The 72,089-nt window shown below is 41.5% G+C and overlaps 3 protein-coding genes across 4 annotated transcripts; 1 reads left to right on the top strand and 2 right to left on the bottom strand.

The window, feature by feature from the left end:
* Positions 1-8,880: 8,880 nt before the first annotated feature.
* Positions 8,881-9,906, top strand: LOC121920491 (olfactory receptor 1019-like; the record flags this gene model as incomplete). Its single annotated transcript, XM_042447632.1, has 1 exon — positions 8,881-9,906. A coding segment is annotated over one exon (1,026 nt), but the record flags the coding sequence as incomplete, so codon positions are not given.
* A 5,679-nt stretch (positions 9,907-15,585) lies between these two features.
* On the bottom strand, positions 15,586-43,333 carry LOC121923547 (oxidoreductase HTATIP2-like). Of its 2 annotated transcripts, none has more exons than XM_042454078.1 (6): positions 43,197-43,333; positions 24,567-24,781; positions 22,302-22,409; positions 21,453-21,590; positions 20,320-20,381; positions 15,586-18,406 (listed from the first exon to the last, which is right to left on the bottom strand). In XM_042454078.1, exons 1-6 carry the CDS (start codon positions 43,288-43,290, stop codon positions 18,190-18,192), a joined length of 834 nt encoding a protein of 277 aa, XP_042310012.1. In that variant the 5' UTR covers positions 43,291-43,333; the 3' UTR covers positions 15,586-18,189. The 2 variants fall into 2 exon arrangements, with proteins under 2 accessions (XP_042310012.1, XP_042310013.1); XM_042454079.1 differs by lacking the exon at positions 43,197-43,333 and adding an exon at positions 29,210-29,341.
* Positions 43,334-50,090: 6,757 nt separating this feature from the next.
* LOC121923236 (oxidoreductase HTATIP2-like) lies at positions 50,091-65,020 on the bottom strand. The gene is made up of 6 exons (XM_042453453.1): positions 64,941-65,020; positions 61,028-61,229; positions 55,555-55,662; positions 54,701-54,838; positions 53,092-53,153; positions 50,091-50,456 (listed from the first exon to the last, which is right to left on the bottom strand). Exons 2-6 carry the CDS (start codon positions 61,226-61,228, stop codon positions 50,249-50,251), a joined length of 717 nt encoding a protein of 238 aa, XP_042309387.1. The 5' UTR covers position 61,229; positions 64,941-65,020; the 3' UTR covers positions 50,091-50,248.
* Between the last annotated feature and the right edge of the window lie 7,069 nt (positions 65,021-72,089).

The following is a 72,089-nucleotide window of genomic DNA, read 5'->3' as shown; positions in this document are numbered from 1 at the left end:
GCTGTAGAAATAATACTAAATGGGGAGAAAAACCTTTACTAATAGGTGTCTATAGACCAACAGAAAATAAAGCACAATCTTACAAGAAACTGACAAATCAAATACAAGAATTAGACTACGAGTACCGTGTATTTATGGGAGACTGGAATGGGATAGTAAACCCACAATTGGACAGACAATCAAATAAAAAGATAAATGAAAATCAAGGTAAACTACCCCAATCCTTTTTTTGACATGACAGACATATTATCTTTAATAGATCCATGGAGATATAAATTTGGTAATTCTAAAACTACATCTTCTAAGCAGAACCACATTGCTCTTCATCCAAAATTAACGTGTTCTTTATATCCAAGAAGTTAACAAAAGTAACAAAAAATCTGGAAATATTATCAAAAAAAGATTTTAGATCATAATCTAATAACAATTGAATGGAAACAACAAAGGAAAGATTTTTCTTGAAGATTATATGAAAATCTACTTAAAGATTTGGAAGTACAAAAGCAAATAAAAGAGCAGCTGAAAAATTAGTTCCAAGAAAATACTGGAAAAGGAACAAAGATGAACATTGTATGGGATGCAGGTAAAGCTGTAATCCGTAGTCTGCTGATTAAGATAAACCAGGAATGGTAGAAAAAGAAAAGTTGGAAGTACAAGAAATCTCAGATAAAATAAAACAGAGAGATGAAAGAGAATACAAAAGCCCAAAGATAAAAATATCAATAAGAAACTTAAATTATTACAGAAGAAATTATAGACGTTATTGATGGAAGAACTAGAGGAAAAAATGAGGTATGTTAAGCAGAGACAATTTGAATTTGAAAATAAATCTGGGAATTTCTTGTCATATAAAGAAAATGAGAGAGAAAAGAATGATTCAAGAAATAAAGATAATGGCAAACTGTATACAGAACAAGAAAAAAATCACAAAAATCTTTGAAAAACATTTTGGTGACCTATTTAAAGAAAAAAGAAGGGAATGTACAGCAGGAAGAAATACATTTATATTTGCAAAATATAGAAAAATGAATTTATCAGATAAAAAAAGAAAACATTAAACCAAGATATCTCAAAAAGGAGATAAGAGAAATAATAAAAGAAATGAAAAATGGAAAAGCTCCTGGTCCTGATGGATACACAGCTATACATTATAAAATATTTGAGGAGGACATGATAGAGCCGATGCAAAAAATGTTAAATGGAATAATACATGAAGGCACCCTGGAAGCTTGGAGAACAGCAAATGTAATGTTGATACCAAAAGAAGATAAAGATTTGTCATTAACCCAGAATTATATATCAACATCATTTCTCAATTTGGACTATAAAATATTTGCAGCTATTTTAGTTAAAAGATTAAAAAATCCATTTCAAAATTGGATAACCGAAGATCAATGTGGTTTTCTCCTAAAGAGATAGATAAAACAAAATTTGAGAGTGAAAAAGCATTTCATAATATAAAATGGAAATTCATGATAAGCCTAATGGAAAAACTCTAGATAGGAAAAAATTGCATGATGGATGAAAGAGATATATAAAGAACAGAACGCATTCATAATCATAAATGGAATAGAGACAAAAAAGATGTGAAATTCAAAAGGGAACAAGTCAAGTGTGTCCTTTGTCCCCACTTCTATTTATTATGTGTTTAGAAATTTTAAACAACAGACTAAGAAAAGAAAACCAGATAAAACCAGATAAAAGGTGTCTCTATTAAAGGTTCACAATACAAAATTAGAGCTTTTGCAGATGATATGGCTACTTTCACTGCTCTCGCTGCCTCCTGTTGCATTCTGGGACTTGTAGTTGAGGAAGTGGCATTTAGAATATTCAGCCAGAAAGCTCTTTAAGCCTCACTGAACTACAAACCCCAAAATGCAACAGGAGGCAGTCAGAGCAGTTAAAATGATGTAGCAGCATTTTAAGAGCGTAGTATGATAATCTACTACGTCTCTGGAGCCGTGAAAAGCAAGTCTGTTCCCTCTTTTATATGAGATTCTGTCAAATTTTTAAACATGACTATCATGTCCCCTCTTAACCTTCTTTTCATCAGGCTAAACATCCCAAGCTCCCTAAGCTCCTCATAGGGCATGGCTTCCAGATCTTTCACCATTTTGGTCATCTTCCTTTGAACATGTCCCAACTTGTCAACTGGACACGGTATTCCAGGTGAGGCCTGACCAAAGCAGAATACAGTGGTACTATCACTTCCCTTGATCTAGAAAACTATACTCCTGTTGATGCAGCCAATAATTGTGTTGGCTTTCTTGGCTGCCTCATCACACTACTGACTCATGTGCAGCTTGTGGTCTACTAAGACTCCTAGATCCCTTTCACATGAACTGTTATCTAGCCAGGTATCTCCCATCCTATATCTGTGCATTTCATTTTTTCTGCCTTGGTGTAGAGCCTTACTTTTCTCCCTGTTGAAATTCATCTGGTTAGCTTTAGCCCAGTCCTCTAATTTGTTAAGGTTATTTTGAATTTTAATCCTGTCCTCTGTAAAATTAGCGACCTCTCCTAGTTTGGTATCATTTGCATATTTAATCAACATGCTCTCCGTTCCTTTATCCAAGTCATTGACTTGGAACATAGGGCCAAATGAAGCAGCATCCAGCTGATTTGGAGGTGTGGCATTCAAATGTTGCACACCTTCAAAGCGGACCAAAGCCGCATCGATGCCACACTCCAGCCCTTTGAACCAGAGCAAAAAGGAGACGGAATAATTTGGCTCCTAGTGGTACAGGTTGGGGCCAGCATCCACGTCTCACTTTCATAGTGGACCTTGCAATTAGTGCAGTCCTGACCAGTTCTGGCCAGAGTGGACTTGGAATGCTCCTTCCCACCCATCCGCTTTGGCCCATTGGTAAAGATGTTGAATAGCACAAGACCCAGTACAGATCCCTGTGGCACTCCACTAGTCACTTCTCTCCAGGATGAAGAGAAGGCATTGGTGAGCACTCTTTGAGTTCAGTCAGTCAGCCAATTACCAATCCAACTAACACTAACACTGTCTAGGCCACATTTTACTGGCTTCTTTGCAAGAATATCATGGGGAACTTTGTCTAAAGCCTTACTGAAATGAAGATATGCTACATCCACAGCATTCCCTTCATCTGTCAAGCCTGTAACACTATTGAGAGAGAGAGAGAGAGGGAGGGAGGGAGAGAGAGAGAGAGAGAGATGTTTTTGAGAAACTCATGTTGACTCTAAGGACCTTATCACATGGAAGCACTTATGTGGGTAAAACGTTGCTGAACTGTTGTGGAAGCGCAAAGATGGGATCGTCCGTCACGCTTCTAAAACATCATTGAGGCTTCTCGCTTTCCTTCCGTCGATGAAGCGTTAGCGGAGAAGCCATTTTTATTTAAAATACCGGGATATCCCATTATTAGATGGTGTGAGTTGGGTGAGACTCAATGGGAGGAGAAAAAAGAGGTCCTAGGTATTTTAGAGAATATATATCCACTCCACTCACACCATCTCTTTGGCATTTTAAAGGGACACAGGTGGACACCACAGCCCATTTCTTAGTTTAGAAATTCTTTAAAAACATCACATTTTATGAGTTTTCCACTTTAACCACATGGACGTACGTATATGTAAATGCATTTAGCTGTGCATATGATATTGTAACTTAAAGGTATAATTTTAATTTTGCTAACTGCTTATGTCACAACTGGTGCTATTACAGTAGCATAAGGGAATGATGATTTATGAGTAATATTAGTACAAATAATATTACTAAGGATTCTGCATGGTGTGGTGTGTGAGGAGGTCAATGGGGTGTGTGTGACATTATTAGCTACTACACTGTGTGATGCCAAGCCTGGTGATGCCACTTGCCTGAGCCTATTGTTAAGGGCAAGATTTCACCCCCTCCTCTCTTCCTACTGCTGAGTTCAAACTACGTTTTCACTCTCAACTCAGTTTGCAGCAGTTGAAATAAACGGAGGATAAAGGAGGAAAGTAGGAGGAGAGGAAGGAAACTGGACATTTTGGAAACAGTTTGGGGGGGGGGGAAGGGATGACAAAGGATTAATTGGAACTGTTACTGTCAGAAGGGGGCATTAAGTTATGTGAATGTTCATTTTTGGTTTAGGAAAAAAATGCTTTACTAGGCATCAAACAGGCTTTGGCCCTTCTCCAAACAGTTTGTAATGGTCAAGCTATTCTAGGGAGCTATGTGGGGTACAAAAATGAGCTTGGGGTGATTTGTGGCCATTAGCCTGTTCTTTGCCTACTCCAGATTGTATATATTTTCCACAGTTGTTCACTTTTCTGGCTTTGCATGGGTTGTGTGCTTTCCTCCTTTTTCTGCCCTCCCACCTTGCTCTTTCCAGTTCTGGTGAGATTACATAAAAGGATGAGGATACATCTTCAGAATGCTATTGGGCAAGGGAGTCTGCTGAAGATTTGTACATTTCAGTAGAAACCTTGCACTTGAGCAGTGGATTTCCAGTACAAAGGGTCAAAGGGGCTTCTTCCTTCCAGTGATTTGTCTGTTAACTGGCTTGTTGTCACCTTCACAGTGCTCTTCTAGGCATCTCCCTGAGAGAAGGTAAGTCTTCTAATTAAAGGTACTGCTTTCCCGGACCTGTGAATGGGACCACAGACTTTTAGGCAATGAAGTGTACGCTTCTGTCCATCGTTGTGTGTTGTTTTCACATATGGTACCATATCCCTCTCACATTATTTTGTGCAGATGTAGGAAGAATGTTGTCAAAAAGAATGAATGATGGATGATGGAGAACCCAGTGGAAATCAAGGATATAGCCTAGCAAAAATGCAAAAATGGGATTGGCTGTTATATTACAGATGTAGGAAATGTTGACACCAAGATGAGCATCACGTTTGAAAGCATTTTAACAGGCCAGTCCTAAGTATGTTCACTGACTGCATCCAAAGAATGCTTAACTGAAAGGATGTTCCAGTGTATTCAGTGAAACATCTTTCTGAGTAATCATGTAAAAGATCAGACTGTTAGTCTTTGAAATATACACTAGCACCTCCCAACACTTATTTGGGGCTTAATATGGTTTACAGATGGTTTACATTACCTTTCATAGGCAAAAGTTAGGTTATATTTGCATTCTAATATTTGTTAGGATTATGGCATCAGAATTTAAGAGAGTCTCTATTCATTGATCAAAGTATGTATTGGTTATAATTGTGATATTATAGATGAAGAGGAGAAGGTCTAGACATGCTATCCTTCCCAGCAGATACAAGTGGATGTTTGGGAATAAATCAAAGAGTATTTCTTCTAAATCCAGACCTTAACATCTTTCTTGGTCAGTGTCAATGTGCTGGCTGTGGGATTCTACTAGACTAAAAGGATTGCTTTTCACACGTAATCAGAAGTTAGAATATTTGTGAATAGCAATTCAGCCGATCGTTCAGGTGGGGTCATTTCAATACACTGAAGCCAGAGCTCTGATGTCTGGCCACTGTGATTCTATTACAACACAGCAAATCAGTTGTTGTTGTTGTTGCTGTTGTTGTCATTGTCATTATTTCTTCTTCTTCTCCACCTCTCCCCATGGACCAAGGTGGGGAATAACAACAAATTAACAAATGCACAAGATCAGTTAAAACACGTATCAGTTTAAAAGGACAAATAAGACATAAACCTATTAAAATAATCAACATATAAAATTCATCATTTAAAATTCACTTAGATAAGCCTGCCAGAAGAGACTGGTTTTCAATGCTGTTTTAAGTATGGATAGTGTATTCAGTTATCTAATGTCTTCTGGTAGATCATTCCACAGTCTAAGGGCAGCTGAAGAAAAAGTCCTATGGCTGACAGTTGCCAACCTAGTCTAGGTTGACTGGAATAAATGCCCCCCCCCCCAGTACATTCAGTACAGGCATGGTAAAATGGCAGTCCCATTGCATCACATGGGCCTTCCAATACAATTCTGTGCTAATAGTCCAGCTGAATTTTAACTGAGTGAAAATAAAGCAAAGGTTGCCCATAGTTTCACTCAAAAAGAAAATAGAAATGATTTTATAACATAATAGTCTTGCCCACGCTCCGTTACAGCACTGTACTGTCATGTCTCCAACCTATGCAATTGTGGGAGCTCTCATTTAGTGAGGGACTTAGAATTCTCTGCCCAATTCTTTCAAGTGCCTTTGTCCAAACTACAAATCTCAGGATTCTATAGGACAGAGCCGTGAAAAATAAAATGGTATTAAAATGATATGGATGAAGCTGCTTTTGATACACTACAGAATCAATGCAGGTTGACACTGCTTTATCTGTCATGATTCCATCCTGTGGAATCCTAGAATTTGTAGTTTGTTGTGGCACCAGAACGCTCTGGCAGAGAAGGCTAAATGTTTCACCAAACCACTAATCCCAGAATTCCATGATATTGAGCCCTGGCACTTAAAGTAGTATTGAACTGCATTAATTCTGCCATGAAGATGTAGCCTGAGTAGCTTGAAGGAGACCATAAACATCACAAACAGTTTATCTATTGTTGAAGCTCTGTTTCAGAATGTATTTCTAAGAATGTGTTTATATGTACTATGTAGTTAATGCATAACATCTTTACAGAAATACTAAGTACTGCTATTCCTTAATGGGTATTCTCTAATTGTGAGCCTAACTATTAAACAACATCAACCTATTATGGATCCTTGTAGTGACCACTCATGAAGGCATCTATTTTTGGAGTGGGGTGGTAGTGGAGAGGAAATGCATTTCTTTCCGGAGATCATTGCCTAGAATGGGGTGAGCAGAAGATAGAGCGGGACTTACTGGTTGATCTTTAAGTGACTCACAGTAAAATGGTCTGGCTTTCTAAATCTCAGGTGTTCAGCAACAGCAGAAACAATCTCACCTTCAATTAGGCTGGTGAGATGCAGAAAAGTGTGGTAACCTGTGTGTATGAAAGTGTGATGACCTCTGTTAAGTTCTGATATCTATAACGCAAATTTTTGGGATCAAAATACTTTTTCACAAGTAGACAAGTAGACATGTCGACTCCCACCATGAGTACAGCTAGAGCCTCTGACCTTACAGAGGGTTTACTATAGGCCAAATGTCATAGAATTTCACTACTAGTTTTTCAATAATGGTATGATGAATACATTCCAACCAGGACGCTGAGTATTCAGCCTGGCTTATACAAGTTTCAATGGAGAATGTCTATAGGTGTGGCGTGGCAACATTTCAGGGGGTGGGGGAAGTAACATACATATATTGGCATAAATCCCTTATTAGTCATATTTACATCAAAATCAATGGAATTTTGTTACCCCTAACTATCTAATTTGTCATTTTTTGCTTGTAAAAGTCTGGCAGTAACTTGTTGATTGTTTATACAGTATACTTTTCAGTCCATGGCTTAGTGACTTTTGTTTTTTGCAGCCAAATGCTCTGGTGTGTACTGAAGATTCATCCATAGTGTGGAATCATGGAGACGTGAGTTAAAATTTTCCACCTTGTCACCAAGATCATGTGCCTTTTGTGCGGGTATTTTTCTAGACTTAGCTACAGCTGGGGCATGGTGGTATAATATTCTGGGAGAAAGATGGTACATAAAATAAATAAATAGATATTAGGCAAAAATTAATAATTAATATATAGCTTTATGAATGCCAAAATATTCCCCAATTTAGCTTTGAAAGTTCAACGCTGTTTTTATTTTAAAATGTAGACCCCAACTATTTAGTTTAATGCAATTTAATAAAGAAGACCAAAAACAGAATCCTGTTGTTCCTGGGACTTGTAGTATGGGTGGGAGTCATGTGGCCCTTAGGTGGTAGTTGTATTGTAATTTGCAGCATTCCTCAACATTGACTATGCTGGATAGGGATGATGGCAGTTGCAGTGTGACAACATCTGGAGGGTTGCACAAACTCCAGCTGTGGACTTTAAACTGCAGTGGATTGCCCCCTCCACATTCAGAGGGAGCCCGCTTCAGAGGCTTTCCCTGCCACCCAAAATGTTCCATTGTTCCCTGAACCTTCTGCCCTGCCCAATTCTTAGCAATACATCCATTATCAATACTCTCCATCATTCATTCTTTCTCCCTAGTCTCCATATAATCTGCTCTGCCAGTCCCAACAAAATTAAGAAGAGGGATTTAACTGAAACTTGGGACAAAACAGACTGGCAGTAAGAGCCAACTTCCCAGTGGCGTGGGGGTGTGGTATTCAGTCAGCGCACACCCCCAGGCTGCCAGGAAGCTGCATGGCTTACCACACGTGCAGCAGCTACATGGCAATTATGCAGTGCAGCATTTACATGTGCTATGCAGCAGAAATGCTGAAAAGTCGCTGCTGCGGCAACAAAGTAGGCTTTTTCCCAGCTCAAAAAAGAGCGAGTTTCTGCTATCTTTTTTGAGCTGGAAAAACACCAGATCGGGGCCACAGTGTGCGGTGTGTGTGTGTGTGTGTGGGGGGGAGATAGCATGTTGAACATGGTGGTGCTGCACAGTGTAAGAGGAAAGAGAGAGAAAATTAGGACGTGGCATGTAGACAGATGCATGTACATACATGTTTGCCCTACCTAAGTCTGTGATTAGCCTCACCCGTTGCTTGCATTTGACCACAACCACTTTCCCCGGGGCTTGTGTTGGAAAGTTCCCCAGACCATGGAGAGAAACAATGAGATGTGTGTGAGATTTGGCTCCTGAACTCCTGGGTGGTGGGCCTTATTCACCATGAGAATGTGATTCCCTCAACCACTTCCCATTGAGAAAATTTGTTAATCGGGGGCTCTCTCTTAATGGACAGTCTTGCACATACATGTAGGACTTAGATGTTTTTAATATGCCAGCAAATGTGGCTGCTCTCTTCTCACTGGCCCTTTCACAAGAGCATTTAATTCTATCCATATGTTAAATTTGGTCTTCCTCTCTAAATTTGTGCATGCATATTGTAATGCAACATATCCATGCATTTGTTCACAGATCCCTTCGTCTGAGCCCTTATTCTGTGGAAGGTGAGAATATGACTACAGTGAGAGCCTTTATCCTCCTGGGTTTTACAGAAAAGCCTGAACTGATCCCTTTCTTCCCTGTTCTCTTCCTTCTTCTGTATGTGCTCACTGTCTTGGGCAATGGTTGGATGGTTACTCTCATCAAAGCTGAACAGCACCTGCACACTCCCATGTATTTCTTCCTCAGTAACCTCTCTCTCTTGGATCTTTGTTACTCCTCAGTCATTGCACCCAAAGCCTTGGAGGTTCACTTGCACTGGGGCAGGGCTTTCATTTCCCTGCCAGCCTGTGCCACTCAGATGTTCTGCTTCACCACACTGGTGACTGCTGAGTGTTTCCTCCTGGCAGCCATGGCATATGACCGCTTTATGGCTATTTGCCACCCATTGACTTATGCTTTACTCATGACCCAAGGCCGCTGCACCTGCCTTGTGTTGGGGGCTTACTGCTGTGGTCTAGTGGGCTCCGTCATCCAAACAACTGGTGCCTTCCGCCTGTCCTACTGTGGGCCCAACAAGATCAACCACTTCTTCTGTGACATCCCTGCAGTCTTGAAGCTCTCCTGCTCAGACACCTGGCTTTCTGAAGCGATCCTCTTTGCTTCCACCAGTGTCATAGCTGTGGTGACCACAGCAGTCATCTTAATCTCCTATACGCAGGTTTTGTGGAATGTCCTTAGGGGCCACACTGGCCAAGGGTGGTGGAAAGCTCTTTCTACCTGCACATCCCACCTCACCACACTTAGTCTCTTCTATGGCACGGCTATCTTCATGTATGCCCAGCCAAGGACCAAGGCTGAGTCGCTAGACCAAGACAAGGTAGTCTCCTTAATTTACACTCTAGTGATCCCTATGCTGAACCCACTGATCTACAGCCTGAGAAACAAGGATGTGAAGGAAGCCATGAAGCATCTGATGAGCAGGAAGATAGGTCTATCCATGAAGTAGCTTTTAGGATTATTTATTCATTACTTACCTTTGGATCTCATCTCTCCTCCAATGAGCTCAAGATGGCATATATGGCTATCCTCCCACTTGCCCTACTAAATCATCACAACTATCTGTGTAACGTTTGAGATTCAGATGAAAGAAGTAGTAGAGATCACCAACTTTGATGAGAAATTCCCTTTAATTATGATAACCATCTAAATCTGTGTTGACCGTGTATGTGTGTAAGTAGGCCTCTATATATTTTGGCCTATAACTCCTCTCAGTCTCAGCCAGTGTAGCCAATGGTAAGGAATTAGGCAAGTTGAAGTCCAAAATGAGTGGAGAGCAACTGTTACTCCTGGCCTCTGCTGAAAGCACTATTTCCTTATCCAGGCAAGCATACTTAACAGAATATGTGATGAGAACACTGTGACAGCAGAGAAGCAGCAGGAAACAATACAGTGGGCTCTTCTTATCCTTAGGCTTGCCATCTGTGGATTTGAACTTTTGCAGACAGTGAACCCTGTTATTTTAAATGGAGGTGTGTGCACATTGTGCTGCCATAGCAAAGAACAGGACTTGAGGTCCCACTGTTTTTGTAATCTGCTGGGATATCCAGAACGGATCCCTGATGGGTAATGAAACTACTAGATCAGATAAGTCTTGCATAAATAAACAGTAATATTTTGAACAGCATAGAAACCTTTGAGTTTTTTCCTATGGTGTATCCAAAAATATTTTTTCACCTTATTAGCCTCCATTTTCTTATGCTTTCCATTTTCTTGGATTTTTAACATACTGGAGGATAAATTGGTGAAGTAGGCTTATTCCTTTTTCTGTTTTGTGCTTCACACATGCTCAAGTAAGGTATTCTGGAGGCATCTGCTTTTAACTTGGCAGTTGTAGGCAGGCCCATACAACTACATTAGGGCTGACTACAGTAGAATCCCATTCTTTCCTAGTTTACTCTTTACTGCAGACACGCTGATTTGACCTGATATTGAAAGTCTGTGCTACTCCAGCCTTCTGTCACCATCTTCCCAATGCCAATGCTGCTAAAAACAAAACAAAACCCTAAACAAAGGGTAAGGTAAAGGTAAAGGGCTAGGTAGATGTAAAAATACATTGTAAAAACTAGCTTCTTTGTCAGTGGGTTTGTTAAGAGGTATGCATGTATCTGAAAATGCTAAACAAATGTCATATGAAACATTGCTGATGTTGCATGATCTAATCCTGTCTATACTCCAAAGAAATTCAGATCACAGCCAAGCTTACTTCTATGTAAGTGGGTATAGGACTATGATCACAGTGTTTATCTGCATTTTAGTCCATTGACTGGCAAAAGTAAAATGGGCTAGTTTTTCTGGGTTTGGAATGGACTCACTTGTCTTTCAACCTATGAATGTCTTATTTTAAAACAAAACATCTCCAGGCCATTTGCTCCTCACTTCTAGTGAGTGCCCCCCACAAACATGGGTCCTAGGTGCTGTTCAGTGACAACTTTCTGGCAACTACCTTAAAATTAATGATGGGAGTTAATAGGTCAACAATATTTGTCATGCAGACCCAGGACTTCTCTGAAGATGCCAGCCAAAGATGCTTGCGAAATGTCACATATAAACTCTTCTAGAACATGGCCACATAGCCTGAAAAACCCACAAAAATCTAAAGACCCAGGATTGTTGATGGCTGGCCACAGAGGTCAATCAGCAACAGCAGTGGCCTTTTGACTGTGACTTAAGACTCTCCACTCCCTAGAGGCTACCAAACCACAATCTTCCATTCCAGTAGGTTCATAGAAAGATGTTTTTTTTGTTTAGACAGACATTTCTTAGAATTGAAATCCATTCTATTTTGGGACTTTTCTCTCAACTTATTGAAGAGTTTAAATAACACTTTATCTTTTTCAATTATCTCAAGATGTTCAAGGTCATTGAAATGCAAAATGGGATGTTATTTCTGTTGGGGTATGTAGACACATGTTGTCTAGCATACACACATGCAGAGATGATGCACATAGGCAGAAACGCCTAGCAGATGGCCTCTGTGCAGAGTTCAGTTCCAAGCTGCACAGGAAAAATCCTCCCATGGAGACTGCTGCTTCTCTTGGAGAAATGAATAGCTGGACAGCTGGATTGACTCAATGCGAGTTTTGATCTTGGTCTCAGAGTAAATATAAACTATGTACAGAGTACCAGATTGCTCTGTCTCAAATACTCACTACTGCTATACAGACTATAAAAGTGCTTCACCAACCAACCTACCAACCAACCACAACCAACATGGAGATTTTACCTTTCTCCCAGTTCCTCTAGTGGCCACAACCATGGCATCTTCAAGACCTGAGTGTCTTCAGAATATCCTAAGGGATTATGAGGCTCTGGGTAGTTAGCTGAAAGAGCTGGGTGCACAAGCTATCATCTCATCTCTTCTCCAAGTTGAAGGACATGGTCCAAGAAGGGAAAGGAAAATAGTGGATGTGAACAATTGGCTCTACAGATGATGTTGCTGAGAATTTGCAATTACAAAGCAAATATAGTATAATAGGCCTCACTGAAACCTAGTGGGATGAGTCTCATGATTGGAATGTAGTAATAGGGGGGTATGACCTTTTCAAAAGATATAGGCCAAACAGGAAAGGAGGAGGAATAACACTATATGTCAGAGATATTTACACCAGTGAAGAGATCCAGACATCAATCCTGGAAGCCAGGTGGAGGGCATCTGGATAAAAATTAAAAGGGAGGGAAACAACAAGGATGTTATGGTGAGGGTCTACTACAGACCCCCAAGTCAGACTGAGGAATTGGATGATATCTTTCTAGAACAGATGGCCACACATTCAGAAAAGAGAGATGTAGTAGTGATGGGTGACTTCAACTATCCTGATATTTGCGGGAATTCAAACTCAGCCAAATCCTCAAGGTCTAGCAAATTCCTCACTTGCCTTGAAGACAGTTTCATGGTCCAAAAGGTGGAAGAGGCAACAGGGAGGTCAGTTATTTTAGATCTGATCCTAACCAACAAGAATGACCTGGTCAATGGGGTGCAAGTGATAGGATCCTTAGGTGGAAGTGACCATGTTCTCCTGGAGTTTGTTATACAATGGAAAGGGAAATACTGAAGGTACAATTTAAAACAAGGGGGGAAATGGGAGATGTCTCAGGATGGATTACTAAAGAATTTTCCACGGAGCTAGGTTTTAAACAGGGTATGTATAAGAAATGGAAAAAGAGGGAAATCACCCAAGAGGAATTCAAGCAAATAGCCAGCATGTGTAGGGGTACAGTCAGAAAAGCTAAAGCACAGAATGAGCTCAGGCTTGTTAGAGGGAAGAATAAAAAGGGCTTTGGGGGGGTAAGTTCATAGCAAAAAGAAGAAGGAAATGGTAGGGCCACTACATAGAGACATAAATGCTAAGAAGGTACAGAAAAAAGGCAAAACTACTCAACACTTTATTTGCTTCAGTCTTTTTTAAAAAAAGAAAAAGGGTTTTCGGCCTGAGGAAAATAGAGCAAAGGACACAATAGGGGAAATCCAACACAGAATAAGTAAAGAGGTAGTACAGGAATATCTAGAGAATCTAAATGAATTTAACTCTCCAGATGAACTACATCCAAGGTTATTAAAAGAACTGGCAAATGTAGTCTCAGAGCCATTGGCAATAATCTTTAAGAACTCCTGGAGAACAGGAGAAGTCCCAACAGATTGGAGGAGGGCAAACGTTGTCCCCATCTTCAAAAAGGGAGAGAAAAAGGATTCCAACAATTATAGTCGTTAGTCTGAAATCAATACCAGGAAAGATTCTGGAGCAGATCATTAAACAAAAAGTAGTGCACATTTAGAAGGGAATGCCATAATCACAGAAAGTCAACATGGGTTTCAGAGAAACAAGTCATGGCAGACTAATCTGATCTCTCTCTTTTAATAAAATTACCAGTTTTGTAGATGAAGGGAACACTGTGGATATTGCATATCTAGATTTCAATAAGGGCTCTGACAAGATCCCCCATGACATTCTTGCAAATCAGCTAGTAAAATGTGGGTTAGACAATGCAACTGGTAAATGGATTAGTAATTGGTTGACTGGCCAAACCCAAAGGGTGCTCAGCAATGGTTCCTCTTCATCCTGGAAAGAAGTGACCAGGAGGGCGCCACAGGGTTCTGTCCTGGGCCCAGTGCTATTCAACATTTTAGATTGTAAGCCTAAGGGCAGGGAACCATCTAATGAAAAATAATAATAATAATTGTAAGCCTCTCTGAGAGCCTTTAGGGCTGAAGGGTGAAGTATGTATAAATAAATAAATAAATTGAACATCTTTATCAATGACTTGGATGAAAAAATAGGGGGCATGATCATCAAATTTGCAGATGATACCAAATTAGGAGGAATAACAAATACCCCAGAGGATAGGATCAAAATTCAAAATTACCTTAATAGATTAGAAAGCTAACAAAACGAATTTCAACACAGAGAAATGTAAGGAATTGCACTTAGGGAGAATTTAAAAAGAAAGAACAAATGCATAGATATAGGATGGGGGACACCTGGCTTAACATTCTAGTCACAAGACTAGGGTGAAAGGTATCTAAGAGTCTAAGTAGATGACAAGTTGAACATGAGTCAACAGTGTGATGTGGCAGCTAAAAAGGCCAATGCAATTCTATGCTGCATCAATAGAAGTATGTATCTAGATCAAGGGGAGTAATAGTACCACTCTATTCTGCTTTAGTCAGGCCTCACCTGGAATACTGTGTCCAGGCTTAGACACCACAATTCAAAAAGGATGTTGACAAGCTGAAGTGTGTCCAAAGGAAGGTGACAAAAATGGTGAAAAGTCTGGATACCACGCTCTTATTAGAGTAATATGTGTTTAAATATTTTGATTGACAGACAGACTGCTGAGTCATGAGCACACAGCATGATGCAAGGTTGCCATAGGATTGCATCATGTTATGTGGCATAATGACTCATAGCCAACACTATCTAAGTGGACCAGGAGACTGGTCACCTGTCTGTGAAGTTCTGGCTGTTGGGAGTTATAGTTGAAGCAGCAGGTTGTTGCTATAAGCTACTGTCAGTTAGTTAGGAGCTGTTTCTTTTAAGTGTGAAAAGTGGTAAATGCACTGCTGGATGTTTTTGGTTTTTTGTACTCTGCTCTTTATATTGCTTTGGCTTTCTCAAGCTGTCAGGACTTGGTTTTCTCCCCAACACACTCTAGGCCTTTTTCTAATAGCCCTTTCAGGAGAGACTAAGGGAACTGAGTATGTTTAGCCTGGAGAAGAGAAGGTTAAGAGGTGATATGATAGCTTTGTTTAAACATTTGAAGGGATGTTATATTGAGGATGGAGCAAACTTGTTTTCTGCTGATCCAGAGAATAGGACCCAGAACAATGCAGGAAAAGAGATTTCAGCTCAACAGTAGGAGGAACTTGACATTAAGAGCTGTTCAAATGGAACACTGCCTCAGAGAGTGCTGGAGTCTCCCTCTTTGGAAGTCTTTAAGCAGAGGCTGGATGGCCATCTGTCAGAGGTGCTTTGATTGTGAGTTCCTGCATGGCAGAATGGGGTTGGGCTGGATGGCTCTTGGGGTCTCTTCCAACTCTGAGTCTAAGAACAAACACTATTCTGTAGTGATGTTTCCAACTGATGTTGATGCATTTTGACATGTAATCACTTTACTATATAACCAGTGCTGAATTTCAAAATTTTATTAAGTGCATAAACCAGAACGACATACATTTAAAGCTTCAGAAATAGCATCAAAAGTACAGAGTTCTTTTCTGATTATTTTACAAAGGAGATGTTCCTGATTTAACAAAGTGCAATGCAAAGGTTTATAGTGTTTTACACAAGCTATAACTCTATTAGCAACCTCAAAATCCTTTGACATTCATTTACTTTGGTCCTCAAAGGCCAGGTTTGCATGTAATGGCAAGCCAAGGTGTATGTGGTTCACTTCTAGCCTGTTGATTATGAAACCGTTCCTGTGAATAAAACCTTACTTTTTAGCCAGGAAACCACAAGCAATGAACTGTTGTTGGCTTGTGGATTCTTTTTTAAAAAGACATGGCGAGAACCATGGCTTGTTCCCCTAGCTGACAAAAGGGACAGGAAAGAAACAGATTAGATATGGAGAAACAAAGTGTGGTTCACGACAACATAGATTTGCATGTTCTATAGCATGACATTCAGTCAGTCAGAAGCATGTTATGAACATTAACTGATAAGAAACATATTAAATCATGAACTGCATCCAGGCTATCTGAAAACATGTTTAACATTCAAATTATTCATCTCTGCCCTCCCATGGAGGGAAGATATCATTTACTAATTTTTAAGTGCAAGTTATTCAATAATATCCCAGTTTCTATTACTACTTACAATCATGATGAAATGGGAAAGCTATAGAAATTGGACTTTTCACTTTTTAAAAAATTATTTTGCAAATTTTTAGCCTCAGCAGCAAACATGAGTGATGCTAGCAAACTAGATGTATTCTCCGATATCAACACTCTTGAAACCCTGTTTCCACATGCCACTTTAAACAGAAAACTTTCCCTACGAGGATGCAAGTTTGTGTCTTGCCCTGTTGGGAACCTGCAACTAGTTCAGATTTCCCAGTGACTGTGTACACCTAGCAAAAGCCACCCATGTGATTGCTGCAAAAGATAAGGATGCCATACTGGAACCCTCCTCCTCATATACTGTGAATCACATGCAGGGAGAAGAGGTTGTACTAACCAGCTCTACCTGTTCCACTGCTGCATCCCCCTGTAGATACCACAACCAACTTCCTATCGTGTATTTGCCCTTCTATGTGTGCAGGACAGTGGGTATGAGTTAAGGGCCAGAACAAGGTAGAAGATCCTTACCTTCCCCTTCATTGTGTTAAGATAAGAATGCTTGAACAGTACTTGTTTACCTCAGGTGTTATTTTTTTAGAGCTCTTTGCCAGTTGACAGCAATACTGCACATTTAGAGCGGAGGAATTTGGGTGAACAGTGACAGGATTTTCAGTCCTATATTTGAACTGATGCCTCTCCAGAGACTGTATATAAGAACTAAGATAATCTCTCTTTCCCTCTGAGTAAGGCAGTGGCAAAGCTGAGAACTAGAATATGTGTTCCATGTTATCTGCAAATATTGGTTTGCCAGAGGGCGGTATACAAATAATAATAATAATAATAATAATAATAATAATAATAATAATTATTATTATATAAATTCAAAAATTATGTACATAAATACATAAATTCAAATTTTTTACATCCATGAAAAAAATATGCCACAAAAATATTAGAGAAATTTCCCTTTTTATTTTTACAAAAACTCTGTAATATCCCATTATTCCTTACTGTTTTCCCTTGAGACATTTATAGCAGCTGGGTGACTGTAAAAGCATTATAGTTTACTTTGGTATAAGGAAACACTGGGTGCATCTACACTATAGAAATAAAGCAGTTGACACCACTTTAACTGCTGTAGCTCCATCCTATAGAATTTACTATTTTACAAGGTCCTGTGGTTTGTTTTACAAAGTATTTAGCTTTCTCTGCCCAAAGAGTGTTGGTGCCTCATAAAACTACACCTCCCAGGATTCTGGAGGATGGTGCCATGGCAGTTAAAGTGGAGTCAAACTGCATTATTTCTAGCGTATATGCATCCACTGTTGAGGTTCTAAGAACCAGATCATACAGCTACACTTCTGAAGGGTAGATAAAGTAGAACATTTCAGTTTACAAATGCTTCCTTTATCAACAGAAAACACTTACTAGGGCACAGTGTTTAATTCAAAGGATGCGAAATGACAGTAGGCTCATACATTCAAACACAGCTACTGTGAACACTTCTCCATTATTTAGACATAATAAGCTAGTTACATGAAGGCTTGTCTCATTTGAGTAACATTCCTGACCAAAAGAATAAACCAAGTATAGAGATTAGACTTGATCCATCAAGCAACAAGCATTGAGGTACTCAAAGCTCATACAAACTATAGACAGGACGACACAGAGAAGAAATGTTGCCCAAGCAGTACATGCTCCTCTTCCCAGTCATTGCTATGCCTGAAAATGTTAAAAAGGACCATTGCATAGCCATCTGGATTTGAGAATGCAAGACAGCAGCCAGGAGAAATCTGGGGTTTTGCTTAGTTATCATGCTGAAAAAGAGGCCTCAATTTAAGACCTCACTGCATGAGGCACAACTTCTAGGGAAAGAAAAATAGCGAAGGTTAGGACTTGGGAACTGATAAGGCACCCTTCACCAATGTGTCACCTGGAAAGCAAGCCTCCCAATTATTTTGGCTGTCCAAGTGCATGTATGGCTGCGTTTTCCAAGATCTCCACCATCTGCCCATCCTTTCTTGGCATTACCACATTGTTCACCATGGCTCGGGCCACTGTCACCGTGGGAACCGACATAGCTGTGGGGGAGATGTGTGCTACCACTCCAAGAACCTTTCTGGTTACCCACTCACCAGGCCGAGATTCTTGACGATCGCAAAGAAGCACCCTGCAGAAAAAGACAGAATGAAGAACTCGCTTCCTCTTTGTTTGCCTCTTAGTTCGCCTTCGTTTGCTGATGTGCATCTTCAAGTCATTTCCTATTTATGGTGATCCTAAGGCGACCCTATCACACGGTTTTCTTGAGAGGTTTCTTCAGAGGGGTGTTGCCATTGTCATCCTCTGAGGCTGAGAGACTGTGACTTGCCCAAGGTTATCCTGCAGGATTAAAATCCTGCTTCCCAGAGTCATAGTTCAACGCTCAAACCACTACACCACACTGAACTGCTGCACAAAATCGGAGCTAGAGAAGGACAGGCCAGACTTGATGCCCTGATGAATTAGGAACAAGCTAACATGAAGTAGTGCTATTAGAATGATAATGATAATTTGGGAATGCTGGAGAATGAGATGAAGGCCTGACAGTGTTTTGTATTTTTAAAAAAACATGCATTTTTACAGACAGCAGACTATGGAAGGGTCAACTGTCTTAAGCTATATCTGCACTGCAGAAACAATGCAGTCTGATACTGCTTTAACAGCCATGGCTCAATGCTGTGGAATCCTTGGGTCTGTAGTTTGTTGAGGCACCAGAACTCTCTGACAGGGAAGGCTAAATATCTCACAAAACTACAATTCCAGTGTACCATAACAGTGAAGTTGTATCAAACTGCATTTTTCTACAGTACAGATGCAACGCTAGATTTATACTTGGGAACATTTAGACAAGGCCATACAATTATAGGCCTTGGGCAGTCACACCAATAGCACATTCACTTTAGGGGAAATGACACTCCATTTTACAAAGGGATGGGTACCTGTGACAATGGGGTTATCCCCCAGCTATTCTGGCAGTAGTGGCACCCATGTTGCTCAAGTAATGTGGTAAGTGGTTTCTGCTGTAGTAAAAGCAGTGCAGTGTGACCTAGTGTGGACAGGAATGCTGAACTCGAACAGAGAGAGTTACCTTTAGGCGAGTCATTATCCCCCTTAGCCTAAACTATTTTGTGATGGTTGGCAGGTGACTTGTGTACTATGCCACCCTTAATTTTGAACTGGATAGGCCACTAAATATATTAATGACCCCTGAAGCTTTGGGGGATGCAGCAAAAGACAAGAAGGTAAAACCTCTTTACTCTGGAGTTATCAGCTTCTTAAACTGGTTTGTGCATGTCTGATACTTACTTACAGATGTCTTATCTGCTCTTGAAATAACTTGAAATCTTGATAGCTATGAAAACATTTCACCAGCTTTACTAAACATGCCCTATATAATAGAATGGTTGTAGTGTGCTGAGAGCTCTCCTTCTGTAACAGAACTTACATGACACATAGCACTTTAGATGAAACTCGGATCATCTTTATGTCATGTAAATGGGATATGTCTATAAGATGTCAGATGGCAAAGTCCCAGTGCACTTCTTGTAGACATATACCATTTACATGACATAAAGATGACCCCAGTTTCATCTAAAGGGCTATGCGTCATGCAAGTTGCCTCCAACAAAGGAAAAACATTTTTTCTAAAATTGGCACTGATTGGCATGCTTTACCGCTACAGCACCTAAAGTTTTCCACATGCAAAACATGAAGACTTCTTGAGAAATTCAGAGTTCTCTACCTACATAGGAGCCTGTGGCTTCACAAAGGAAGGAGATATGCTGGATTCCAAGGAAACATCTTCTTTGAATTGCAAACGGACATTAAATAGCCTATGACTAACATCTTCAATTTCTTTCTCCTGTTTTCCTGATGAATAAGCCAGTGTGACTTCGAAAGCTTGCAACATGTAATTGTGCACTTTGGTTGGTCCAATAAAGGTATCATTGTAAAGGTATCATTGTTTGGATGTTATTGGATTTACTATATGGCCAACACGGCTACTCCTACATATCTATCTATGTTAGACTTCCTGGTACTTACGCTGGTCTAAATATGGAACAACGATCAAACCCAACTGCTTCGACTCGAGCCTCAGCTTCACCCTGTAGGGAATGAGAGGAAAGAGATTTGACCATAAAGTCATGATCTCTCATTTTCTCACAGAACACAGAGAAAGGGGAAAACCACCTGAAACTCAACAGCTATTTTGAAAAAGGAAAAGAGAGCTTTCATTGGCCAGCATCAGCTGACTGAGGGGACACCCTTTTGTCAACATGTTTTGATTCATCATTTAAAAATGACTAACCAAAAACAGAAGATGGCTGACCTGGCATAATAAATGAAGCAATATAAGTTCATGAGTCTAATCTAACATTGTAAGGGTTTTTAAGCCAGCCTATTGTGATTTCCTGGGTTACCATGCAATGTTCCCAATGTCACCAAGCTAGCACAGTGAGTCAGCTCTTTCTGTTCAAACTCAGAAACCATTCAGTTACGTGTGCTCTCTCCCATGTAAATACATGCTATATCAGACAACAGGAGATAGCAAATAATATGATCCAAAGAGGAAGTGCAGCAGAGAAAGGAGGTTTCAGCCTATTGCCCCAGGAGCACAGTAAGATATAACAAACCAAGGATGTTACTGGTAGAAATTATGATAGCAAGACAACATTCCACCCAAAAAATAGGGTTGCACTCCTCTGGGACAACTGCCACCAAATTACGAGCACCCCATCTTATTTTTGGCAGTGATATCTGGCCTGAAACCTTTTGGTATTAAGTCTTGAATGCTATACAAAGTCATCTGTTGAATGCAGCAGTTCTAAGCACTGGGTGAGAGCCAAGTTCAAACACTATCTTTTTCATGAGGTTTCCTGGGTGACCTCAGACCAGTCACCAAATATCTGATTAACCTGTCTCTCAGCATTGTAGGGAAAATTAGATGGAAGGGAATAGGATACAGAGCCTTAAGGTCCTTGGAGAAAAGGTGGGATAATAACATTAATAATTGTATGCTAATAATCCTATTTCCTACTAATGGCAGGAGAAAATAAAAATATGCCTACAGCTTTTCTATGGGAGAATAAAATGGAGAGCAACTCAGAAACCAGAAATTCCTCTTGCTGCTGACTATTTTGTATGCCATTGGGGAGGATCCCATCCATCAAACACACCTTAACCTTTAGGTAGAGAAAGCTGCTGGAAATATTAGCACCCTTGGTTGACTGCAGAACAAAGTGATGGCAACCACCGGCTTTGGCTAGCTTTGCTGAATGCTCAATGTAGTCACGGTCGACCCGCACAAATCCAGCCTGGGAGCAGGGGAGAAAATGTCATTACTTAGAGCATCATCTCTGTTCCATTGCGTGGGATGAGTCCGAATAAGATACATTAAAAAAACAAAATGTTCATTCACTAGGAAGACTATGTTGTTGTGTGCCGTCAAGTTGTTTCCGACTTATGGAGACCCTATCATAGGATTTTCTGAGGCTGAGAATGTGTGACTTCCCCAAGGTCACCCAGTGAGTTTCCATGGCGGAGTGGGGATTCAAACCCTGGTCTCCAGAATCATTATCCAGCGCTCAAACACTATGCCATGTTGGCTCCAAGTAGGCCATATGCTGAATAAACTAGTAGACACCCATTAGTTACTTATAGGATTTGGACAGGGAGACTTGGATTCAAATCCTGTTATTCAAGTAAATTATTCTCTCTCTGTCTAATCTACTTCACAGGGCAGATTATAGCCCAAAATGAGGTAAACCCATGCCTTTGGTCCCAAGCACCTTGGAAGGCACACACTGCACCCATGTAATAATGCAGACAATGACAACTTTTGAACAGTTGGCATCTATCAGCAACCAGGCCAGCCCAATCCCGTGCCCCTTGGTCTTGAGCAAAGAAAACAAATTTTATTTGCCATATGTGGCTAGAGCTTTAGGATGGCTCTCTTTCCCGCTGCTCCTTACTTCCCAGTTCCTGCTTCATCAACAGATATTCTCCTTTTTTCCAAAGTTCCTTACCGCGCCAGCTTTGGCTCTGGTTGTCCCCAGGCAGCAAAATCCCACGTCGTGACCTTGGAAGGCTCCAGCAGATTCGTCCAGTTTCTCAAAGTCTACAACTTCTTGGGACTAGGAGGTGGGCAACAATACAAGACAGAATAGGAAAACAGGAACTGAACATCCAAGTGGGAGAACGGAGTTTAAACAAATGTACACATGTATTCCAATTTCTAACCTTCACCATTCCCAAGGCCCTGAGAGAGAGAAAAGGAAAGAGAGAAAAAGAGAGAAACACACACACACACACACACACACAGAGGTTATTCTTATCAACCTGGGAGTCTTCTACATGTTTGGAAGGCAGACTCAGATTATTGAATAGGGACAGACATTTGCTAAGAAGCAAGGTGGCAATACATCCATGCCAGGCAGCCACTGGATCCAAGCTCAGAACTCCAGGACTGTTTTGATTAAAATAATTTTTATTTCAAATTTTACACATAAATGTGCACATATGTTGTCATGGACACAGACATATGTATGACCATATAACAACAACAACAACAACAACAACAACAACAACAACAACACCCTTTCCCCACCTCCCTTCCCCCTTAAAAACAAACATACAAAACAAACAAATAAACAAACAGCCAGAACATTTTAGTTGGCAGGATGATAACTTGGGCGGGATACAGACTGCCCAAAAAGGGTGGTCTATCTGCGCCTTGTTTTTCTGTGCGAGGGAGCCGCAGTGGACAAACTGCATGGCTCCCTCGCGCAGCAAAAAGAACCCTTAAAAAGCAGGTTCTTCTTGCGGCGTGTTTGTGACGCTGCAGTACACCAATGGCGCATTTGCAGCATCGCAATGACATTGGGACATGCAGACACTAAGCGTTCGTCATGTCAAAATGGCAGCGCCCGTGTGTACAGGGCTCCGCCATTTTGACGCCCTTGTCATGTGCTAGGGGTGAGGCCAGTATGGGCAGTGCGCCCTAGGCCAACCCCTAGAACATGACGGGGGCACTGCAAAGGCCCATCTGAAGAGGGCCATAATTAGCCACCCTTTCAAACTTTCCTGTTCCTTATAGTTTTTGTTGCAATCCTCATGGAGTGAGCGAATGGATTTCCTCAGCATGTTCTTGGGAGCTCTCCTAGCTGTAATGCTAAGTATTTGGGGTAACTTGATCTTCAATGAGCCATTAAAATCCCTTAGCTTAACAGAAGACACAGTCCCAGTAGAGATGAAAATTGCCAGAACTGGTTTCTTAAGATAGCCTATTCCAGCTGCCTGCATTTTTGAAATCTCCTTGAGATTGTGGTTATGGAGACTCTCATGACGAGTAGGGATTTGAACCCTGGTACTGAGACTAGTAGTCCAAGCTTAAACCATGCTGGCGCTCATATAAAAGTATAGAAATAGAAACAAAATGGAAAGGCTGGCTACCTAACCAGAACTAGTATGTGGAACAGTAAAAATACCTAACTAAGGGCCCAAACAGACAGGTAAAAATAAAGCTGATTCGAGCCACTTTGGAGGTATGCTGTTTAAATGCTGCATGCATCCTAAGAGGCTGGAAGCCATGCCACAGCCACGCTCCAGTCCTAAAGACTGGAGCATTATTTTGGTGCAGCTTCTGGCCTCTTAAGATGCAAATGTCATTTAAACAGCATACCTCCAAAGTGACCCAGAAGCAGCTTTATTTTGGCCTGTCTGTATGTTTCCAAAGATTGGAAACTCAGGTTATAATTTCCACTTAGCCAGGAAGGTCACTTGGACCAAAAACTCTTATATTCCCTCAACCCCAGCTCACAGAGTTTTGAGACCTGGGGTATATCTACACTGTAGAAATAATGCAATTTTACACCACAGTTTTAAGTGCTGTAGCTCCATCCCATGGAATCCTGAGATTTGCAGTTTCACAGGGTCCTTAACCTTCTCTGCCAAAGAGCACAAAACTACAAACTCCATGATTGCGTAGAATGGAGCCATGGCTGTTAAAGTGGCATCAAACGGCATTATGTCTATGCTGTAGATCAGTGGTTTCCAAACTTTGGTCCTCCAGATGTTCTGGACTTCATCTCCCAGAATTTCTGAGTATTGACTAGGCTGGCTAGGGCTTCTGAGAGTTGAAGTCCAAACCACTTAGAGACACAAAGTTGGGAACCACTGCTATAGATGAAACCAAAATTGGGAGGGGGAGCATGAATTCTTCCTTGGGCTCCTTAGAAAAAACACTGGCTGTAAAGATAATCAGGAATAAACATTTAAGAATACATTCATACCACATTGGCATACTGCTGCCCTTCCAACTCTAGCTTCCGGCGTCCAATGAGCGTCACCCTGGAGAAGAGCTGCTGTCGCAAAATCTCAGCTAGAAGCTCTTTCCCAGTTTCCCCAGAGGCACCCAAGATGAAACAGGTTTGATTCTTTTTCTGGAAATTTTCCCGGAGACTCTTCAGTTCATCTGCATTAGGGGCAGCCATCCTGAAGGCAGGAGCTAAAAGCAGTGGGAATGGAATAATCCATCAGGCAAGAAAAGCATCATTTCCCAAGCTCTGGAATATGGTAGTGCTTCATTTTTTAAAAAATAAACATAACATTCTTTTAAAACAACAAGACACATTCAATATTCACTCTAAGGCTGCATCTGCACTGCAAAAGGGAAAAAGCTGGCTAGTACATGGAACAGTAAAGTTGCCTAAGGACCCGAACAGACAGGCCAAAATAAAGAGCAACAAACTACACTTCCCATAATACCATAGCATTGAGCCATGGCAATTACAGTGGTGAAACATTGGACTATTTCTGCAGTTTGTAGCCTAAGCCAGAATTCTGGTTTAGCATGAATGATGCAATACAGTAGCATTGGATTGCTATTATCGCTCCCGTCACAGGAAACCCTGAAATGGAGGGCCTTTCCACGTTTCACAGTTATCGTGTGTTATGAGCATTGGAGCCTTAAAATCTTTATTGTGTATGGCTTTCCTCTCATGACCCTATAACAGAGTGTCTGATGGGAGAAATGACGTTGAAGTCTTCCATGGATGCAAAGCGAACGCATCATGTACACTATTCAAACATAGATCAAAGAGGCCGAGACAGGAGTTGCCATCAGGGAAAATTATTCACACCTTTGAGCAGATTTATGGCCCAGATGTTTTGCCAGGCCAGAGCCATCGGAAAACCACTGTCACCTTAGAGACTGTCTATAGATCAAACAATCTTTAATATGTAGATTTGGTTTTGGTTTGAAGTAGGAAAAACAACTCTCCACCTGAGGTTAGATTTTGCCTTATTTAAAGTCCCCCAAATCCTTTGTTCAGTGTTCTGTGTTAGAATCCAGGCAGACGCCACATCTGTCTGAATTCTGATATAGTTCCAATCCTCTAGCCATTTCCCCCTTTTCCTCCAGACAGCAAAGTCTTCATCAATCTGGACCCTGGGGCATTGTGTCATACAGGTGAATATCACCATTAGTAACACCTCTTGTACTATGTCCAATGCTACCTTACTATATTCTTGAGTTCTTGGGTGATTGTGTGAGTGTATGATTGTCTTGTGTATGAATAATCAACAGTAGTCAGTTTTCATAAAACTTGTCTCTGTTGACCTATTATTACCTTGGCATTCCTGCGTAAACACAGGACTATAAACCGCTCCCCTATTTGAGCTAATGATACATTCCCCAGATCAAGGTCTCATTCTTACACATGCTATGAGTACACTTTAACTGCTGTGGCTGCATTTTATGGGATTTGTAGTTTGGTTGGAAATGCCAGAGGCACACTCAGGCCAAGAATTCTCAATGCCCCTCCCTAAACTGTAAATCCCAGGATTCCACAGGATGTTGCCAGGGCAGTTAAAATGGAATCATGGCCAGAGTGAGCAGACACCCTTCTTTTCCAGGACATGTCCTTCTTTTCAGCCTTCTGTCCAGGAGGAATTTCAAAACGTCCTTAATTTTGAGCAGGAGTAAGAAGCATGAATTGATCTTTATGTGAGTGTTTTTAGCTTTTATTTGGTAATGTCCTATTTTTTCTTAAATGTCCTCCATTTTGAGGTGCCTAGTCCTTCTTTGCAGTTATGACATCTGCTTGCCCTGCACTTGTTTGTTGTGAAAGGTCCTGAGTGCTTTTTTCAAATTAAAGCTGCTGCATTTTCTATGGAACTCAGTGGGAATATTGCCTGTTATACATACTCCAGAGTAGCCATGAAGTCTGGTGTTAGGCAGAAGGCAACCCTAGGCATGTCTACTCACATGGAAACAACACTGATTTTTTTCTCCTTTAAATCTATTTTAAATCCCGTTTCTCAGCGGGATTCCTAGTGTAATAAGGTCCGTCCCACGGGTCTTGCGTTTACACTGCAGAATTAATAGAATCTGATGCCATTGTAACTTGTTTTAATTTGTAAGCTGCCTTGTGTCCCAATTTTGGGGGGAAAGTGGGATATAAATAAATGCAATATAATAATAATACAGTGGTCCTTGGAAATCTGCTGGGGTTTGGTTCCAGGACACAAACGTCCCACCCATGGATACCAAAATTCATGGATGCCACAGTTAAAGCAGTGTCAAACTGCAATATTTCTGCAGTGCGGATTAAACCACTGTTATACAGTGGGCCCTTAGCGTCTGCTGGAGTTTAGTTCCAGGACCCCCCATGAATACCAAAATCCATGGATGCTCAAGATTTTAGGCTGCATCAATAGAAGTATTGTATCTAGATCCAGGGAAGTAATAGTGCCACTATATTCTGCTCTGGTCAGGCCCCACCTGGAATATTGTGTCCAGTTCTGGGCGCCACAATTCAAAAAGGACATTGAGAAACTGGAGCGTGTGCAAAGGAGGGTGACTAAAATGGTGAAAGGTCTGGAAACCATGCCCTATGAGGAACGACTCAGGGAGCTGGGGATGTTTAGCCTGGAGAAAAGAAGGTTAAGAGGTGATATGATAGCCCTATTTAAATACTTGAAGGGATGTCATATTGAGGAGGGAGCAAACTTGTTTTCTGCTGCTCCAGAGACTAGGACCCGGAGCAATGGATGCAAGCTGCAGGAAAAGAGATTCCACCTCAACATTAGGAGGAATTTCCTGACAGTAAGGGCTGTTCGACAGTGGAACACACTTCTTCGGAGTGTAGTGGAGTCTCCCTCCTTGGAGGTCTTCAAACAGAGGCTGGATGGCCATCTGTCGATGATGCTTTGATCTGGATTTCCTGCATGGCAGGGGGTTGGACTGGATGGCCCTTGCGGTCTCTTCCAACTCTATGATTCTATGAAATATAATGGCATAGTAAGATGGTGTCCCTTATACAAAATGGCAAAATCAAAGTTTTATATATATATATTTAAAAATACTGTATTTTCAAACCATGGATGCTTGAATCCATAGATAAATAATTCATGATGGAGAGGGCTGGCTGTAATAATAACTGCATTGTTCAGTGCTGTGGAAATCTGGGATTCATAGTTTTGGAACAAGCTGCTGGAAAAAGATTCAACAGCTGAATACGCTGCGTGAATTTAAAACATCATTGAAGACCAGTCTCTTACGGCAGGCGTATCCAGACAACTTTAAATTGTGAATTAAGATGTTGAATTTTAAACAGAGACTGTTTTACAATGTGTATGTTTTATTTGTCCTTTTAAACTGTTGCATGTTTTAATTAACATGTTTAATTGATGTTGTCAATGGTTGATTTGTTGTTGTTCGTCACCTCCATCCATGGGGACAGGTGGGTAAGGAATAATTATAGTTTATTAATTATTAATAACAATCTTAATTATTATTATTAATTATAACTGTATTATAATAGGAAATAATAATAAGAGATTATTATAATTATTATAATTATCAAATTACTCTCTGGGTGACCAGATGCCTTAGCTGTAAAGGAGGACAAGGCCCTGCAAAATGTAGGACATTCAAGAAAAATGTAGGGCACCACAAATGAAAAGCTAAAAACACTCCTATACATGTGTAGAGATCTTGTGTCACCTTTGAGAGTAACTGAAAGAAATTGGCATGAACTTTCATAGACTTCTGCCTACTTCCTCAGATGCATTTAACTCATATAAGTATATGTTCATGCTTCTCAGGCTGCATCTGTACTACAGAAATCATCCAGTTTGACCCCACTTTAACTGCCATGGCTCTATGGTATGGAATCCTGGGATTTGTAGTTTGTTGCAGCACCAGGGCTCTCTGACAGAGAAGGCTCAATGTCACCCCAAACTACCAATCCCAGAATTTCATAGCATGAAGCCATATCAGTTAAAGTCAAACTGGATTGTTTCTGCAGTGTGGATGCAGTCTTAGTCATGCTCAAAGTGGAGGAGGGCATTTGGGGGATTCCTCCTGGGCAGAAGGCTGAAATGCCCTGGGCATGTCCTGCAAAAGGAGGACGTCTGGTCACCCTGGAGCAGGCTGGGACCCAACAAACTACAGATCCCAGGATCGCAGACGGTGGGAGCTATAGCCTTCCTCCTGGACTGTGGCAGCAGGGATTCAATCCTGGAACTGGCCCTTCTGCATTTACAAGGGATTATTATTATTGCTAGCTCTTCTTCCCTTGCAAGGCTTTCATCATCAGACTCCAACTGCAAACTTGAACTTGAAACAGAGCAAGGCAGTAGCCTGGCGTGTCCTCCTTTTCCCGGACAGGTCCTCCATGCCAGCCTTCTGTCCAGGAGCGACGTCCCAAACGTCCTCCATTTTGAGCAGCAGCAGCAGCAGGGACGTCCCCTTTCTAGCAGTGTTTCAGCTTCCTTTGCTCTTTGCTCCCTGCAAGGTAGTCCCTCCCAACTCAGCTCCCTCTCCCCTGCAAACCCATGCACCCACAAACCCCCTGCATGCACCGAGGGGGCGGGGAGAAGGGGGAACCACAGATCCCCAGGAGTGGAGAGAAAAGGGAAGGCGACCCACCTGTCCCTCAGCTGAAACTATGTAGCCACTGGAAGGAAGGGAGGCAGGATAGAAGGAAGGAAACAAGGAGAGGCGCCTGCTGTTGTTGCTGCTGCTGCTCCGCCTTGGGCTGGGCGCGCAGGCGCAGAGCGCAAGGCTCTCTTGTCTTCGCCTCTTCCTCCTCCTCCTGCTCTTCTTCCTCCAGGCAGCAGCAGCAGCAGCAGCAGCAGCTCTAGCTCTAGCCTCATCATCTGCGCTGCAGAATCCATGCACTTCGACACCGCTTTAGCTGCCATGGCTCCATGCTGTGGAATGACAGCTCCATGTCCTCCACCTGCACAACAGCACAGTTGGGGGTCCCAGGCTTTGATAAATGAATAACTAGCGTTTATAGGGGTGTGTGTGTGTGTGTATGTATGTGTATATGTATGTCTCTGTGTATATATATATATATGTGTGTGTGTGTGTGTGTGTGTGTGTATGTGCATGTGTATATATGTTTGTGTATTTGTGTGTATATGTATATATGTGTGTGTGTGCTGATTTTATAGGAATTTGGCATTCTAAATCCAACAATGAGTTCAGATTTGCTCCATCCCGTACAGTTTTCCCTCGCAACTTTCACCCTTATCATGCAAAGAATTGTCCTGCAAAATGTAAGAAAGGTGCTAAGCAAAAAAATAATATCTTTTCTTATTTCTATCTAAAGGGAAAGGTCGTCCCTTGACCCTGGTGATCATCTGGCCAGCGTGGCTGCACTGGATCCTGTTACCTTCCCACTGAGAAGTAGTACCTATCTATCTCCTTGCATTTGCATGCTTTTGAATTGCTAGGTGGGCAGAAGCTGGGACTGGGGACAGTCCTCTGAAAGGCCTCTTGCCATTCACCCACTGTGGGTGCTGCTGCTGCTGCCTGGCAGGCCCTTCAGGGTCTGGCTTGACTATGGACAACTTCTCTTGCTGTCATTACCACCCCTTTCCCACCTGAGCAGCAGCCCTGTCAGACCCAGAAGGATCAGCTGGTTGGCAGCAGCATGGCAGAATCTCATCGACTCTGCCCTGTATTGGTTCATTTTTTTTTAATGTTCAATGTTTATGCTTCATAGTTCTGGTTAATGTTTAATAATAATAATAATAAAATACACTGGGACTTTGCCATCCACGGGCTTGCTATCTGTGTATTTGAGCATCAGTGGATGGCAAGCCCTGATGTCCCCAATAGTGGCGTGTGCACACAGCTCTGCTAGCAGCCATGCGCATGTCGTGCTGCCATTGGGGACAATGGGACTTGGGATCCTGCATTTTTCGTACCCACAGGTGGGGGTCCGAAACAGATCCCCCATGGACATGATCATCAGACTGTAAAACTAAAATAATATATTTTATATATTTCCTGTCTCTCCTCAAGACTTGAGGCGGGATATAACATGTTAAAATACAAAACACAATTCAAAAAGAAATCACATAAAACTAAGAGTTGAAATACAATACTATAAAACCATTAAAATACATTCATATAAATACAATCTTTAAAATATACAAATTAAAAAGTGATGTTTTTAAAATTGACTGGCTAGCCATGCCAGAAGAGATGTGTCTTTTATGCTGTTAATGGATATTAATATAATGTTGTAGGGTCCATATGTGTCTCGGTAATGAGAGAATAACCCAGACATTGGCTGGTACCTTGTGTTAAAGATAATTGCCTAGTTGAAGAATGCAGAGATGTGTGTGGGGGCGGGGGGGGGGGGGGGGGGGGAGGGTGCTGTTTCCCATGGCAGAGTACTGTAGAAAGTAGTAAAGGAGCGTTGGGCAATTTGGTTAAGAAGAATGATACACAGTTGTATTGATTTATGGACAAATTGTGTAGAATGGAATAAAGAGAATCTTGGGCTGGTGTATGGAAATGATAGCAGTTTTGTCTACAGACATCTTCCTGCTAACAAGTACCATTGCTGGAATAAAGGTTTACTGTTTGAAACACAGAAGACTGGTTCACTGAATTGCATCGGGAAAGAGCAACTTATGACACGGCACCCGTCCCAGATGCCTGGCACCCCACTGCCTGCCTTGATCTTCATTCCTTTCCACTGCCTGGCCCTGCCCTTCCTTTCTGGAGCAAGGTGCACAAGGCAGGGCAATGGGTAGAAATGGAGGGCAAGCCAGTCCTCTGCATTCGCTGGTAGGGGTAGGGTGCTGCTGCCATTTGGCAACCTATTCCGGCTCTGGCCTAACCACTACATTTACTGTGATTGAATCTCTCCATGCCATTTTAACCCTGTTGTCCTTCACATTTGTCACTGTATCAGTTTAAAATGGAGGCGCCTTCATTTCCGGGAGTGATGCAGTCTGATCGGAATCCAGTAGCGCAGTCACACTATCAAAGATGTGGATCATTGCAGCTCTTTAAAAAAGAACCACTAAAGGGTCCAGTGCCAAATGCACCGGTTTAATTGGGCTTTTCAGTCAACCATCCCTCACCTCCCCACAAACTACATCAAGTGCAGTATGGCAAGTGTGAACTTCACAGAAATAAACCGGTTCCACACTAGTTTATTTCTCTAGTGTGAATGGGGCCCAAATAAGTTGTAAACCCACTGGGTGATCTTAGGGAACTCACACTATCTCAGCCTCAGAAAATGGCAATGACAAACCCTCTCTGAAGAAGTCTTGCTATGAAAACCCCATGATAGGGTAGCCTCAGGGTCACCATAAGTCGGAAACAACTTGAAGGCATACAACAAAACAAATGTAAAAATTAAAGTTAAAAATGTAAAATAAAAGCTAGACTATGGCTTTTTTTAAAAAAAAAAGAAAGCCTTTGAAAATACATTTTGAGGCTAAACAAAAAATGTGAAATATAAAGACACAGCAGGCAAAGCGATGGGTGGGGGAAAGGAGATTTTCCCCACTGCTTCTTCCATTTTCTTCCTTGCTGCAGAAGATCCATTAAGGGAGAAAATGGAGTAGAAACATACAGAATCAAAACCTTTCCAAGCCCTGGCAATTAATAACCCTGAACAGAAACATTCTAAATTGCATTAGAGCCTTTCTGAGTACAAGACAGGACCAAGGGTGGCAGGGATTTAGTGGAAGAGACAGAAATTGCAAGTGCATCCCTACTCTCTTCAAATGTCATTCTTAATACGCGAGTGAGGAAATGACTGTGTAGGATAATTGTCTTTGAGGATGATCATAATGTTGGGGTTTGGCAGTTATAAAATTATCAGAAAGGCCCTACGGTATGCAATTTCCCAACGGGGCTAATGAGACAACAGCAACAACAGGAATGGGAATGGGTGGAGGACAGGGGGTCTTGGAGATTGCTCATCCACAGAGTCACCATGAGTCGGGATCAACTTGAGGGCAGTTAACAAAAACTGAATGGAAAACCATTGGCTATGCCAGCTAGAGCTGATGCAAGTTTAATATCTGGAAGGATGCATAATTCCCAACCCTCATAGAGTTGGAAGAGACCGCAAGGGCCAACCAGTCCAACCCCATTCTGCCATGCAGGAATTCCAAATCAAAGCATCTCCAACAAATTGCCATCCAGCCTCTGTTTAAAGACCTCTAAGGAAGGAGACTCCACTACATTCTGAGAGAGTTTGTTCCACTGTCAAACCCTGGTAGATAACCTCATAGGAAAAGCACTGAGTCTAGCTCATTTAGAAGAGCCTTTGTTGTTGATGATGATGTATGCCTTCACGTTCTTTCTGACTTATGGCAGGTGCCAAAAACATTGTTTGTTCTGGAACATGCTAACACAACTGCCTTCCCTGGTACTGACTCAGATGCAGTCTCATGCTGCTGTGTCATGCTGTGTTGTGACTGTTGATGCAATGAAGAAATTGATAGGAGAAACATGTACCAAAGTCCAGTCACTTTAAGCATTCAGATTTTCTTTTTCTTTTTTTACAAAAGCAACTAAAAGCCATCATGTTAGATAGTTATGTGGAAAGGAGTATTATAACTACAATCACCCTTCCATATCCACAGATTTTTTATCCATGGATCCAACCATCCACAAGTCAAAAACATTCAAAATATATATATAAATTCCAAACAGCAAACTTTGATTTTGCTATGTTATATTAAAGACACCATTTTACTATGCCATTGTATTTAATGGGACTTGAGCAGCTATGGATTTTGGTATTAATGGTGGGTCCTGGAACCAACCTAGCAGATACCAAGGGCACTATGTTTAACTGTGATCTAATGTGCACTGCAGAAATACTGCAGTTTGCCATGGCTCAATGCTATGGAATTCTGAGAATTGTAGTTTTCTGTGGCACCAGAGCTCTCTGACAGAGAAGGCTAAATATCTCACAAAACTACAAATTCCAGAATTTCATAACATTGAGTCATGGTAGCCAAAGCAGTGTCAAACCATGTTATATCTACAGTGCAGATTACACCAGTAACTTCCACTCTTTATGCTGTTAAAAAATCCACAAATTTATTGAAGTTCAGAAGGTGGTTATATCTCCAACAAAGTCATTCTGCTTCATAATGGTATTAATAAACCATCAAGTGTTGTAATCTGTAGAGGAATATTGTCACCCCCAAAACAGAAGTGAATGTACAAAAATAAAATAAAAGGCCCACCTCTAGCCTGTTTCTGGCCTTTCCCCTCTCCACACATTTCCCTCATACTTCAGCCCAACTGCTACTTTCAACTGCCATTACCCAAAGGTATGAGCTCACCGGCCATCATCTCCGCAGCATTACCTGTTTAGGGACCATATGTCTTGGTTTCACAATAGGGAGTATTAAGCTGTTTTTCCCCCCAGATAGAACATAAGAATTCTCCTGTAAGCATCATGACTTCATAATAGCATCTACTGCAGTGGTTCCCAACATTCCTAATGCCGTGACCCTTTAATACAGTTCCTCATGTTGTGGTGACCCAAACCTATGAAATTATTTTAGTTGCTACTTCATAACTGTAATTAAATAGGTGTTTTCCAGTAGTCTTAGGCGACCCCCATGAAAGGGTCATTCGACCCCCAAAGGGGTCCCAACCCACAGGTTGGGAACCACTGATCTACTGCTATGGTGCCATTGGGACATCACGATGGCTTGTTTGCTTCAGCTGAGACAGTGAACCACTACATTGGGATGGTCACCATTGTCACTAGGGATATTCCTTGGCTGTTTTGGAAATGATGGCATCCATGTTGTTTAGGCAGTGTTTTCCTGGAATGAAAGAGGTGTCATGTAACCTCACATCGGAAGATCCAGCACATTGTGGATGGAAGCACAAGTAAAACTTGTTGGAAGTACAACAGTGTTCAGGACTGAAGAGTCAAAAATGCCTCGCAGTGGGCAGTAGTAATAGGGCTAGATAGTTTGAGGGACCCACAGTGTCCTCCCTCCTTGTCTACATATCCTAACCCTTCTGTGTTGCAAACTGATATTTTTAGGGATGTTTTCACCTGTTCTCCTTCCCAAAGTCCTCTCTCAGCTCTTTTCTAGAATGTAGCTAGATTAGATTAGCACCCTGAGTAACTTTGCTATCTTTTGAATGGAGATCCTATAATAAAGCCTTTACTTTGTTCCTCTAATCCATTGCTGTCTTTGCTCCTTAAAGAAGACCTCTAACTGCTGCATACACTCTGTCAAAACTCACTTGGTTAGTACTGGATAAACTATCCTCTTTTCTGGCCATTAGGAGGGTGTTGTCTGGATTACATTCTGCCTCCGTACATTCCACTCTGAACTCATGTGGGTGGGCAGAGAATTCAGTTTAAAAGACACTGAGTCTTTGCATGTGCTGCTTGTTGTTGCTGTTGTTACCTACCCTTGAGTCAATCTTGAGTCATGGTGACCCTGTGGATGAGACATTTCCAAGACTCCCTGTCCCCCACTGCTCTTCTTAGTTCCTGCACAAGCCCCAAATCACACCCTTTTAATCTGGACTCATCAGCACAAAATAACTTCCTGAATCTGTTTCTGCAGTCATGATAATTGTTAGTTAGATTTACAACATCACACTATGCTGCTTCTGAAAGGGCAGGAAAAAGATCTATGCCAACATCTTCTCTAATCATAGGTAATGTACCATACCTGAACTGAAAGACATTGCTATGCTAGTTTGGAATATCAGCATGCAAAAGGATATTTTAGCATCTTTGAGACTAAGGACTTTAACCCCCAAGAGAAAAGAAAGGTGAAATGGATGGGGAGAGTAGTGGCTTTCTCTGTGTCGCTCCACATGATGTCATAGCACTTCTGTTCTCTTCCCAAAGGGAGATAATTGTCAAAGTGTGCCTTTTATTTTACTGAAAAAATCCATTAAGCAAAAGACACATGCTGACGGCTGTATCCCCTCAAGAAAAGAATGGAAGTGCTATGATAGCATATAGAGTGGCACAGAGAATGTCACTACGTTCCTAATCAGTTCCACCTTTCTTTTCTCATGTGGTTAAGTCCTAACTGAGTGAAAGAAAGAAATTGGTAGTAAGATTTTATAGGCATAGGGCCAAAAGACATTACAGAAATAATTCAGTTTGACACCACTTTAACTGATCTGGCTGAGTGTTAGGGAATTCTGGGAACTGTAGTTTGTTGTGGCATCAGAGCTCTCTGGCAGAGAAGGCTAAATGTCTCACAAAACTACAATTCCCAGAATTTCCTAGCATTGAGCTAGGGCAGTTAAAGTGGTGTCAAACTGGATTATTTCTGCAGTGTGTTTTGGCTCTAAATCTACTTCCTTAGATGCATCGTACCTGCCAGGTTTTGATCTAACGCAGCGGTTCTCAACCTGTGGGTCACAACCCCTTTGGGGGTCGAATGACCCTTTCACAGCAGTCGCCTAAGATCTTTGGAAAACACACATTTCCAATGGTCTTAGGAACTGAGACACTGCAATTTTATAGTTGGGGGTCACCACAACATGAGGAACTGCATTAGGAAGACTGATAACCACTGGTCTAACTGAAGTTCCTAAACTTGGTAAAGAGGTAGCCCAATGTACAGCAAATTGCATAGCTCCATCCTTGAGGTTATTGGTACATGCAGTGCCATCTTTAAATCCTTGTTTTGGCAGCAGTGGGTAGACTCATCCTTCTTTACATTAAGTCATGAATGTTATACATACTTAGGGCTGTCAGTTTAGAATCATTCCAGACCCAGAGATTTCTGAGATGACAGTGTCTAGTGATCTCATTGACAGTTGCACATTAAGTATCAGCCACAGTTGTTCACAGCTTGTCATTCAAGCATGCGCACACACATGCACGCACGCACACACACACACAAACAGTATATTCCTATTTGGATATTAAGACAGAAATCTTAAGATGAAATGGGGCTTTCTCACTTACTGAGAGAGATGAAATAAAGGACATTCAATCTAGACTATTTGCTTCTAACCAGAAGGTGCAAGCAGAGCAGAGTGGAGGGTGAGCCCTACCACCATGGCTGGAAGGTAACGTAACTTCAGTAATGAGAGAAATGGATTTGAATCAAACACATAAGATTTAATAAGAGTTAGAAACACATGACTAGCGTAGAAAGAAATAATCGTATGCTATAATTAGATTACATATATAAATAGTATGGAACCACATATATACATGTATACTATTATAATCAATATATCTATTCTAATAGGATTGAGTAAAGCTCAGCTGAGGCCCTTTAACTGAAAGGGAATTTTATAAAAATATATAAGTTAGTAAAAGAAAGAGTTTTTAGATAAGCTTTTTATAACACTGTTATTTATTAAATATTAAATATATTGTTTTATAAGAATAAAGGGGGTTATATCTTTGATAATAAATAAGATACACTTATAAAATATGCTGGACTTAGTTATTTTAAATAGTATTTTTTGTCTGTTAAGATTATCAAAATGGCTAAGTGTTCTGTTTAAATAAATAAATAAATAAATAAGAAAGACTGCACCTGGAAGTCAAGGACAACTTTGCAAAGAAGGAGGCAAAGCAGTTTTTGGAGCCAACTGATAAGAGAGCTCCATCCTCATTAAATGTCAAGAACATTATTTTTTGGGTTGGGTTACTAAAAGTCAAGAGATATCCCCTTTTGAGCATGCATAATGGGGGGTGATGAATATTAGAACACACCTATGAATCTATAATGACTAATTTAATAATAATAATAATAATAATAATTTGTTTTATTTATATACTGCTATTCCAAAGATCATAGCAGTGAACAGCAAGTAAGCTAATTAGCAAGTAAATGGTCATGAGACGTATGATGAGATATATTATGGGTGGAGTTTTTACATACTTGAAAAGGTGGTCTTAAAATTGATCACATGTCTAGATCTGGCCAATAAAAAAATGAGATAGAAATATTGTAACAGAAAATGTCTTATAAATACTGTGTAAAACCTCAGACGGTGTGCCTACTTGCCTGAGACACCCCTTCTTGCAAGATTGTAATGAATAAATTGGAAATTGCTGCTTCATTTGTTTTGTCCTGTGATTAATTTGATTTGGTACTTTGGTACTTAGAAGAAATCTGTATCTCACAAGTAAGTTAATACATAGACCCAGTAGCATTGCTGATGGGGAGGTGCAGTTGTGCTGCCCACACTGGGTGACACCCAGAAGAGGGGTGACACCCAATCGGGCCCTCCTCCCATGGGTGGTGGGGAAGGGGCAAGCATGTCCGACCTGGTTTTGCCGCAGTGACCATGGCCACTTCAAAAGGGGGCTGCACTGACAGTTCACTCAAAAGCAGGGAGCAACTATGGCAGTTACTTGCAATTAGGGGGCAGCACCAGGGGTCTATCTGTGAATAGGGGGGCACCACTGCCCCTACTTGCAAGTAAACCACAGGAGCTGCTCCCTCCTCATGAGTTCACCACCACTGCCATCCCTTTTGCCGAGTCGTGCAAATGATTATGATTATGATTATGAAACTGGGACTTGGGTTGTTTCACAACTGTTTTTTAAACAGTACATTTAAATTGTTGTCGCTACTGCTCTAGTAGATGAGCTGGAGATTTGAAGGTAGTATTTCCCTTTGTCTGGAGGTGAGCCCACCAAAACTGGAGAATTTGCGCCCTTGTCTCCTGCCTGGAGATGACCCATGAAAACTGGAGACTCGGGGCCAGACCCTAAAATCTGACAGCCCTATTCATACTCATTTATTGAATGTAGTAGCTACAGTGTCAGACTAAGGAACCCAAATTCTCAGTTTAAGATGGACGCTCCCAGCTCACCTCAGATCAGTGGCAATCCTTCTTCATTGGTGTGGAGATGGGCACAGCCTGCGTGTGTGTTGGGAGCTTACAGAGGCCACATGCCCTGGACTGGAGACTAGCCTGGACAGGGAAGGAATAGGTTTTAACTACAGGAGCCTCTCCAAGGTGAAGGACTCTTTCTGAGAATCAACCCCAGATACTTCTCCCTCTCTTTTACCAGAGACACTTTCCCACACAGCTTCAAGTGCCCCCTCCCACACACATACACAAACATTGCTTCTTCTTTTACATCTTGTCTCAGCCTGTCCGATGAAAGAAAACAGGATCAGCAGAGCAGCTCCAACCTGTCAGCCAAATCTCAGAAAAGCTTGCAAGCTTAAGCAGGTTCCCAAATCTGAAAGCTCCTTTTTGCCACCATTTCCCTTCACTGCCACATGATCTAAAACCTTGCCTCAGTTAATCAGTCTGTCCAAAAATGGTGCCACTCTGAGCCATAGAAGCGATGGCTCACAAGAGTTTCCCAACTGCTACTGCCACCACCAGTGAAGGATGCAGCTAAGGAGACACCACTATATGAAATGATCAGCAAGGTTGTGTGGTGGTGTTAAGAGACTGAAAATTCATGCCCCCCCCCCCATTCCCACCATGGTCCTAAAGGCTACTGGCTATCCTTGTCTTTCTTGCACACCAGTACTTTGGCCTTGTTCCCACTACGTTTAAATTGGGGTCAGGATCTGGGTTAAACAGGCATGGTTCCCACTGAATCCGATTTTAGAAATCAATTCAGAAAGGGGGGGGGCAGGCTTTTTGACCATTTTTGACCATTTTAACCCATGTCAAAAAGATGCTGGGAAAATGGGGTGTTTTTTGGGCTGAATCAATTTATTTAGAAATAAATCGATTCAGCCCAAGTGAGAACCATGTGGATTCAAATCTGCCATGGTTCCCACTGGCAGCCCAACCCGAGGAGGGGGGACAGCTTGCATGGCCCAGCCTCTCCTGGCCCCCAAATCCCCGGCTCAGCCTCCTTACCAGCTTCTTTGGCCACTGACCGGCTTCCTTGCGCCTTTTTAAAAATTTCCCATGGCTGAGGAGGCCAGAAGAAGGTTGCAGAGAAGCCGGTAGCCTTGCCACATCCTTCCCAGCTTCCCCCTCCCCGGCTTCTCTGCAACCTTTTTCTGGCCTCCCCGGCCAGGCAAATTTTTTTAAAAAGCTGCAGGGAACCTGGTCAGTGGCCAGAGAAGCCCGTAAGGAGGCTGGGCCAGTGATTTGGTGGCCAGGAGAGACCAGAGACAGGCTGGGCAATCAACCTGCCCCCCACCACTTGCCGATTCCTGAACTGATTCCTGAAAATGGCGCAAACATTGTGGCAACTACATTTTTTCAGAACTGGTTTCTGGTAAGTGGGAATGGGCCCTTTGACTAAAGACACCCCCCATTGCTCCCCTTTCTCTTCACCGCCCCCCTGGATCTTTCCACCACCACCATCCTAGAGGGGGCATACTGCCCACTTTGGGAACCACTGTCTTAGATCATTTACCATTCCAAGGCCAAGCCTCTACCAATAAAAACAATAACGTTTTGTTTTGTTTATTTGCATTCAAATATAACAATGTCTGTTTGTTTCACTGCCAAGTGTAACCACTCCTATATTCACTGCTGGGCCTGTAAATGTGAGTTTCTGCTACAGCAAATGAAGCCTTGAACTGAATAGGCTTGGCTAGGGATACAGGAGATCCAGGGCTTGACACGATGTTCCAGATTGGTTAAGAGAACTATCAGATAACATATAAATATGGGAGCAGTAGGTAGGCACTTCCTTTGGCATAAACTGACAGTCAAACCAGTCATACCTGCCCACTGAGTAAGCCTGACAGCACCATTCCAACAAATTGCTAATTAAATTATTTCTGTAACACCTTTGCCATTTGAAATCCAAATCCTGGAGTTTAGTTGGAGTGAGAAAGACAAGAGAAGAGCGTGATTTCTAACTGAGTAAGTGAGCTTGGGGAATAAGTGTTGTTTAAATCTAAATACTGACCTTGAAAGTGCTGGGTTTTCATACCTTCTGAATAGTGTGGAGCAGGCATGAAGTAGCAGTGATGTAGCCAATTGCCTCAGACTTAAATCAGACTCAAGTTGCTTCACTGACTTGACTTGGCAAAAATGATACACAGATTCAACTTGACTTGTATATTTTTAGTGACTGACTTGCTGGTGTCAGTCACTTGGACCCATTACTAAGGCTTACATATCTCAGACAGGAACAGAAAATGCTGTAGGCAATGGACTTGAGGCTGAAGAATCGTTCTAAAACTTTACAGAAGCTTTATATATATACTGTATATAAAGCTTTGTCAGGGGAAAGTACCTACTTCTTCAAAGGACACTATGGTGCACCCTCTTCCAAAAAAGGGGACTTCTTTTGTTTCAGAGGTATATGAGAACTACCACCCTCCCTATGGTAAATGTTCTCTTTCTTGGTGAGATACTTGCATGTGTGCTGGTTTGGAAACTTCAGGAGTTCTTGGAGGCAACAGTTTTTTCCCCTCTTTCTGGTTTCAGGCCAAGGTATAGCACTGAAACAACCTAGGAGATTACCGCACTACACTCTTATAGTGCTGCTACTCCACTTTAACTGCTCTGACTGCTTCCTTTTGCATTTTGGGATTTGCAGTTTAGGAAGGACTATTTAGAATGCTCAGCCTCACTGAACTACAAATCCCAGAATGCAATAGGAGGCAACCAGAGCAGTAAAAGTGGAATAGTAGCACTATAAGATCGTAGTGTGGTAATCTCCACTTGCTATGGCTGGTGAATGGAAAAATGATCGAGTGCAAACCTGTTGATCTTCCTGGATCTCTCAGGAGTTTTTGATACCCTTGATCATGGTTTCTTACAGGGCCAGCCCTGAGGAGTTGGGAGTAGGCTCTGCTCTTATCTACAGGGCCAGTTCCAGAAAATAGCATTGGCAAATTCCTGTTTAGCCACATGGCTATTAAACGGTACAGTGTTGCAGGATTCCATCTAATCCTGCATTGTCTTCAATATCAATATGAAGCCACTTGGTGAGTCATTAGGTGTTATGGAAATGGGTACCATCACCATGCAGATGACATTCAGCTCTATTTATTCTTGTCATCAGAGTCAGCTGAGGCTGCACAGGGGCTGGTGTAGTGCCTGGATGCTGTAATGAGCTGAATGAGGGCCATTGTACTGAATCTGAATTCTGATAAGATAAGGCTTGATGGTTCTCAGGTCCAGTACCTACATAAACAGCTTGTTCCTGATAGGGTTAGATTCCCCTTGAAGGACCGTGTTGCTTGGGAGCAATCTTAGATGCAGCCCTGTCACTGGAGGCCCAAGTGGACTCTTAGGCTCAAAGTGCTTGGTGGTTTCAACTGGTACAGCCTTTGCTATCCCCAGTAATTTATGCACTGGTAGCCTCCTGATATGACTGCTGTAATGCACTCTATATGGGGCTGCTCTTGAAGAAGACTTGGAAATGGCAAATAATTCAAAATGCAGTGGCTCTATTGTTTAATGGAATAACATGCTGACATCATATATTGCCAATCCTAAAAGAATTACAATCGCTACCAGGATATCTCCAGTATGAATTCAAAGTGCTTTCAATGACACTTAAAGTCTTAAACTGCTTGGAACCTCAGTACTTGAGGGAGTGCCTTTCTATATATGTACCTGCTTGAAGTCTGAGGTCTGCTGGGAGGGGGAGCTCCTCTGTGTCCCATCACTGAGGTCAGTACAACCCCTCCCCCCCAGTATCAATTCCTGGGCTTACTGTTTACAAATAAAGTAGCAATAGCAAGTACCTTTCAGTACCACTTATCAGTGAACTAGCACTCCCTAAGTGGTTTACAATGTGTAAGCCAATTGACCCCAACAACTTGTGTACTGATTTTACCCATGTACAAAAGGATGGAAGGCTGAGTGGGCTTTGGAGCCTTGCTCTAGGATCAAACTTAGAACATTGTGGCTGCAGTACCAGCATTTAACCACTGCACCACCACATACTGTATAATAGTGAACTGCCATAGAATACCATAGAATCATGTTGAAGGACTTTGAAAATGCCTAGATCCTCTAGGCATCTGGAGGGCCTCCAGCACAACTTTATGCTCAACTCGTGCTGGAGATTGATCATGGAGTCGAGACTTCTTTTCCTCAATGCACATAAGTGAAACTGTGGTTACCATTACCACAGAAGTTGGGGTGACCTGTACACTATGTTGGGCCTCTCACCTGTGGCACATCAGATTCGGAATGCTTTCCCCTTGGAGGCCCAACATGTGCTGATACTGGTGCCAAGTTAAAATATGAAGCCAAATAAAGGCACAGCTATTTGTTAAAGGCTTTCAGCCCAACTGATGTACCTCAAATGTTATGCACAAAGTTTTAAAACTGTTTGATTTTTGTAAACCTGTGTTTAACATATCTTTATCTATTTAAAATAAAATAACATTTAGTCTATTGTTTTTATTGTTTCAAATGGCTTCATCCTGCTAATAATGATTTTATTGGTACGCTGCCTTGAGATCTTTTGATACAGGGTGAGTTAGAAAAATTTTACTAAATAAATAAATATTTTAGCAAATATAGAAGTGCATTATGCTTCCTTATTAAGATGGAAAGAACTTGGAATTTAAAAGCACATATATCTTTAGGGTTGCAACATGGCAGATAGTGCAGGAAATATCCCTTCTGACTGAACAAATGTCATGGTGTTTCCTGTCTCCCATAGGTGTGATCCTTTGTATTATGGAGACTGAAAAGCTGGAGCAAATGGAGGCGTTTGACAACTCACCTTGGCCTGCTGCTTCTCTCCCTGACTGGATGTCAGGCCTACCTGACCATCTTTCTCTGTCCAGAATCTCAGTCCCTGGTACACATGACTCCATGAGTCTATTTGGTGGCTCAAAAATTCAGTGCCAGAGCTGGCCACTTGAGGCACAGTTAGTTGCTGGTATACGCTTCCTGGACATTCGTTGTAAGCTAGAAGATGGCCATTTCCTTATCTACCATGTGAACACTTTCCAAGAGGCCAGTTTTTCAGATGTCCTGAAAGACACTTTGAGCTTCCTCAGGCAACACCCCCAGGAGACAATACTCATGAGAGTTAAAGAGGAACTCCCAATAATTCCCAATCCAGATTTTGCCCCTCGCTTGCGGCGTTATTTGGATGAAGAAGGCCAGGACAGAATATGGGCAAAAGAAGCTATTCCTACTTTAGGCCAAGCCCGGGGAAAGCTGATCATCTTGGAGGAACTAGAGGAAGAGGTGCTGGGAGTCCCTTATGAGGAGCTCAGTGTTGGTGATGCTTGGCATGTTCTTTCTTCAGAGCGCAAATGGGATCGGGTTGAAGAACATCTTGGGATGGCAACCACTGGTGACCAGGCTGTCTTGTATCTTACCTTTTGCTCTGGGAATGGGCTCTTCACCAATCCTGAGGAAGTGGCCAAAGAAATCAATACACGTTGTTATGAACATCTGAGGGCCCAAACTGGACAAGCAGTGCGCTGGGGTGTGGTGATCATGGATTTTCCTGGTATAGGACTGATTCGAACCATTGTGGAAAGTAATTCTGAAACAGGAAGTGTCCACACAACAGCTTAGCATTTGTAATGAAACAAAGCAGGGAGGAAAATGAAGATTATGGAACTGTCAGCATTCCAGCTTGGGATGCTCAGTAACCATTACAATTTAAAAGCCTCAAAACCCCTAACCTCCCCGCAAGCATAAAAATAGTGATCAACCCATTAAAAGAGATTAAACATCAAATAATTTAAAACTATCCAATAGGAATACATTAAATTTTCGGGCAGATTAGCAGAAGAAACAAATCTTCCTCTAGAAGAGGGGAGGGAACGGGGTGATGGTATCAATTTTGGTATTAGTATCAATAGAGAGGTCAATAGAGGGGGAGGCAAGTCTAATGGATCTAACCTAGTCTGGGAAGGCCTGCCAGAAGAGATCCGTCTTAATAGCCTTTTTAAAGGCTTCCAAGGTGGTAAGATGGCGGATCTCATCTGGCAGGTCTTCCAGAGCCTGGGAGCGGCTGATGAAGTTGGTATGGTTCCTCTTTTGAATTTAACAAATCTCTATATGTTAACCATTTCCCTTGTTTCTATAAAGATTTATGAGAAGATGCCTCTGAAGGTGAAATCCAACCAGGTGTTTTTGTACAGAGCCTTTGCTTATATTTTATCCATATTTTATGTAATGCTCTTCTTATCAGATGCTTGTTAATTGTTTTTTGAATTTATATTTTATTATACCAGGGGGAAAAAACATGCCAGCAAAAATGTAAATTGTGTTCTTCAAGTGTTAATAATTTGAGGTCACCTAGCAGTATGCAAAACCTCATCCAGGTCAAACAGGCTGCTTTGTAATATAGTTGTAAGTCCGGTAAAGCAAACCCACTCTCTCCTTAGTCTCTGTCATAAGTTTGTATCTTACCCTTGGCTGTTTACCTTGCCACAAAAATTTAATGATATCTTTTCTCAATTGATCAAACCACACATAGGGAATATTTATCAGAATTGTTTGGTAATGGTATATTGCTTTAGGTAGGACCCTCATTTTGATGGCTGAGACTCTACCTAATAATGAGAGATTCAGACCTTTCCATTGTTCCAAGTTCTTTTTTTATACCTTTCCCTATTTTGACATACTTATTTTGGAATAGTTGGTTATTGTTAGATGACACTTCAATGCCTAGAAATTTAACTTTATTGGCCACCTCCATTCTGAATTTTTCTCTTAACTGCTCTTTATCTCTGACACAGATATTCTTTGTCATCAGCTTTGTCTTAACCCTAAATCCTGCAACATTATCAAAATCTCTGAGAGTCCCATTAAATAGTTCAACTTGTGGAACTGGGTCTTCTAAAACACTACTACATTATCAGTAAAAGCCTTTGTTTTGTATTTGTAGCTACCCACCTTAACTCCCTGAATTTGTTTTTTGTTCCTAATAGCTCTTAAAAGGACTTCTAAAGGTAAAGGTAAAGGTATTCCCTCTTGACAAGGTTGTCAAGTTGTGTTCGACCATAGGGGGGGCGGTGCTCATCTCCATTACTAAGCCGAAGAGCCACCATTGTCAGAGACTACTCTGTGATCATGTGTTCAGCAAGATTGTCCAGAACTCTGTTTACCTTCTCACTGAAGTGGTACCTATTTATCTACTTGCATTTGCATGCTTTCGAACTGCTAGTTTGGCAGAAGCTGGGATTAGTGACAGGAGCTCACCCCATCATGCGGCACCTGGCCCTTTAATTGCCATCCTGCCGGTCTTGCAATTAACAGAGAGTCAGCATTTTAACCACTTGAGCCAAGGACTTCTAGTATCGAGATAAATAACAGTGGAGATAGTGGGCAGATGTTTACATAGCTACCACTGTGAGACTCGGGAAGTCTAAGGGGCTTGGCAGACCACCATTAAGAGGTAGTCTCGCCCTACCATTGGAAGCAATGGCTTGAGGACACGGCAACTGCATGCCATGCCCCCAACTCAGCAAGTCTGTGGTGTAAAAAGAATCACAAAAAGCAGCTTCTTTATGCACCATGGAAAGTGTGCCATAGCCACTGCCACCACGGCTTTTTTGTAACTCTTTGGAGCAATGTGTCTACATGCGGATCTAAAGATGCGGCGTGATGCTGCCCACCATGCCATTGGTCAGGCAGTGAGACAGCAGCATGATGCCAGCATAGGGTTGGACGGCAGGTGGCTGCCACACCCCCACTCTGCCATCACGCCAGCATTTTTTGCCAGTCTGTTGAGGGCCTAAATTGTGGAATTAGGTATGTGTGTCTAAGTTGAATTTGAAATTATGTATGCTATCTTTGTAATGTTGGTACAGTAATGTTAATAATGTATGTACACTAACACAATGTTTGCATTGTATGAGTTTGGGTGGATATATTTGATAGTGGATGTTATGTGCTTTGTGTTATGTGTTAATAATCAATAAAATATTATTTTAAAAAAAACCAAAAGGATTTTTGCCAGTTCCTTCCTCTGAAATATAGCCTTCAATACCTGGTATTTATTGGCACTCTCCCATCCAAGTACTAACCAGGGCTGACCTTGCTTTAGTTCTTCAGATCAGATGGGATCTATAGCTCCCAGAGTATATCAGCCAACATGTTTTAAGCTTAGTTTAAAGTTTTTTTATTGCTTAACTTTGCTGAACATTTTGAAATAGCTGATGAGCAGGAGAATCTATATGGTTTACGTTTAATTTCTGTAGTCCGAGGATGAACAGTCTGTTTAGATTATTGCTGTTGAAAAGGCATATTTCTTATGTCTTTAGTTTGAAGGTTTAAAGCTGCAATTTAGTTTGGCTATGTCAGGTTTAGTCAGGTTTAGAGATCTGGGAACTGGGCATTTGCAATATTTTCCCCCTTTTCCCCTTGAAAAATCTGCTTCTTAAATATGGACATTCTAAGCTTTATTCTGTTCCAAAGACTTCTCAATGACTTTTTGATCTCAGATTAATGGCTTTCCTGGCATAGTGACACTCAAATAATATAGATGGGTTTAGCTGTTTCCACCTGAGTTTCCACTAGGAGGAGCCTAAGAGGAGACTTGAAAGCCACTACAGAACTCAACAGAACAGAAGGTTTCATCATTACCAGAAGTTCCTTTACTTGCGGGTGTGTAAAGCACTTCCTTTTTCTCAATGCAGCTATGGGTTTTATCACACAAGGCAGGTATATTGCAATTACACTAGAATAATAGTGTCTTTGGTTAGGGCACATGACATGACGCCATTCCTTTTCTTTGTTCTCCCTGGACGACCATTTTGAAAGTGATTCTTATTTATTAACACAAAAGATCTGTTAATAAAGCTCCTTTGCCACTACTGTTCAGCTACCATTTTCAGTGAAATAGTTTAATCCTGCTTTAATGCCAATGTCAAGTGGTCACTGGGTGGCAACCTGGGTATGGCTTAGGTTCCCTGTGAACAGCAGCCCCATGCAATGGGAGGAAGGAGGAGAAACAAATTATCCTGGCTTCCAGCTGCCTCCCAAAGCCAGCTGCTGTGTGAATTTCTACACAGCAGCTGGTTTTGGGAAGCTGTTGGTGGCACAATCACTGTGAAGGGGGACAGGAGAGGAGCAGAATCATGCCCATTCACACCATGTGACTGCCTGAGAAGCAGAACTCTAGCAGAAGGGACCTATTGCACCAAGGCAGTAATGGGATAGCAGCAAGATTGAGAGCCCATTGATGGGTTTGGGCTATCAATGAAAAGGTGCACTACAGTAACAAATGGAATGCTAGGTAGCACCAGAACTGACATGACGTTGTGTGATAAGTACTGGCCCAACGTGCTTTTGTCCTGTTAAAAGTCTGCCTCAAAGTCCTTATTCTCTTGCAATTTATTTATCTTGAGAGATGCTAGAACACCAAGGGAATTTACAGTTTAAAAAACACATTTTGCAACCCCATGTTCCCCTGATTTTCAGGCTATGTCACACACAATGCTTTGCCTGTGAAGGTTTAGACCAAGGGTGAGGAATGCTTAGACACCAAGTTGTGCTGGACCACAACTCCCATTAACTCGAGTCAACATAGTCAATGATTTCTAGTGTATAGTGATCATATGCAGACCTCATGAAAGTGTTGGCTTCACTTTGTTGAAAAAAGCCAAGAGCAAGCTGCTTCTCAAAGTGAATGACACCAAGCTGGTCACTAAAAATATACAAGTTGCGAGTTGAGTAGAGTCTGGGTGTCATTTATTGCCGAGTCGAGTTCAAGTCAAGTCACTGAAATGCTGCTGATCTTCTATTCATTATGTGAGGAGAAAAAAACCCGTAATTTAGGTTAGGGTACAACAGAGTGTGTTTTTGTAAAGCTGCTGTATCAGTGTATAGCCATGTAGGGATGTAAAATGTGAAATGTGAAGTGGCCTTTAAGTAGTCTGCAGTATAGATGCAGAGGCAAACAGAAGAATCTGGGCAGTGCTTATAATATTTTAAGTTCTATCCATTTATGAAGTCCTTTCCTTCATCTGTTTATACAACATTCCCCTTTGGTTTTGGATAGTAATAATTAGGTGGCATATTCCAAGTCATCTGTGCAGTGTCAGTTTGGGACAAGTTTTTCCACTACTCTGAAAAAAGAGGCTAATCTCTAACAGGTTTAGCTTTGATATTTTTGATGTTTAAATATTTTGTTTCCTAAACAAAGGCTGATGATGTCCACTATGCATTAAAAATAATAATTAAAATTTGTCTCATTATTGCTTAGTTTGTTCTTGTGGCAGTTAGAGCAGATTGTTTGTCTTAAAGGCATCACAACAGACATTAATATAAGGAGAAGTTATTGGGCCTCCAAGAGTCAGATAAGACAGCATTATTTTGGGAATGTAGAATTCTTCAGTTTTTATGTACTTCCTCTGCCACAGAAAACACCTACCAGTAGTGTGGCTAACAAATCAATATTTTTGTTTTGTTTCTGAAGAGTCAGGTGGCAGTCTTCTTTTAAACTTTCTTTTTCATAAAGAATAAGATTTTTTAAACTTGTTCATCCCTCCTTCTCATAGGGAAGAGAGATATTGGTCCAGGACACACTGCAGAAATAACCCAGTTTAAGACTGCTTTAATTGCCCAGGCTCAGTGCTAGGAAATCCTGGGAACTGTAGTTTATTGTTGCACCAGAGTTCTCCAACAGAGAAGGCTAAATGTCTCATAAAACTTCATTTCCCAGAATTCCCTAGCATTGAGCCAGGGCAGTTAAAGTGGCCTCAAACTGGATTATTTCAGCAGTGTGCTTTGGACCAGTGCTGACAAATTCCCTGAACAATCAAAAGGTAACAAACAAACATTTACACTAATTACCGGGACACTAATTCTATTTGCATTATACAGCTTCCTGTAATGTAAAACACCCCAGTCCTACTCTTTCAGAGCAAGAAGTGACCAGAATAAAACCTGTGTTTCTCAATCTCAGACTATTCCAAATTGAGGATGGGGATGAAAGAAGTTCAATCTCAGTTTTAAAAATAGAAGGAAAATAGAAGGAAAAAATGGAAAACAATTAATGGAAATTTTGCACCTGATGACCAATAGGACTGCAATTCGATTGGGAGCTTATTGACATGTTTTTCCTGTCAATAAAAAGGGAAAGTCTAACAATGCAGCAACGAGATGGAGATGATGTCGTGTAATAATAATTCCCAAAGATGCTATTGAGTAGCTTTAATAGTGGTTTTAAAGACTTGTGTGATAATCTCCAAAGAAACAGGTATTTTTGTGTCTGTTTTGCATAGAGCAAGGAAGACACAAAGTACAGCTCCAACACAGGACAATGCAGAGAAATGTAAGCCTACAACCAGCACACTTGCTTCCTCTGGGTGATGAATGTGATTAACAGTCTTAAAATGACCAATGTATGGCAGTCAAGAGTTGGTTTTCCTTTCTGGTAAGAGGCAATGTTTTTCAAATTAGCTGCATGGAGTGAGGTGGCTTTTCTAAAGGCCTGAACAGGCAGGCCAAAATAAAGCTGCTTCGGGTCACTTTGGAGGTATGCTGTTTAAATAACACACGTATCTTAAGAGGCCAGAAGCTGTGCCAAAGTTGCATTCTAGTCCTTAGGACTGGAGCGTGGCTTTGGTGCGGCTTCTGGCCTCTTAGGACGCATGCAGCATTTAAACAGCATACCTTTAAAGTGACCCGAAGCAGCTTTATTTTGACCCTGGTGGTATGGCAGACTAGCTTCAACATAACAGCCATGACTATACTGACTGAGGAAGCATATCTTCTGGGGATGGGAACAATAGGAAACACAAAGGCTTTGAAAAAAATGAGGCATCCTTCACCAATGTGTCATCTAGGAAGCAAAGCTCTGGACTATTCTATTTCTCCAAGGACATGTATCGTTGCATTGTCCAAAACCTCCACCTTCTGCCCATCCTTTCCTGGTATCACTACACTGTTCAACATTGCCCGGGCCACTGTCACTGTGGGGACAGAAAAGACTTTGGGAAAGACATGGACTACGACTTTCCTGGCCAACCACTCAAGAGGCCGTGATTCTTGACGATCACACAGCAGCAACCTGTAGGTAAGAGGAGAGAGAATGAGGAACAATGCACTTTGTGAGGGGGCTTCAATCTTAATACTTCTCAAAATGGTACATGTGGGAAGAAGATGGTCTTTGAGACTGGAAGCACAATAGGGTGGAGCAAGCTTATTCAGGAAGGACCAGTGTGGAGACAGTGGGGCTTGACAGACTGCCCACAGTTGCTCCTTTTAGTGTTGGATCGGGTCATGGCAACTACATGCTGCGGCCCTGATCTTTCCTTTCTGTACCCTGGAAAGGGCACCATAGCTGCCTGTGCATGGCTTTTCCATGCTTCTTTGGTGCTGCATCATATAGATGCAGTGCCAGAGGAGTGCCATAACATCGCACACCATGTGGAATGGCATGCAGTGTCACACCAGCCTGGGGGTGGAGTCAGGGCATGCATCATGTGGACACCATGCCCTGACTCTGGCCCCAGGCCAGCCTTAATGGCTGATCTGTTGAGCCCCTGAGTTTAAACCAGCTCATAAATCCTCAGTGTTACTTGAGATGATTGTACCATTAATCTACAATAATGCAAGAAGTGCCTGTGGCAACCATACCTCATTGGGACACTGTGCCAAATGTGTCAACATATGAATGTGGCTTAGATCCTGTTAGAGAATGGCATCCAGATAGTGATATACCCCATCTCCTCTCTCACACCCCAAAACTCACCTTTCACATGTCCCCCCTTCCTCCAACATGGACATTTGCTGGACAGTGGAGAGTAATGTACCTCTTGCTGGATGCACAGCAATGATCTCATCCTCTGCAGGTGCTAGGGGATGCCTTCATCATTTCATGTCCTGCTATGAACACATACCTAGACATATCTCTGCTGTTCCGTTTTCCACCAACCAGTAATTGGCAGTGCCACAAGGGAACAACATATGAAAGGTGGAGTTTGGGGAAGGCAGTTGGTCATTACATAAGAGAGGTACTGAACTGCTCCTTCTGCAATGACCAGAAAGACATGTGGTGGCATTGCACTGGTTGCAAAAAAGGGCTGTTGCTGGAAGCATAAAAGAGGCAACACTAACTAGTCCTTCCTGTTACAACAGCATTTCTTCAACCAATCTATATGGAAATTCACTTGTCAATAATTTTGTTCTGTTAGGGTTATTAAAATTCAACAGGATTGTTGTAATGCACAGTGAAATATTGTGACCCACAAAGCAGATGTTTATGTCTGCTCTAAATAACTTCTGCCTATTATTATTGGTCTCTTCCCTCTACATATACATGTAGCTTCTCTACATATCACCTCAACTGCCAGTTTTCATGCCAAGTTCCAGACTCACCTACCCTCCTTCTTCTTAGAATGAATGTCCACAGGAATGAACACTCTCCTTAATTATCTTGGATTTACTCTAAGACATATGAGACCATGTTTTTTGCACAGGTATACATACTTACCGTACCTTTAGGCAGGCTCTACCACAGTGCCACCGTGGCATCATAATGGTGCCACCATGCTATCAAAGTGCTCCATTCACTTAATAAGGCAATAAACCACTTTACACAGCAGTGGACACCCTTCTCAGTAAGGTTGGTTCCCAACTGTTTTGAGAATGGTGGCACCTACATTGCTAAGAAATGTGTCAAGTAGCCCCTGCTGGAATAGAAGTGCCCCAGTGTAACCTCTCACAGGAAGAGCCAACATGGTGTGTAAGTAAGCACTGAACTTGGCATGTAGGGGAGCAAAGCTTTTTAGATGGTCATTCAATGAATCTGTATCATCAGGGTGCCATCTAGATTCATCACACCTGCCAGCCCCATCACCCTGAACTCATTTGGATAGGCAGAGAAAAAAGGAACACAAAAACCATTCATGGTGCAGGACACAGCCACAATTATATCCTCTGTGCTCTGGCTTTTAAAACACAAAATAATGTATTGAGCCTGGTTGTGCACTCATGATTATTGCTAGATATAAAGTATGACAGACCAGGAAAAATACTTGTTTTACCAGCTTGCCCAATTATACCTTGTACAAAATGGTGGCTAAAATGTGCTGAGAGTAGACTACTGTAAACTGAACTACTGTAATTGTACAATATGTCATCTGGAAGCCAAATGAGTAGGCCTTGCATTGAAACTTTCCCACATCTACACTGTGTCCTCTGGATTTTATTGCCAAAGAGCCAAGGAGAAGAGTTGGATTAGTGTCTCCAAGCAAAAGCCAAGGCATTACTTCAAGGTCTTAATTGGCAGCACACTAGGGAAAGAGTTCACCTAGTGCCCTGTCTGCATGGGCCACATAAAATGGCATCCCTCATTCTCTGGACATCCTCTCAGCATTCAGATGACACCCAGCCCAAACACTAGTGATGGTGTGAACAGACAAGATAACATCTGGCCAATTCAGATGCAAAGTCGGGGCATATCTATCTTATGCATTTTAAAAACTCTCTGGTTGCTCTGGATCTTCACTACCCTAGATCTACGTGTGCAGTTCTTCAGTGTGTTGTCCCATGCAGGGACAACCCCTTCTGGGAAGTGCCTGATAACCTTTTATGACCCATGTACAGCAGTCAGCAGTTGAGGGTTCACTATATTTTTAATCCCACCCCCCCCCCCCCCAAATATCCCTACTACATATTCCATTCATGCTTCTGATACTTACGCAGGACGAAATATAGTGCAATGGTCAAACCCAGCTGCTGTCACCCCAGCTTCAGCTTCACCCTGTAAGGAGTGGGTGAGGAGAAGAGAGCAATGCTGGAGACTAGGGTTTGATTCCCACTCAGCCATTAACCCCACTGGTGACCTTGGGCAAGTTACATGCTCTCAGCCTTAGGGGAAGGCAGTGACAAACCTCCTCTGAACAAATCTTGTCAAGAAAACCCCATGATAGGTTTGCCTTAGGGTCACCATAAGTTGGAAATGACTTGAAGGCACACACACATCTCACATACATACATAAACACAGTGTAGTTCCATGTTATCTACAGATTCTGTCTGCCCCTTCAGCAAAGGCTGAAATCCTCAAAAACAAGAAGCCCCTCAGCAATGAGTATTCTCTCCTATATAAATGCAAGATGTTGCAGCTAACAAGGTACAGAAAAGGAAGCTGATTCAAGCAGACCATGCAGTTTCTTGCCACAGTGGCTCAGGGGATATAATGAACCAGGCATGTCATTGGTGGATGTTGTGATGGCAGTACAACTCAGCAAAGGGGCAACTCATCTGGGACATGTCCTCCAACCTAGAAGCACTCATCTATATGGCTCAGATATTCTAAAAGTGTTTACTTAAATTTTCAAATCATTAGATCTTCACCCAATGTGGTTTTAACTTTCATTGATTTCCTAATTGCTGCTAATCCTAATTGATCCTAATCTTGCATGAACTCATTAGTTTCTTCAAGTCAGGAATTGGCAACTGCAAGGGTTTGGTGGGGCCATTTTGGGCCACCATGGGACCTTGGAGAGTTGTACCTCCTTGCATTCCCACTCCTGATTGTTTTTCCTTAGAGAAATCAAGTTAAACTAGAATAAGGTTGCCTAGTCTGAAATTCCAGTTTAATCATGAACCTTCTTAAATGGCTTTGGACTAGTCATCAACTCTCTGCTTCACTTACCTACCAGGGTCAGATCAAGAATTAAAGAGGAAGGAACAGCTGGCATTACCTGACAGTAACGTTAGTGGGGGGTACAGGGGGTGACACCACTGAAGGAGGGTGACACCTTGTGAGTGCCTCCTTCCTCCCAGCCGCATGCCATGGCACGCACCATATTATACCCTTTCAGTGATGGAGGGAGAGGGCTCGGTGCCCCCCCCCAGTCCCTGTCCCATGCAGCTTTACTTCAAAGTAAAGCTATGTGTGGCAGAGAGAGAGGGAGCCAGGCATCCTGCCCAGTGCCTGTCTCATGCAGCTTTACTCTGAAGTAAAGCCATGCAGGCAGGGAGTTGGAAGTGGGCCCTTTTGGCTCTGTCCCGAATCCTCTCCCCCCACACCAGGTGACACCCTGGAGCAGGATGCTGCTGTTACCTTATGCTTCTCACTGAAAGAGCAGGTTATGACTATAAAAATGGTAATAACACAGATGTTTCCCTTCTGCTAATAATCCAGAATGGCAGTATAATTAAGGCTAGTGCTACTGGCCCCTGCACATAAGCCTAGACCTTGACCATGAAAGAGCAGAATTAAGAGCAGCTCAGAAATGAGAGGTACCTCCATTCCCCAGAGCATCTCAAATCTGACTGAGTAGGATTTCATCTCCCAGACATACCTTAACTCGACGGATTAAGAGGATGCTTGTTTTATCGGCACAGGCACCTGATTCTAGGATGAAATGGCGACAACCACCAGCTTTGGCAAGGTTTGCTGAGTGGACCACGTAGTCACGGTCAACACGGATGAGTCCAGCCTGTGGATAGGGGGAAAGGTTGCTTAGTTATTTTGAAAATCTTCTCTATTTCGAGTCCTCGAAGAGAGTCAGAACATATGTAGAGATTATAGATCAAGAGCTTTCATTCATTGGGTGGAGCATAAGTTGATTCAGTTAGTTTAGCAGACAATTTACTGTAGGACTCAGGAGACCTGGGTTCAGATCTTACCCAGCCATAAAACTTATTCTCTGCCAGTCTAACTAATGTCACAGGGTTGCTGTGAACTCCTCAAATGAAAGGACCCTACTCACACTATCCTGATGCCTTGGATGAAGAGAGAAGCATCCACAAAATAAAATAAACAATGTCACTTTTCAAACACCTGGTTTCAATTGCTAACAAGGGTAGCCTGCTCCCTCCCTCTCACTTCCAGTTTGCCCTCACAAGTCTCAGATCTCCAGGGGAAGAAAACAGACCTCATTTGTCATGTCATCACACTCCGCTAGACCTCAAGGATGGCTGTTTCCCACACCTTCCCCCTATCCCAGGGCTGAGGAAGAATGGATCCTCCATATTTTGTGGGATTGCAAATCTGATCAAGCCCACCTAGGATTGCCAATTATGAAGGATCATGGGACTTCAGTCCATAGACAGGATTGCACATTCCTTAGATCTCCTGTAGTCTTACTATCTTCTTCAGTTTATTCTACCCAAAACACATTGCTCTCTTTTCCCATTAGAACAGCCATCTTACTGCTCCAGATTTGGCCCTGGTTGTCCCCAGGCAGCAGAAGCCCACATCATGGCCTTGGAAGACAGCAGCAGATTCATCCAGTTTTTCAAAGTCAACAACTTCTTGACACTAGGAGAGGGTCACAAGAGAAGACAAAACAGAATAGAAGCCATGATTGATTGATTGATCACTTATATTTATAGCCTATCTTTCCTCCATTGACCTCAAGACAACTTAACATAGGTCTCCTTCTCTGTACTTGATGATCCCAAAAGCCCTGAATGGTGGTTCACACTGAGAAAAAGTAAATTCCCTCAACCATGGATTTTGTGGTTAAAGTTGGACCTGCCAAGTTCCATTTACCACAACATTTGTTTAAAAAGGAGGAATGGAAGCTTTAAACTGCTATATATCCTCAGCTATAAGTCAACCTCATGTATAAGTCAAGGACAGGTTTGGGCTTTGATATGACTCATGGAAAAGTCCAGGATAAAACCTAGAGCATGTAACAAAGGATGTTAAGGATGAAACAAAGAACAATTATAGACTGAGTGCCCAAACTGCAACCCAGACTCCACTTATTTATTGCAAAGTGCCACGTCCCTTTGGCTTTCTAGTAAGAAGCTCTGGCAATCTCTGTGCACTCCCTGCAGGCTCTTTTTTTGCCACGAGTGGGGTGCCATTGCCGCCCTCACATGCACTGAGGATGTCCGTGTGGTGTCACACTGTTTATATGCTGCAGCGCGCATACATCATCATGGCAGTCCCCGTGTGGACGAGAGTGAGCCATGATGGTGCGGTAGGGCTCAAGAGCATGCAGATGCTCCGCTTTCCAGAGCTCTAAAATTGACCCCAGGCTGGTGCTTTGCGCCAATCTGTACTGGGCCAAACATACACAAGGATCTTCTTCAAATCCTTCAAAGTCCAATTCCTCTTGGTGCACCTTTGAGAGGACACACTAAGGAGATGCACTGCTACCATTTTTCCTCCCAGGCATTCAAAAAGGTCCAAAGTGATATAGTGGCAGAGAGGTTTGTGCTTCTTTTAGATGCTTTTGGGATGGACTAAGTGGTAGTCTATACATATGAGGAGTATTTTAATTGGGTAGACAAGTCATATACTCCCACCTTGTGCCATTCTACTAAAAGAAGGGAATGGTTCCTCTCCCTCTCCCTCTCCCCTCTCTCTTTCGCGCTCTCTCTCTGGGGATATGCAGACTGGCAGGAAAAGTGGGTTAGGGGTGGAGTTGGGAAAGACAAGATTCTGCTCCTTCCTCTTTTCTCCCCTCTGCTGAGTTAATTGAATACAATGTTTGATTCAAAATAAAGCTGATTCAAATCACTTTGGAGGTATGCTGTTTAAAAGATGTATGCATCCTAAGATGCCGAAAGCTGTGCCAAAGCCACGCTCCAGTCCTAAGGACTGGAGCACACTGTATTCTGCTTTGGTCAGGCCCCACCTAGAATATTGTGTCCAGTTCTGGGCGCCACAATTCAGAAAGGACATTGAGAAACTGGAGCGTGTCCAAAGGAGGGCGACAAAAATGGTGAAGGGTCTGGAAACCATGCCCTATGAGGAACGACTTAGGGAGCTGGGGATGTTTAGCCTGGAGAAAAGAAGGTTAAGAGGTGATATGAAGGGATGTCATATTGAAGAGGGAGCAAGCTTGTTTTCTGCTGCTCCAGAGAACAGGACCCGGAACAATGGATGCAAGCTACAGGAAAAGAGATTCCACCTGAACATTAGGAGGAACTTCCTGACAGTAAGCGCTGTTCGACAGTGGAATGCACTCCCTCGGAGGGTGATAGAGTCTCCTTCCTTGGAGGTCTTTAAACAGAGGCTGGATGGCCATCTGTCAGGGATGCTTTGATTTGGATTTCCTGCATGGCAGGGGGTTGGACTGGATGGCCCTAGTGGTCTCTTCCAACTCTATGATTCTATGATTCTATGATTCTATGATTCTAAGATGTACCACGTGTGATAAGGGCCTTAGTCACACAGAGAAACTTTTCTGTTCACAGAGGAAATTACACATATGGATGAAGGCCATTACCTCTTTGATAGCTGAACTTGTGTTTGTATAGCCAGTGAGAGGCCTCAGGCAGGAACACATAGAACAAGACATGATAAATATATGCAAGCTATAAATCTGAAATGACTTGAAGGCAGAACAACAAAGTGGTTGGATGGGAGGCAGCTGATTGCAAGCATACTTTATGCTTTTAATAAGAGATGACTAGCAATGGGAATGGCAATGATTGCACTGATATTGCAATGATTTTGCAATGATAGTCACATTGGACCAGTTGGTCTGAAAAGCAGGACAGCATGTTCTCTGTGAATGAACTGTCTGGGAATTTGTAAAAGCAAAGCAACATTTTCCAAATAAATTAAGAAAATACGTTTCAATGACTGCTGATCTTTCCCACTTGCCAGCAGAGAAAAATCACCCTGGTATTGCATGAAGTCACTGGATTCCTTCACTTCAAAATCAGTGTATGATTATCACATTGAAGTAGGAGAAAAGATGGTGGCAGAGGCAGCAGCATTGTTTGGAACTCCGTATTTTTGCCAATTATCACTTATTTTATCTTACCTTTCTCCCTATTTTTATCGTATCATATTTTGCATTACGTATCTTGTATTTTAGGTTAGGTCATTTTTAGTAGTTTTTAGTTTAGTTTTAGTTTTCTCACTGGCTCCTTCCTGCTCTTTTTAATTTTCATTGGCTGCTGAGAAATTGCATATTTAAGAAGGAAAGTGGTGAGCTTCCCCAAGATTGAGAAGAAAACCTGGGATAAAGGGAGGAGTAAGAAAGGAAAGGAGCACAGAAGAAAGAAAAGAAAGCACAAGAAAGAAAGAAAAGAAAAGAAAGATCAAAGCAATGGGTAGAAAAGGTGATCCTGGCCACTGAGCATTGAACAGAGAGTAGGGGGGTAAAGTGGGAAATAGGAAGACTCACCAGAAATGATTTGCAATAATCCAGGCGTGATATCCCCAATGCATGCACCAAAGTCTTTGCCATCGAAACAGAAGAAACGGTCGAATTCTGACGCAATTATAACTACATTAGCTACATTTCTGCAAGCTAAGAAAGAAATTTGTAATATTTATATTACAGTTAGCCCTCCTTATCCGTGGTTTTTTTATCCATGGATCCCAGCATCCATGGCTTGAAAATATTCCAAAAAAGTATAAATTCCAAATAGCAAAGCTTAATTTTCCATTTTATATAAGGGACACCATTTTACTATGCCACTGTATTTAACCACAATTTATAAGTCATAATGGTGGTTTTATCGCACCCCACTAAAAGGGAAACTCCCATTGGGCAACAAACTTCATGACAAGATAAGCTAAAGGCAGCAAAGAAAAGTAGAATCATAGAATCGTAGAGTCGGAAGAGACCACAAGGGCCATCCAGTCCAACCAACTGGAGTAAAAGTAAAAGTACTATCAAGTCAATTCCAGGAAGAAGAGCAACATTAAAGCATAACAAAAGAAATTCTACAAAACTAACTCAATAAATAATAAAATAAAGAAATATGTTAAATGCCAGGCAATGAGTGATGAAGTGGTAATTCAGACTGATCACAAACAGCTTCCTCTTGAAAATCTGCTTATTTCTCCACAGCCTCTATACAATGGCACTGAAGAATTAGATTCCCAGGACCCCTGGGACAAAGTCCCACGTCAAGGTTCAAGTTACTTAGAGAAGAAACTGTTTCTCATGACAGATTCTCTAATACTTCAGGACAATTCTAATAAAAATTCCTGGAACTTGATGTTAATGAAGCATAAATTGATCGCCAGCAATTATCCCAAACCAATGGGCATGGTATCTCAGGCAGAGTGCTAGGACCACCTTCTATACACCTTAAGAAATGCAAGTTGTGAGGCCCTCACTCCCAATGACATTGTTCAAGTGAAATACCTATTTTATAATTACAAACATGCAAGAGCTGTTGTTACCTTTCTAAATGAACACATAGCTAAAAAACATTTTTCAAGGTATCAGCTATTAAACGGGACTTTTAATTTCTCAATTCTTTCAGAGCAAAGTCCCTCCAATCCCTATTCAAATCTTCCTCCAGACTAACTTTTCAAAGTAATGTAACCAATATTATGCATTGTAATCTTATTGATCTAGGAGATATAGTACCCAGCCCAATTCACTTCTGGCATGAAGAGCAAACAGCCAGTGCATCATTTGAATTAATGCACCAGTTGTGTCCATTCATTTCTTGGAAAGTCAGATCTAGCTACAGTGAGGCATGCCTTGATTACATCCCATTTGGACTACTATAATGCATTCTACATGAGGCTGTCTTTGGAAACAGTGTGGAAACTTCAGTGGGTCCAAAATGCTTGAGCCAGGCTGTTGACAGGACTGGGTACAGGAACATGGGACTTGCCCATAGAAACAGCTCCATTGGCTACCCGTCTATTTCTGAGCAGACTTGAAAGTGCAGGTTTTGATCTTTAGAGCTCTACATGACTTGGATCCAGGTTATTTGAAAGACTGTGTATGTTTATATAAACCAACATGTGCTTTATGATCTGCAGGGGAAGACTTTCTCTCCATTTCACCACCTTCACAAGTGCAGTTGGTGGGGACCTGGGAGAGAGCCTTCTCTGTGGCTCTTCCAAGGCTGTGGAACTCCCTTCCACAGGAGGTCTGATTGGCTCTCTCCATGCTCTTTTCCCATGTTGCCCCTATTAAAAATGGCTGCCACAATCTCTCTGCAGAGAAGCATATGCATTATGACCTTATTAAAAATAGCCACTGCCACTCCACTTCTGCTGGAAGTAGGTCATAAAGTAAAATACAATAAAATAAACTTTGTTGTTGCGTGCCTTCAGGTCATTTTTGACTTATGACAACCCTGAGATGAACCCATCATAGGGTTTTCTTCAGAGGGGGGTTGCTGTGACCACCCCCTGAGGCTGAGAGAATGTGACTTGCCCAAGGTCAACCAGTGGGGTTTGTTATGGCTAGTAGGGAACCGAACCTTGATCTCCAGAGTCTTAGTCCAACACTCAAATGACTACACCACACTGGCTCTCCAAAATAATCAAATCCATAAATGCTTAACCTGTGAATGTGGAGGGCCAACTGTAATAAGTAATGATTGGCTTGGGAGAAAAAGTAACTGTAATATTATTACTAGCTACAGAAAAGTAACATGTTATATGTTATATGGTACTCTGGAAAGCTAAAATTATGTTATGTTACACAACACTGGTTACTACGTTCTGTGAAACTCACAAATGAGACATGTGAAGAAACATACAGATGTCAGATTCCTGAGCAGATTCATGATAGGAGAAGCTCATGAACCTTACTGAGTTATCTTCCGCCAAAAACTCTCTTAGTCTACCCTTCCTCACCAGATTGCTATGAAATGGGGAACAGGACAAGAATCGCTGGGAAGTAATATGAGCTACAAATGAAATAAACAATGAAAGCAATTTTAAAAAATCACTCTGATACCACATTGGTGTAAAGTGGTCCTTCCAAATCAAGCTTCCTTCGACCAATAAGTGTCACCCGGGAGAACAGTTGTTGCCTCAACATCTCTGCTAGAAGATCTTTTCCAGTTTCACCAGAGGCCCCCAAGATGAAACAGGTTTGTTTCTTTTTCCGGAAACTCTCCTGGAGTTTTCTTAGTTCTTCTGGGTTGGGGACAGCCATTCTGATGACAGGAGATAGAAGTGATAGAAAGATAGAAAGAGGTAAGAAAACCACCATGTGAGAAGCTTCCCATAATATTATTATTATTATTAACCTTTATTTATGAAGCGCTGTAAATTTACACAGCGCTGTACATACAATCTTTTAGTTAGACGATTCCCTGCCCTCGGGCTTACAATCTAAAAAGACAAGACACAGAAGGAGAAGGGAGTGGTGGAGGGAAAGGGTAAGAGGTCCAGCAGTTCCTCTCTACCTCCGAGACCTGGACCAAGACAGATGGACTGGAGGGAGGGCGAGGCTTCATAATGGAGCATTTCCGTTAGAAAGCCTGATATCTATTCCACATTTACCACGTTATTTCCTGAGTCTTGTATGAATGTGTGAGCGTATGTGCCTGTATGTTTGAATCCTTGTTTCCAATAAAAGAGACATTGATTGTACTTAGAGCCTCTGCCTCATTTCTGGATTTCTAGTTCCTGGTATACAGACCGAAGGGGCGATCCCTGAGGTGTGGTAACAGGCCTCCTCTCGTGACCTTGAGCTAATTAAATTCCCCATTGATAATTTGGTCACTGTTCACTGAGTCAGCCCTCTGTATTCACAAATTCTGCATACATGGATTCCACTATCCAATGCTTGCTAATGTCACCCACCACACACACAAAAATTCAAAAAAGCAAACCCCGTTTTATACAAGGCACACCATTTTACTTTGTTGTTGTTGTGTACCCTCAAGTAGTTTCTGACTTATGCCAACCATAAGGCAAACCTATCACAGGATTTTCTTGGTTTGGTTCAGAGGAGGTTTGCCATTGCCTTCCCCTGAGGCTGAGAGCATGTGACTTGCCCAAGGTCACCCAGTGGGTTTCATGACCAAGCTGGGAATCAAATCCTTTACTATGCCATTGTATATAATGGGATTTGAGCATCCAGCATTTTTGGTATCCACAGAAGGTCCTGGTCTCAAACTCCAGTGGATACCAAGGACACTGTATAAAGAATGACTCAGTGTTCAGCTACTGAAAATACATTTAGCATTGTCCTATTACCAGACTGTGTATGATTTTTGCATCAGATATAGCTACTCCTCTCCTCAGAAGCCAAGAGGACTAAACTGCGATTGTTGTACTTTGGACATATCATGAGAAGACATGAATTGCTAGGAAAGACAATAATGCTTGGTAATGTAGAAAGCAGTTGGAACAGAAGAAGATCACATCACAGTTGGATAGACTCAATCAAGGAAGCCAAGGCCTTCGGCTTGCAAGACGCTGTTGAAAACAGGGTGATTTGGAGGCATATTAATTGGTAACCAGATATTTACTCCTGTATATCAGCCACTGGAATATCAACATTTTCTTTTCAGGAGTACAGTGAGGAAACAAAGTCTTTACAAAGCTAATATGTATTTGGGAAACTTTTCCATCTATCTTTTTTTCCCCCCTACCTCTTTTTTTCATCAGTATGTGTGTTTGTGTATATTTATGTGCCTTCAAGTTGCCTGTCAACTTATGGTGACCCCTTGAATTTCACAGAGTTTTCTAAGGCAAACAACCCTCAGGGGTGGTTTCACCAGTTCCTTCGAAATATTAACCATGGCCTCAAACAAATCCTTCGAGATCCTTCCTTAATCTCTGACCATCCCTTTGAGCTTCTTGTTGGAATTGCAACAACATTCTGCACTGAAAGAGTTAATACTTCAGAGTGGGCAGCAGAAATAGGGTTAGATAGTCTGAGTAACCTGCAGTGATGTCCCTTTCTGTCTACCTATCCTGACCCTTCTGTGATCTAAACTGATATCCTTAGGGATGTTTCCTCTTCTACCCCTCTCTTCTCCAAGACCATCCTAGAGATATAGCTAGATTATTTATTTATTTATTTATTTCATTTTTATGCTGCCTTTCTCCCAAAAGGGGAACCAAGATGGCTTACAAGATAAAAACACCTTTAAATTAAGTTTAAATTTTTTTTTAATAACCCAGTCAAAACAGTATAAAATTAAGATTAAAAACATACAAAGGTTAAAACAAGAATAGCTCTCTCAGCAACTTCCCTATCTTAGAATGGAGTTCCTATAATAAAGACCTTAGTTTATTCTCAAGCCGTTGGTGTCTTTGCCCCTTACTCAGAATCCTTGACCAATGTGTTCCACTAATTCTAATACTTCTTTCTTTTTCTCTTCTCTCCAACAACTCCCTAAATAGATTGGTCCCAGCCTCTCCAGCCCTCTAGAGCCTATTTAGGCCTTGCCATCGCGAACAGAATCTCAGAGCCTTTTCAGTCACCAAATATTCAAGTTATTCAAATATGCTTTTTGAACAATTGTGTTGCCATTCTGAAGCAATGGTCTTTTACTATTTACTTATTAGTTTCATTTGTTTACTGCTTGCCATTTATATAATAGAATTAGTAATTGTGACATACCTTTCAACTGTCCCAATTTGGCAGGGACAGTTCCTATTAATCCTCTGCCAACTCACTTTTCAGCTGCTTTTAAATTGTCCCAGTTTCTGTCCCTTCGTCCCACTTTCCCCTTGTCTTCAAGCTTACTTCAGTTGCTGTAAACTGAATTTTAGGTGCAAAGTAGTCTGTATTCAAACAATTCAAAGTGGGGGTGGCATCTATACATAAAATTTAGCCATGCATCTTGACTGACATTAGTATTTAGAATGAGAACATAAGAATGAGGGGAAGGGAAGGTTTAATCTCCCTTACTTTTGTACAGTGATCACAATAAAATTTATCCATTTATCCAAGTATTTATAAGCTGCCCTGTGTCATGGATTTCAGAGTACAGTAAAACTACAATCCATTTTAACAGTTTTAAAACCAATTTAAAATTTTGAAACAATTCACCCAATTTAAAACAAAACAACAGTTTAAACTGTTTTAAAACATATTGAACAATTTAATAAGTTAAAAAATATACTTTGATTCAAACAGTTTCAAACCATGTACATACACATTTGAAAGAAATCCAGTAAGCTTTGAGAGCTTTAATCAACAGCCATGCTTTAACTTGGCACTAAAATGAAACCAATGTCTGCATGAATTAGGTCTCCAAGGGTAGGATGTTTCAGAACCAAGGTGACATAGCAAAGAAGGATCTGTTTGATGTTCTCACACAGAGTCTTGTTTCCACTGGTAGAACACAAAGGAGGACCCTTCAACCAGACATCAGTCCTTGGGCAGTTTTATACGTAGACAGCACTCTTCCAAGGAACAAGGTCCCAAATCATTTAGGGCTTCGAAATGCGTCAGGAAAACCTTGATTTCAGACTCAAACTGTATTGACAGAGTAGAGACATATATATTTTCTTTTATTTAAAAAAGGAGGGAGGTTAGCTGTGCCCTTTTCATTTAATGCCTTGTATAGATCAGCTTACATCTCAGAAGATACCAATAGTTCCCATAGGTTGGAGTATTGTGAAGCCGATATCCTACACACTTGTCAGGACCTAAAAACCCCAAAGGTACTAGATCCCTTTATGATCTTGGAAGCTTCGCAAGCCAACCCTGGTTAGTACTTGGATGGAAGACTGCCAGGAACTCTGGGCTATATTTCAGAGGAAAGTAAGACCAACATGCACACAACCTATCACTTCATTTGAAACTGCCACTTTCCCCCCAAAGACATGTAACAACAAGAGAGAGAGAGAGAGAGAAATTCAAAAGTGAATGTCTATGGAAGGTAAAGGATGAGGGAGCCTACCTCAAGTGAATGAATGTAGGAATTGGAGATCCAAGAGGCTTGAGTCAAACTAAAGAGAAGCCAGATTCTATCATTATGCCTTATGAAACTGTCAAATGATATGCAGATATGGGAACATCAGGTGCCTCTTTGGCCCAAAGAAACAGCCAAACCAGTCATCCCTCTTGATTGACTCCCTCAGTCTGATGAATTGCTAATTAAATTACTTTTAGCACCATTACCATTAGAAGTTCAGAGCATGGGTAGAGTGAGGAAGACAGGAGATAAGTGTGCTTTCTCATTGAATAACTGAGCTTGAGGCATAGTGTTGGTTAAATCTAAATACTGACCTTGAAAATATATTAAACAGAAGAAGAAGAAGAAGAAGAAGAAGAAGTTGTTTTATTTATATTCCACCTCTCTGGAAGGATCTAGGTGGGTTACAATGAGAACACATAATTAAAATACACAATACATACATAGCTAAAAATTACATAATGTGTTTTCTGATCTGCTGAAATTGTTAATCACTATGGAGCAGGTCTGAAATAGTCTAGAATCATAGAATCATAGAATCATAGAGTTGGAAGAGACCACAGGGGCCCATGGTCAAAAAAACTTATGCTATTGAAATAAAGCAGAGCTGTAGCAAGAGAAGTAATTGATATTAAATCCTGTATGACTGGGGAATCTTAGCTGGGCTGGCCATAGGAGGCAGTCGTCTTAAGCAGCAGATTTATGTGTCATGCAAGGACAGCAAATGGTTCATGTTTTGATTAATAGCTCTTGTATTTGCCATGGAAAAGCAAGATGTATCCACGTATATGTAATGTCCTTCCTCGTGTACCAAAATATTGGCTTTGAGTAGTATGCATTGTGACTTGGACACAGAGCAAAATGTTTTGCTCAAAGCCTGTGCAGTGGGGAATGGCTTTAACTAAAGATTAAAAATACATAGCATGTATTAAAAGCATAAATAATTGGGTTACTGGTAGATAACAAATGTGTGTATATGTATGGAAAATTTGAGGAGGTTATATACAAGGCCAAGCTAAAACAATTTTTGTACCTTCTGGAGAATTTTCATGTTCTGAAAATGGGCATTAAAAGTTTTGAAATTACCTTTTATCTGAAATTTTGGCTGCCTCATATAAATTCTGTCTCTTACCTACTTTTTTGTAGCATGTAGCCTATGAGGAATTCTGGAGAACCTGAAAGCTTACACAATCTTTTGTGGCCTTTTGTTGGGTCCTAACAAAGGTATTGGCACCAACTGTATTGTTAACATCTCTTCTTTATTGTCTAAAACATATCTAAATAATTCAGATTCCAAAGTCACCATTTTTCTTTAGAAAATAAGCATTATGTGTTCAATGTCAACAAATAGTTTTTAATTTTTTGTTAACAACAGGTGACACTTTGAATATAACCATATATACATGGGAGTAGGTTTATACCAGATGGCATTTAGCCCTCTATTGTCACATAGAGAAGGGTGGCATTTGTTTCATTTCATTTTTATAAGAACTGAACACTAGTTTTAACTCTATGCTATTTTAAAATATATATTGTTGTTGTGTGCCTTCTACCCATTTCTGACTTATGCCAACCCTAAAGTGAACCTATCACAAGGTTTCTCTTGGCAAGATTTGTTCAGACGGAGTTTGCTTTTGCCTCCAAGGCTGAGAGAGACTGACTTCCCAAGCGCATTCAGTGGGTTTCCATGGCTGAGTGGGGATTCAAACCCCGGTTTCCCAGTGCCTTAGTCCAAAACTCTCATCACCATGCCAGGCTGGCTTTTGCAAATAAAATATTTACAATATCAAATATAAATATTGAAAATATTTATACAATCCGCCCTTCTTATATACGTATGTTTTATACACGGATTCAAGCATCCACAGTTTGAAAATGTTCAATAAAAGTATAAATTTCAAATATCAAACCTTGATTTTCCATTTTTTATAAGGGACACCATTATAAAATTGCTATGTCATTATATTTAATGGGACTTGAGCATCCATGGATTTTTTTATCCACAAGGGATCTTGGAATCAAATCCCAGCATATAATAAGGATCCACTGTACAGCCAGCCCTCCATATCCATAGATTCTTTATCCACGGGTTCAAGCATGGAAGCAAACCCCAATGGATACTAAGTGCCTACTCTATTTATGTCCCTTTTAAGTATTCCAGATCTATATGTAATTTGTTTTATGTTATACTTTTTTTAAAAAATCACTCAAACAGAGGCATTTGACACCACATCTTGACCTGCCACTTCTCTCCATGATTGAGCGTCAGGCTTACCAAACTTGGGTTGCTAGGTTTTGCTTCCTTAAATCTGCGTAACACCAGCAGTGTTGCCAATTCTGGGGAATTCCCCAGAATCCGGGGAATTTAATTAATTTCTTTCCAGGGATTTTGACTGAATAATAATAATAAATATTGGGGAATTCCAGGGATTTTGGATTTTACTAAAATATACCGGAGAATATCTTTGAGGCTTGTTGGCAACACTGAACACTGGGCACATCTATACTAGCCAGAATACTTGAGCTGCTGCCAGAGTATTGAAGGCCTGGACCCTCCCCAGATTCCACACATTACCGTGTACACTGTTGTGACTCTGGTCAGCTGTCTTCACACCCATTCCTACTGTGTCACTCAGTATTGGTGCAGCTGGAGTGAGTAGCTCCCTCTGAGGTCAGAAAGCACTCAGCATCAATCACATGCCTGGGCACCTCACTATGACCTTACAGATGGAGTGACTTACACTAGTGGCAGGAGTGGTGGGCATCATGGGTAGATGTATGTGTAGACAACCACCCAGTGTCATTATGGAGTGCTTTTTAAAAGGTAAGCTTTTAAAAAGTGGTTTAAAGGAGGGATAGAGTGGAGTCAGTGTGGAACCAGCCTTACACTATGAAGACAATCCACACTCAAATAAGAGATTTGACCCTGTATTGCAGGGGTAGGCAACCTGCGGCCCGTGGGCCGGATGTGGCCCAGCAAGGCCTTGAGACCGGCCCCAGCCTGGTCCTGCCACCGATTGCCGCCGGAGCCTTTGGCCTCTCGCGTGAGGGCGTGGGGCCTTTGGCCTATCAGGAGGAGGCAGGCAAGGGGGGCAAGCGGCAGGCAAGGGGGGCAATTGTCTATAGAAGCCTCCGAAACATGCATTTATATTAACATTTTTTAAAAAATCAAAAAATTTTTAGCGTGTCCTCAATTTTTTATAACAAAAGTGTCCTCCATTTGAAAATTTTGTCCTACATTTGTCCCGGTTTATTTATTTAATTAATTTTTAAAAAATTATTTAATTGTTTATTTTTTGGCTTCGGCCCCCCAGTTGTCTGAGGGACAGCAACCCGGCCCCTGGCTCAAAAAGGTTGCCTACCCCTGCTGTATTGTGAAGACAGCTTGCTATGAGGACAGGGTGTGACCGTTTTATTTATCCCATGTAGATGAGCCCATAGTTTGTGCATTATGGAAATGTATGTAGTGTGCAAAATAAATATATTGTGGTCATTTTTGCAATATATAAATGAAATAGATTCATTGTTGCAAAGTTTTAAACCCAATGTGTTTCACCCTTCATAGCAGTAGCACTCATACGGTAAGCATTGATCTGAGAGAGCCAGGGTAGTTTAACAAGTAATAGTGCAGGACTGAAATATGAGGCCTATGTTCAAATGTCTGCTTAGTCCCAAAGTGTGTGTTTATGGTAGGGAGGGAGGTTTGATAAGCAGGTACTGAAAAAGAAAATATACAGTAGGCATTATTATTATTATTATTATTATTATTATTATTATTTACCAATATTTCTGTTAGTAAGTAATTTTTCTTTCTGTATAGCTCAGGATTGCATGTATCTCTCGTTTCTGTACTCCACTCTTCTTGACCGACCTGTAGCCGAGATTTGGTTTAAGTGGCACCATGAAATCTCAGGAATTAAGGATTTCATACAAAGACCTCCCACACCAGAAAAAAAAAAAAGAATATGGCTATGGGGGTGATTGTAAAATGAAGGCATTGTCCCTCCAGACAGAAATTCTGCCACCCCAAACAGGGACTTTAAGTCCCAAATGTCCAGCATGGCAGAGAATGAGATATTGAAAATTGCTTGCACCTAAATATCTTCTATTTCAGCTGTTCACTTTTTGTTGGTCAGTTTTCCAGCCCCTTTGTTTGGTGGCTGAGGTTGCATTTTATGAGATATTTGGCATCCTCTGTCTGAGAGTTCTGGTACTACAACAAACTACAAATCCCAGGATTCCACAGAATGTAGCCATGGCAGTTAAAGCGGTGTCAAACTGCATTAATTCTGATGTGGAGATGCAGCTCTAACCTCTATTTCAAAATGCCCAACTGATGTTTTATGTGACTGCGATGCTAGAAATTTCAGGAATGGATGTAAATTTCATTTGAGCTGACAGAATTCTTATTGTGGAGGAAACTCCCAGAATATTTCATGAAAAAAACAATGTGACTGAACAATGGAGGCCTAATCTGGAACGAAACACCTTTGTGGAGAAACCACCCCATGGAAACATCTGCTGTTCCTTGCAAATGAGCTTCACCTAATGAGCTCCATGGTTGGGTGAGACTTTGAACACACTATGCAACATCTTTCTAAGTGTTTAGAGAACAAGAGATTGCTATCTCAGCCTAATTCATTCTACTTCAACAGCATGCTGAAGTCTTCTGGGTGAAAATGCTTGGAGACTTTCTCCTTAAGGATGACAAATCCCTTTAAATAGTTCATGGAACAGACTGTTCCTTCTTTGCTGGAGTCATCAGCACCATTGACTAACAGGTCTCCAGATTATAGGAAAGTGCCAAGTGTTCCTCCTCTATATTACCTGCTGGCAAATAACTGGTACAACCATATTGGCCACAAGAACAGGAAAATATTATATGATTTCTAATTCTAGAGCGACAGAATGATTAAATATCTCAGAAAAGGGGTGACAAAACAAAGCAGGCTTCCAACAGGTAAGACGTTATGGTGTTTTCAGACTAGAGGAATTGTGATGCTGTACTTTGCAGACTGTTTTTTTAAAAAAAAAAAACCAATAGGTTTCAGTTGTATTAAATGTTTAGTCCCTCTTTGCTATGCCTTAATTCCTGATCAAAATGTTTCCTTGGAGGTGAAATCAAAGGAGAAGCAACTGTAGTGCAAATGAGCATGCTAGTCAATGGAGATTTTCTATTTGTATTACAAACTTGATGTGTGTCAGCTGATAGCTTTCATATCTCTGTAGTGGGGTGGAAAATCTATGCCAAGGTTTAGCCTATAATTCAAAGGAGCTATCCAAGAAGCCGAGAGCTATCTGGAAAGCAAACACTTTGGATAGTTCAGGTTCAGTTTGAAACAGTCTGATAGTTCAAGTTCAGTCTGAAATCCAGAGTGGATTTGCCATCTCAGTGGGGGAAAAATGCCACCAGCTACCACTGAGAAAGGTCTTTTACAGCCCTGCCTGAAAACAACCAGAATTAAAACAGGATCTTTTAAATCCAAATTATACATTCTGTCACTGGAACATAGGCAGTGATTCTGTTGCAGTATAAACACAGGCTATTACACTGAGGTGTGTATGGAGGGGCTCTCCCACTCCATTGAGACCATTGGGCATGAAACAGAGTCCATGCCTGGGGAAGAGGGAGAAGGTGCGGAGGTGGTTCAGTTGAACTCTGTAGGGATGAGCAACCTGGGCATGGAGATGGTGGACAGCTGCAACTTTTCTGGCTGTTGTCTGAGAAGAGAGGCAAATGATACTGTGAAGGCAATGGAAACTGAAGCAGTCCACCCTCAGAGAGAATCCATGATTAGAGGTCACTTGGGACACTAGTATGGCTCAATGGTGGGCTGGGGCCCTTGTTGGACATTTCACCTCTTTTACAGGACTTTTATCTGTTTTGTAGGTGCCCTCTGTTGGAAGCAGTCATCTGTCCAAGTCTGATTTAAAGATTTTTAAAAAAACACCATAAAGAGGAGATCAGGAGTCTTGAAACTGCCACCCATGCTTAGAAGCTGGATAACAGGCCCAAGCAGGCACATCAGGTAACAACCTGCCTCACTCATTGAAGTGAGAGATTTTACACAAATGTACAGTCTCTTTTCTTCCCTTCTTTGGTGATGTGTGTTCCATTTGTTGTACTGCTCAACCAGGGTTATGCAGTTTTCCATAAAAGTTCAGCAAATTCAGAAGAGTCAAGACAAACCACAAGATGTTTCTCCTTCCACCCCACAATGGAGATACATCTGTCCTGAAGTGACTGTCCTTCTCTTTTTTTTCCCTTCTCCTCAGACAATTTATTATGCCCCTTATCAGTCCAAAGTACACATTTAGGCTATAGCTTTTTTTAAAATGGCATTTTGATTTTCATGGAAAAGCAATCACATGGGGGGGATCATTGTGGTTTACAATGCTCAGAATACCCTTGCCAGCATGGTCACTGGCCACAGTGGCTCATGATTTTCGATATTGTTGTTCAAAAGCTAACTTTATGCTGCTCTGCTCATGGGGCCTTGATCTGGTGTTGTGCTTTGAATCCAAATCAGATACTGATGGTGGTTTCCTTGCCCAAATCTCCATCTTCAATTTGACATCAAAAGTGCTATTTGTTTACTGTTTGTCAGCTCTTGGCTTCAATGCTGGATTAAAGAAGTTGGGCCCTGTAGCAGCTTCAAAACTAGGAACTCGTTTAACAGTGATTGCAAATTCCTCTATTGGAAGGCCAGCTATGCACAGTGGTGGATCAGCCTTGGAGGCCCAAGGAAAAAGACCAGCTGGGTATCCAAATCTACAGATGGGAAATGATGTTGCAGCCCCTTGAGATTGCAAGCTGATCTAATGCATGCTCCTCTACAACCACCACCTCCAAAATCACAGCACAGGAAGCTTGTATGTGTGGTGCCAGCCACAGTATGGGGCACCTTGCTTTTGAGAACCTTGAAGTATTGTCTCCTGTGCCATCACTAGGGTTGGTGTCACCCGGTGCAGTAACTCATGGTGTCACCCCCCACACTGATCTCTTTCCATACCACACCATGCCGAATCCTTAGTAATGTTTTTATACTAATGTTACTCATAAATCCTAATTCCTGAATGTCACTGAATGTAATAGTAATAGTTGTGATATAAACAACTAGCAAAACTAAAATT

The sequence above is a fragment of the Sceloporus undulatus genome, chromosome 2, assembly GCF_019175285.1.
Source record: "Sceloporus undulatus isolate JIND9_A2432 ecotype Alabama chromosome 2, SceUnd_v1.1, whole genome shotgun sequence".
NCBI classification, from domain to species: domain Eukaryota; kingdom Metazoa; phylum Chordata; class Lepidosauria; order Squamata; family Phrynosomatidae; genus Sceloporus; species Sceloporus undulatus.
The sequence above is the reverse complement of the archived record's forward strand: the minus strand, read 5'-3'. Positions and strand labels throughout refer to the sequence as shown.

What these genes read in the sequence shown, in the direction of transcription:
- LOC121923236 (XM_042453453.1), bottom strand. Translation starts at nt 61,228, where the DNA reads ATGGCTGTCCCCAACCCAGAAGAACTAAGAAAACTCCAGGAGAGTTTC. An exon ending in GACCACTTTACACCAATGTG is followed by an intron (nt 55,663 to 61,027) that starts GTATCAGAGTGA and finishes ACCCTCTCCTAG; the next exon opens with TGTCAAGAAGTTGTTGACTT. An exon ending in TCTTAATCCGTCGAGTTAAG is followed by an intron (nt 53,154 to 54,700) that starts GTATGTCTGGGA and finishes CACTCCTTACAG; the next exon opens with GGTGAAGCTGAAGCTGGGGT.
- LOC121923547 (XM_042454078.1), bottom strand. Translation starts at nt 43,290, where the DNA reads ATGGAGTCATGTGTACCAGGGACTGAGATTCTGGACAGAGAAAGATGG. An exon ending in CCAGAGCCAAAGCTGGCGCG is followed by an intron (nt 21,591 to 22,301) that starts GTAAGGAACTTT and finishes CCCTGCTCCCAG; the next exon opens with GCTGGATTTGTGCGGGTCGA. An exon ending in TTCTCTACCTAAAGGTTAAG is followed by an intron (nt 20,382 to 21,452) that starts GTGTGTTTGATG and finishes CATTCCCTACAG; the next exon opens with GGTGAAGCTGAGGCTCGAGT.